The 72,089-nt window shown below is 38.8% G+C and overlaps 2 protein-coding genes across 4 annotated transcripts; both read right to left on the bottom strand.

Moving 5' to 3' along the window:
- Nucleotides 1-9,059: 9,059 nt before the first annotated feature.
- LOC107812624 (exocyst complex component SEC10b-like) lies at nucleotides 9,060-26,432 on the bottom strand. 3 transcript variants are annotated; one of them, XR_012708983.1, is made up of 26 exons: nucleotides 26,299-26,432; nucleotides 24,306-24,401; nucleotides 23,955-24,206; nucleotides 23,795-23,869; nucleotides 23,243-23,344; nucleotides 22,901-22,951; nucleotides 22,649-22,754; nucleotides 21,337-21,456; nucleotides 19,630-19,721; nucleotides 19,185-19,350; nucleotides 19,023-19,099; nucleotides 18,572-18,670; nucleotides 18,394-18,484; nucleotides 17,888-17,973; nucleotides 17,202-17,375; nucleotides 15,049-15,102; nucleotides 12,347-12,475; nucleotides 12,151-12,243; nucleotides 11,921-12,067; nucleotides 11,631-11,728; nucleotides 11,339-11,423; nucleotides 10,758-10,816; nucleotides 10,575-10,633; nucleotides 10,031-10,129; nucleotides 9,868-9,951; nucleotides 9,060-9,320 (listed from the first exon to the last, which is right to left on the bottom strand). XR_012708983.1 is itself a non-coding variant. In XM_075252554.1 (24 exons), the coding sequence occupies exons 1-24, from the start codon at nucleotides 24,399-24,401 to the stop codon at nucleotides 9,251-9,253; spliced, it is 2,505 nt and encodes an 834-aa protein (XP_075108655.1). In that variant the 5' UTR covers nucleotides 24,402-24,523; the 3' UTR covers nucleotides 9,060-9,250. The 3 variants fall into 3 exon arrangements, 1 of the variants encoding a protein (XP_075108655.1); XR_012708982.1 differs by having other exon boundaries at nucleotides 26,294-26,423; XM_075252554.1 differs by lacking the exons at nucleotides 10,575-10,633; nucleotides 26,299-26,432 and having other exon boundaries at nucleotides 24,306-24,523.
- Nucleotides 26,433-33,955: 7,523 nt separating this feature from the next.
- Nucleotides 33,956-35,045, bottom strand: LOC107784474 (NAC domain-containing protein 83-like). The gene has a single exon (XM_016605611.2). It carries the CDS (start codon nucleotides 34,946-34,948, stop codon nucleotides 34,136-34,138), a length of 813 nt encoding a protein of 270 aa, XP_016461097.2. The 5' UTR covers nucleotides 34,949-35,045; the 3' UTR covers nucleotides 33,956-34,135.
- Between the last annotated feature and the right edge of the window lie 37,044 nt (nucleotides 35,046-72,089).

A 72,089-nucleotide genomic window follows, 5' to 3' on the forward strand; every position in this document is an offset into this window, starting at 1 on the left:
TTCACATCCCAATCTTGTACACTTGTTTTTTGAAGGTTGACGTCGGTAGAGATTTGGTGAACAAATCAGTCATATTATCACTTGAACGGATCTGTTGCACATTGATATCACCATTCTTTTGAAGATCGTGTGTGAAAAATAACTTTGGTGAAATGTGCTTTGTCCTATCCCCTTTTATGAATCCTCCCTTTAATTGGGCTTTGCATGTTGCATTGCCTTCATACAAAATTGTGGGTAGTTTGTCACACTTCAAACCACATTTGTCTCGAATAAGGTGTATTATAGACCTCAACCATACACATTCTCTACTTGCTTCATGAATAGCAATTATCTCAGCATGATTAGATGAAGTAGCCATGATTGATTGTTTAGTCGATCGCCAAGATATGGCAGTGCCTCCATATATAAACACATAACCTGTTTGAGATTGAGCCTTGTGTGGGTCAGATAAATACCCAGCATCGGCATAACCAACAAGATCGGGACTGCAATCATTGCCATAAAATAATCCCATATCGGTAGTCCCTTTTAGATACCGCAATATTTGTTTGATTCCATTTCAATGTCTCCTTGTAGTAGTAGAGCTATATCTTGTTAAGACATTAACTGAAAAAGTTATGTCAGACATTGTAATGTTAGAAAGATACATTAGTGCACCAATTGCACTAAGATATGGTACTTTGGGACCAAGAAACTCTTCATTATTTTCATGAGGTCGAAATAGATCTTTATTTATATCGAGTGATCTCACAACCATCCGGGTACTCAATGGATGTGCTTTATCCATATAGAATCGCTTTAAAATCTTTTTAGTGTATGCTGATTGATGGACAAAAATTCCATTTTTCATATACTCAATTTGTAGACCAAGACAAAATTTTGTCTTTCCAAGATCTTTCATTTCAAATTCCTTATTTAAATAGTCTATTGCTTTAGGAAGCTCCCTAGGAGTTCCAATGTTATTTAAATCATCAACATACACGACGATTATAATAAATTTAGATCCGGATCTTTTTATAAAGACACAAGGACAAATTGAATCATTATTGTACCCTTCTTTTAACAAGTACTCACTCAGGCGATTATACCACATGCGCCCTGATTGTTTCAATCCGTATAAGGATTTTTGAAACTTTATTTAATAAATATTTTGGAAACCTTAATATGCTTCAGAACAATTTAAATCCTTCAATGATTTCCATTATACGCATATCACATTTTTCTTGTATTGCAGATTAAAACCTGAAATGGCGACATCCACCACAGGAGAACATGTCTCTATATAATCAATGCCAGGATATTTACAAATCTTCTTGTGACACAAGTCGTCTTTATGTCTATCGACTTGACTTTTTCTTTTCCGCACAAGAACACATTTATACTTTCACTGACTTTATACTTTCAGGTGTGGGGACTATCCGTCCAACTTTATATTTTTCAGGTGAAATCAATTTTCATTGCGTATTTTTCATTTGGCCAATCATTTATCTGTCCAAATTTTATGACAAATTTGAGATCAAGATCCTCGTCAATATTAATAATATTGAGCGCTACATTATATTAACAATATCGCCGACGATCATTTTATATCGGTTCTACTATTACCCAATAAAGACATAACTTATTGAGATCTCTGTATCTTATTATTTTCAGGTACCTGAGCCTCTCCCATGAGGTCTTATGAAGTATTATGTCGTGGTGCTCTTCTAAAGCACTTGCCTCCTTATTATGACCATCTTGAACATTTGCTCATCTCCTTCTTCAAGGAGTTTTATCTTTGGAACCGATTAGTCTATTATGCTTCATGCATGCCATGGACTCTATTCATTATGAACTTTATTTTATTTGGAGCATTAGCAGCTGAATATGACATTTAGCTTTGGGTCAGCAAATACGTCTGGCAATATTTTACAAATGAATTATCACTTGAACTTCAAGTTCACATTTTCTCGTACGAGAATATAGATGTACTCATAATAATTCATTACATGCATTACTTTTTCAGCTGCCTATTTTCTCCCCCTATTGTTGGGATCACCAACACATATCCCTAGCCTTATTTGGGGATCCATCTTTGTGCATTACGGTGGAACAATTAAATCATATAGCACATTCATATTTCTAGATGGAAATTATTTGGTTCCTGACCCTGAACCGATTGTGATAGGGAGAACTTATCATAACTTGGCTAGATGCGTACAAGTGCTGTTGTATATTACATAATACATCACATACCAAATTTTATTTTGGCAATTTTGTTCTCATAACCAATGGTTTAGATATAATTGGAGGCATACAATTTCTGTTAAACCAACTTAGATTTAAACTAGTATTATCAAGATAAATCATCATAATTTATATTCTGGAACCGTGATCTAATAATTTGAGCAATCAATCTTGCAAAAGCCAAACTGCAAGTTGATAACAAATGCACATGTGACCATAGAATATATGCATCTATTAAAATCTTGCAAAAGTAAACGGTCCACATGAAAGGTGACTGTGCCCATATATTTATCACCTTTATTCGTTCTATAAATCAAGGGATTCAATCCCAACCTTAACTGGTATATCATGAGAATAAGCAGCAGAAGAGAATTCTTGAAGAATCTTATATTTCTTCAATATATGCCAATATAATTCTCAATTAATTTTTCGCATCATAATTGAACCGAGATGGTCAACCGGTCATGCCAACTAATATTTATTTCAGTAAACCTCTAGTTTATTTGTGGCTTGTGATTGCATCATCATGCTTATACTTGTGTAGTACAAATAGAAGAAAAGTCAGGTAACCTTTCATATTTACCAGGTATGATTACAGTAATATAAAGATATTCAATCTTCTTTTCATTTATAGTCTCAATATGCCAACTACGTTGGCTAATATATTTGTAAATTAAAATATTTCTTTTGAGACTTACTACAATATTAATGTCATGAATAATTTTATTTATCCGGGTAGTAGCAAGTTAGTTCTTTCAGAGCTCTTAACTGCTTTTGTACTACAAGATCTTTTGTCACACCATCCATATAATGAATGTCTCCTTCACAAAGAGAATCATATCATAATAATTGTCATGTTCAAAATCATCATAAGTAAAATAATTTCTTGCTTTAATTTTGCTTTTAATAACTTTCATAAGGCTTGACAAAATATTTTGGCGTATCACATGTATGCGACCAATGATATATTCATATAACTACACAGTAATATTTATTATCTTTCTTTGTCTCAAACCTCCCTTAGTGGTGAGTTGTAGTATTTATCCAACTATGCACAAGTACATTATTAAGCATAATCTTTATCACATATATATTTTCACATTCACTTTCAGGAATGAGTACGCATTCTCAATGTTTATCACAAGTCACATTCTCTTCAAAGAATGGAGTATAATCATACAATGTGCTTTATTTTTTTATTTTTCTCATACCAATTTAATGGTAAACATTGTCTTGTTCTCCCTTTTATAATTACCATAGTGATAACTATTATTATTTTGGCCTTTCGCACGCCCACATTCATTGGTCAATCACTTGTCTTTATTTAGACTTATCATGCACTGCTATCACATTCACTTCAAGAATGGAGTAAATCAAATGAGACAAGCTTCATGCTTTTTCATGAAAAATACATTATTTTTCTTTAGTTATTATTATTATTATTATTATTATTATTATTATTATTATTATTATTATTATTATTATTATTATTATTATTATTATTATTATTATTATTATTATTATTATTATTATTATTATTATTATTATTATCAATATGGTGCATTAGGACTCAAACCCAACGTCTTACCCATATAAAGGCATGCTAGGCCATAATGCGTTGGAACTTGAATCCAACGTCTTTTCATCAACATAGTGCGTTGGGACTTGAACCCATCGTCTTACCCTCAATCTTTGGCATAATAGGCCAAAATTCACTAGGACTCGCACTCGAGCCTTTAAAATATTATTACTTCATAATTATAGGCATAAGTAAATTAACTTTCAAGAAGACATATATACCTATTTCAATCTTGAAACAGTTCCTTGCAACAAAAATGCTAGTTATGTTTTTTTAAATGATACAATCACTTTTATATTTTAATAAATTAATTAGGAGAAAGGTGCAGATAACCTATAACCACTTATATTTCAAAGACTATAAGAACTTCACCAAAAAAATCTAATACGGAGGAATGAGCCTTATGTTTCCAGCAAAAATATTTAAGGCTTAATGTATAACCGTGACTATTATAAATTATAACTATAATGAGTTTATATTGATTGTATATTTGAATGCCAAATTTGTAAGGTACTGTAAAATCGCCTACATATTTGATAATTTTGCTTTCAATGAAATACACCACGTGATGGTAAAAATATTATTACTAAATTACCTTAATAATTATCTATCATAGTATGTAAACGGTCAGAACATATATATACGTTGGAATATTATATAAATTATAACTATAATGAGTTTATATTGATTGTATATTTGAATGCCAAATTTGTAAGGTACTGTAAAATCGCCTACATATTTGATAATTTTGCTTTCAATGAAATACACCACGTGATGGTAAAAATATTATTACTAAATTACCTTAATAATTATCTATCATAGTATGTAAACGGTCAGAACATATATATACGTTGGAATATTATCTTTGTCCAAATAAAGACATACCTTTCTAGTTCTTTATATATTATCTTTGTCCTATAAGAGATGTAGTAAATAAAGAAATAACTTTTCAGTTCTTTATTTCACTGGATACAATTGAAAAAAATATTTTAACTAAACACTTCACATAAAGTTAATGCAAAGATATGAAAGTATGAATGAGTTTAGATGGATGTAAAATTTATCTTTGTATTATCATCCAAGACATTTTTCATTGTACTTGATCTCATTGTCTGCTTGTAATTTACACAGTCTTGACGTAGAAGATCATGAAATAAGCAATTCGTGCTGATAACGTGTTATAAAATAAAAGTAATTTAGTAAAATATGAACAAGACATGTTGTTATGAAATAAAAGCAATTTAGTAAAACATGAACAAGAAATAGAGATAGAGAGAATGAAGAGATTTTCTTCTTCAATTGTGTGTATTTTCGTATCTATTACAAGGCTTTTATATAGGCATGAAAAGTGAAGAAAAATATGTCATTGAATATGTCATTAAGCATAGAAATATGTCATTGAATATGTCATTAAGCATTTGAGAAGATCATGGAGGAAGAGTAGACATACACCATAATTTGATTTTTCTTATAACAAGCATTATAATTTATTAACAGACCTTGAAAAATCTTATCAGGGATATGAAAGATTGGAGAAGACTTTTAGACTTTTCACTATACATGATAGAAAAGGTTGGAGTAATAACAATTGAAACTTTTATATATCTTACAATAAGATAAATAGAAAAGTAGGGAAAGGGACAAAAAAGATTGAGGAAACTACGAAATTTTATCCATATGATCCTTAGCAACACTGGTACAAATGGGGAAGAAGGCTTAAAATTGTTTCCACTGATAGACCAAAATTGTTTACAAACAGCTGATGATATCTTCGGAATTGCATTCATCACTGCTCGAGGTACGTTGCTCTTGGCGAGTTTAAATAATTGAGAATTTTAAGCTTTTCAAATTGCTGAGCACAATGTGTTTTCAATCTGCAGGTTATCATTGGAATTTTAGCATTAGTTCTCTGGTCAATGAAAGAAGAGAATAAAGAAATCAAGGCATGCATATCATAAAGAAAAAGAAGATAAATAGATTGCATATATATAGTACTAAACAACTAAAATGTCTCAAAATCTCATCAACAGATTCAACAAAAAAAAACTACATGACTTGAACAGTCAAAATACTAAAAAAAAGTTAAATATAGAAGCAAACAAAACAAAAGAAAGGAAGATAAACTGATGGTGTAGTATACTAATCCCATCTCTATGTTGGCTTCTCTGGAATAGGAATTTCCTAGAACATATTTTTTTTTTTGTTTCTTCCTACTAAAATGTGAGGATCTTAAATCACAAAACACAATATCATATATAAAACAAAGCACTATCATTAATTTGAAAAGTGCAGCTAGCATTATCATTATACGCTAATAGGAAGCTCAAGCAAGAACTACTATTGTATGACTGAATCACATTAATTACTAAAGCTCACAGTCACTATGCTTCTAATGCAAAAACTTTCTGGAGACAAGGATGTAATTAACCAAAAGAACGTATTATTTTGAAACGTAAAACTTCCTAAAGCTTTTGAATATTGGAATAATGTCAGAGAATTAATAAGATGGAGGCCTCTGCTTAAATTTAGCTGTAACCTTTATCGGGACAGCCTTTTCCTACCAATTTTTCTGCCACCACAAGAACTCCTTAGCAATAAGATAAAGAAAAAAAGATTCCTACAGAATTCTTTCCTAATTTCGCAATCAAATTTGATAAATATAAATAACCACATTTGAAGTTTTTCATTGCATACCATGTGTACTATATAAGTCGACCGGAGAAGAATTTTTTTGGCTATATATATTATCAAAATTCACGGAAAAACTAGCTCAAGATAGTAGAAATAACTTTTGAGTTTCTTAATTGAGTCTTCAACATGACTCATGAAATCTAACATTGCCAATACAAAGCATAAAAATACTGATTCCAAATCACTAAGAAACTAAAAAATCATCTAGTTATATTCAAGTTTTTACCGCCAAAAGACATTGAATTTCCAAAAGAAGTTGCAAGTACTGATGCTGATGAGGTTGCTCCAAAATCCAAACGCTCCAGTTCCAAACAATTGTTCCACAGAAAGATCAATTCCAATTATTTTTTACTAAAACAAATAAACATTAAACCGATTCAAAAATACAATGTCTAATATCCGATATATTTTTGCAAATAAAGAAAGAAATTAAAATATGTGTTGAAAGAAGATGAATTCTTGGCCAAAGCAGTAAAATCAACGTAAGGATTCGTTGCACGGTCATCAGAAGACATAGAACTCGGCGTTTTAAATTGAACCAATTCAGATATTGATCTCTATATAATACTTATAGAGTAACGTATATTTATACGAATTTTGAAAGAAAAAAACTTTTCATATTGAAGGGAAACGAATTGTTAGCCAGAGCAGAGAATAACCGACATAAAAATTTGATTAAATTACCTATTTTTTGCTCTTACTCGCCAATTTCTTCGATTTATTCAAACCATTCGCCGAGAATGAAAAGTACGTAATATTTTATTTCATACTGATACTGATGTTGCGCAATCAATGGGATAGATTCCGATTGATGTGGAGAAGATAAATATAAGGCATGAAGATTTTGGGTTTGAAACGTTTGTAGTTTGTAAAGAATATTAAAAGACACGTCTTTTCTGATTCAGGTTGAGACATATTTTTTAAAAGTTTAATAATTGAGTTTAAATTCCTAGAGGTAATAAATAAATACAATCCCTCATCAATAAGAGATGCAACATTACTTTCTAGGTCCCTGCATAGATAGATGTTTCAATGAAGTATATCATTCTTGACACATTAGGCTCCAATTTAAAGCGGTTAGCAATAATGTTATATTGGCGACGGCAGAAGAGCAATGCAATTATTGATGTGTTAGAAAGGTAAGAGATTTAGTCTTTGGACTGGCATTGCTTGAATTGATGTGGTGAAGGTTACTAAGGTTATCAGAGGCGGATCCAAAATTTAATCTCAATGAGATCATCTTTTAAGATTTTAAATATTGAACTCATTATATTTTTAAAATTATGACTTCATATCTACTATTTGGGTCAAAAGTTATTGGTTCAATTCAACCTGTCAGCAATACACTTCATACGCCCCTGAAGGCAAATTTATTGACTACAAAATTCTCACTATCGATAAAGTTATTACCTGTAAGTATCTAATAGCATGTTTCACTAAGTTTCTCCTCAAGCCAAAAGTAATTTTTTTTTAATTTAAAAAAGTGCTTTTTTATCAATTTAAGGTGTTTGGCCAAGCTTTATTTGGGGGAGGGGAGTGTTTTTTGGCTAGAATCAGAAAAAAATAGTTTCTCTCTAGAAGCAAAAGCAGTTTTAACTTTTCTTTCTACCAAAAATACCCTTAGCAAAATACTATATATACCAAAATAACAAACTATTAAATAATATATAATGACTTTTGAGATGAACTTTCATATTTATTGAATGATTTTTTGATATATTGAAATTATCTTGAAAGGATAAAGTACTTTTCAATTTTATTTTTATACTTTACATAAACCAAATAAAAAACTAATTATTACCTTTAATAATAGATATTTGTGATTATTTATCTAATTATATAACATTAACTATTAAGCAAATCTCGTCATGTCTTTATTCGTAATTTCACACTTAAAAGACATTTTTTGAAAAGTTTGGCCAAACACAAATTATTTTTCAAAAGCGTTTTTCAAATTGTTTAGTCAAACACAAACTGTTTTTTTTCGAAAGTACGGTCAAGTTCCCTGCTACTTCCGTAAATACGCCTTGGATGAGTTTTTAAAATAATCACTTCCCAAAATAAGCTAGCATATCAGCAGCCGCATCATTTTACGAGATTTATTAGTTATATATCTGATGCCACTTTATTTTATGCGCTCTATGTTTGGTATACTCTGCATACATTAGTTTCTTCTTAACTCGATATCTTCTTAGAAAAATTAAAATCATTTAGTATTTGCAAGAAAATAGGCATTTCTCTATTTTGACTATTGTGGTTTAAGAAAACAAACAAAAAGATTGTACAATTTATCTTGTATATTAGAATCCAAAAAAATGAATATATGAAGGAATCAGATATGCAACGTTACCTCCTCAAATCTTACATGAGAGTTGGACATTTCCAACCCTTTACATCTTTGATATTTCCATAAAAAATATTTAAGTATGAATTCCTAATTTACAGTATTAAGTCTACCCGATATATCTTTCTCGTCAATTATTAACAGTATAGCACATCAGAAACTTTTGCAGGTTTCAAAAACTTAAACAACAAAAAGTAATCCAGGAAAGAGGTTCATATAACTTAGAACTAAGATGAACTACCTCTAAATTAGCAAAAGCTTCCCCAAATCTTCCAGCTCAGGAATAAAAAGTTCCAGTTTGAGATGGACGAGCCTTGCCATATAAACGTCAACTCTATCTATATTCTATGCTATCAGCAGTATATTATTTCTTAACTTCTTTCAGAGTGTAATTTCTGATCCAAACTAAGCTAATTCCACAAGGAGCTGAGCCTTGACGCAAGTTTTGCACTCTTGTAATCGTCGCGAAGTTGAATAAACCTGAGTTTGCAGACACAAGAAATGTTATCCTAGGTTGAAAAACAAAGTAAAAAAGAACTCAAAAAACTGTCCCTTCTCACAACCATATACGGAATACAAGTCATTCAACCTTTTTGGTGTCTACTAATCATAAAACAGATTTTTGGTTATTAAAAACTGTGGTGGACATTTCACTTAAACACATGCATAACATGACAAAGAACATAATTTTTTCCTTTTTTGGAAAACTCCACGGGGAAACCCGCAGCCACTATCTTTCGGGTGCGCACCGGGTAACATGCTCACTATGCAACAGCTCGCAAACCACACAGGAGATTTAAACCGCACTAGGCAAGCCCGGTGCGACGAGCTCTGACTGAGGAGGCTTCTGGTGAGGGGAATCGATTCCAGGTCTTCCATGTGGGAAACCACTCACACAACCCACTCAGCCACCCCTTGCGGGTGACAAAGAACATATGTCATAGAAGTAATCATGTGAGAGATCTGCAGGAAGCACAATGTAGATTTGTGCACACAGTGTACAAGAATATGTCAACATCTTAGTTACCTTTGAGCATCTTTCTTAATGCTTGGAGTTCCCTCAAACAGCGGGCCAAGACTTTCAGGAGCAACAATAAACACATTTGCGATGCTGAAGCAAAAGACAGGAATCATTAGGGGAGAATATATTTTGTATAAGGCCTACAATTTTCAGTACACTTGCAACTTACATTCCGAGCTGTTCAAATTTCTCATCAATCTGGGGGGCATTGAAACTACGAACAAACTCGCCATATTCTGTTATATCGCGCTTCAAACGCAACCCTCCACTGCACAAGTCAGAGAGAAATTATGTCAATTAACAGTAACATAATAAATAGATGAAGCAACTTTGAGCAAATGCAAATCATAATTTGATCTGTGCTATGAATTGGCACAAAAAGAACATCAACATCACCCTTCTCATTAGCTAAACTAGCATTTTAAAATTTTTTGATTTTTTGTTGGACTTCTTTTTTCTTTTTCTCTATTCTTCTACATTTTTATCACAATTTCTGGGGATCAGTCTTGAATCACCACAATTCCAACATATATTGTCTTTAGTGGGATCTTTCTCTTGCATAAAGATCTGTGCCTGATTACATTACATTGCCTAATTATATCATGGTTAACCTTTTATTTGGCTCCCAAAGAAGATTTAACTATGAAATATTTTCATAATAATAATAATAACAATAATAACTATGAAATATTTTCATAAGAGAAAGGAATTACCTAGGATTGAAAGTGAGCTTTTGCCAATGGTTAAGCAACGCTTTGTGCAAGCGATTCCCCTATAAAAGATTTTAAACATAGAAAAACGCAGTGTCAATACTAGATAATAACTATGAAATATTTTCATAATAATAATAATAACAATAATAACTATGAAATATTTTCATAAGAGAAAGGAATTACCTAGGATTGAAAGTGAGCTTTTGCCAATGGTTAAGCAACGCTTTGTGCAAGCGATTCCCCTATAAAAGATTTTAAACATAGAAAAACGCAGTGTCAATACTAGAAATTCTGATTCAAAGAATACTAAATACGGAATCAAAAAACAGTTGTAGATAATTCGAACATTGGTGAACTGTCAGATACAACAGAAAAGCATAGCACTAAATGGATGCGAGAGCCAAAATTTTAGTTTCATCCCAGCATTCATATAACAAATGTATGGAGGCACCCTTAGCAAGATCAATTCAAACAATTGGTGAGTCTGAGAGTTACAACTTACACGCTAGGGCATGTTTAATGTCATTAAAGTAGATTATGCCAATTCAAAAAAGCTACTGAACAATTTCCAAAAACAGAATTCCTTGAAACTACAAAAATAGCTGATTGGGGCAAGGATCAATTGTCATACGTCTAGAAACAACATTGGACCGGGCAATTTCAAGAAGAAAGTTAGACTTGACAGATAATTATGAGAATAGTTCCAACATCAAGGGGTTGGACTAAGAATAAGAGCATTAGCAGCAAGAAGAACATTAACATACCAATTCAGTCAGGAACGCTTGTTTGTTGAGCCCTTCCAATCCAGTGAATGCCGACTCAAGAACACGAGAAAGATATGCAACAACACTGGTCAATCGAGATATTATCAGCACAGGATAAATGAGGAAAGTAAATATAGATAGAAACGGACATCAATTTCAGAGATAAGGTCAACTGAAAGTTTGTATTTTTTGTGTCAAGAATATGATATTTTTCTGCTTCTGAATGGGAGCAATATAAAAGACCCCAGATTAACATATATGCATCTTGTAACTAATATATATAAAGATTCACCATGCACAAGCACTTGTTGGCCTATGGTCGGGGATAATGCCATCATCAGGTGATCGATAATCTGTTGCTTTTTGCTCGGTTGACAGTAGCCTTTCCACCTGATAACAGTCAAAGAAGGGGAAACACGGTGTCAAACAAAATGCTGGTTTGAGAGCACATACACAAGAACAGGAAAATTTAAAATAGTTGGTAAAAGTGATCAATAGGATGTTTTGCCTAGGGAGGATAAGGTGTCCACATATAGCACATATCAAGCCTATACACCAAAGCATATATTATGAAGCACAAACCTCAGCCATGACAGTTTCAATGCACTGTTGAAGCCCCTTACAGGCAACATTCTCTGCACGAGACATAGCTGTTGCCATTTCTTCACTGGAAGCAGCATGAGCACCATCCACAGGAAGCAAAAGCCGCGATAAGGAGTTCACAAAATACTGAAGAAAAGCAAGACTTTAGTTGCAATTGAGTGTTTCAAGAAGCATAAAAAATAATCTAATTACAGTTCAAACCAACCCACCTGCTGCAAAATAGCCACACTGCTTCCACAACGTTGCACAGAGAGCATGAAAGATCTGAAACTGCTTTCGCCAGCAGCAGCTGCATTTTCTGCCTACATACCACCAAACATATCATAAGCCAGCTGGTCATTCTCTACCATTTAGATGTTATACAAAGTACAAACTTTAGATCACAAAAAAAGACAGAATAATTACGGCAGAAGCAGCTGCTGCAGCAACTCTTCGGCTAACACTAGTTCCCAGCAAGTGCTTTTCCCTTAAGGCAGCAGCTACAGTAAGACCATCTCGGGCTCTTTCAAGACCTCCTGTTATGTACTGACTGACCTGCGAAAGGCTAGAGTAAGGAAAGCAATTGTACCACAACAACTACTAGTGCCTCAGTCCCAAACTAGTTGGGGTTAGTTTTATGAATCCTCAATAACCATTTCTATTTGGCTTGTTTCATTCTGTACTCAATAATTCGTCTTTTAGCACAAATTAGGCCTTATCCAACTAGTCATCGCTACATATAAACATAATATACATACCTGAACTGAAAAGACTCTTATCAAACACCAGATGTAATGCAAGTGTACCAAGGACGAGGACCTAATGTAAGTGTACATACCCAGGACGAAGACCTAATGTACAAATAACAAGGGTACTCAATATGTGGGCACGTTGTGACTTGGAGACCAAACATTCACTTCCATATAACACTGCAGGTCTTATGACGTTTTGTAGAACTTACCTTTTACTTTGGCAGGTAAACTCTTATCACATAACATTGTTGTAGCACTTCTCCATTCCAGTCATCCTTTTCTAATTGTCTTACAGCTTCATCTATTTGAATTGACTGCATTTAGGCAACACAATGCACCTTATTTCACCTTATATCATTCTTCTTATGCTGGCTAAATTTGTGGTGTATATTTATTTTTTTGTTACTTCTACTTATCCTAAATCCATTGCTCTCTAGAGTGCTTCTCCATAATCAAGATTTTGGTTGACTTCTTTGCTAATTTCGTCGATTAACACACTGTTTGCAATTAACATACGATGGAATCCTATCTTGTATACTATTGATTAGCTCATTAATAACTAGGGTAAACAAGTATGGTGCAACCCATAATTATGGGAAATTTCTTTGTATCTCCTCCCACTCTTTTAACACTTGTCAAAGCTCCTTTCAACCACAATAAAACAAAAAGATATTACAAAAATTGAATGGGACTCTTGCCTTCATCGTCAAATATGTTTCTATACAAATTCAAGATAATTTTCACAATAAATGACAAGTAAAGCGAACAAAATAACTCCTTAATCTTCACTAGAGGAATTGCTTACATGACTTCTCAATCTGAGAGAACTGCAGAAAAAATCAACTACAGAAATTTGGATCTATCATATACAACAAACAACAACAGCCGAGTGAAATCCCACAAGTGGGGTCTGGGGAGAGTAATGTGTACGCATACCTTACTCCTACTCCGGAGGAACGATAGACCCTCGGCACAATAAGATGAAACGAGACAGTGTAGCGGTAACAACAAAGGAGTCCAGAAAGATAACACCAGCAACGTAATAACCAGAAAATAGAGAGAAAAGTAATAACACTAAGCAGTAACAATGGCACAGTACTACAGAAGCGATGGAATAATATGGACACAACAAGAGCCACTAACATCCTAGACAAAACACTTCCAGACTAGCTTTCTACAACCTAACCTACAACCCTAATGAAATACAATCCTAGACAAAACACTTCCATTGCTCTCTAGAGTGCTTCTCCATAATCAAGATTTTGGTTGACTTCTTTGCTAATTTCGTCGATTAACACACTGTTTGCAATTAACATACGATGGAATCCTATCTTGTATACTATTGATTAGCTCATTAATAACTAGGGTAAACAAGTATGGTGCAACCCATAATTATGGGAAATTTCTTTGTATCTCCTCCCACTCTTTTAACACTTGTCAAAGCTCCTTTCAACCACAATAAAACAAAAAGATATTACAAAAATTGAATGGGACTCTTGCCTTCATCGTCAAATATGTTTTTATACAAATTCAAGATAATTTTCACAATAAATGACAAGTAAAGCGAACAAAATAACTCCTTAATCTTCACTAGAGGAATTGCTTACATGACTTCTCAATCTGAGAGAACTGCAGAAAAAATCAACTACAGAAATTTGGATCTATCATATACAACAAACAACAACAGCCGAGTGAAATCCCACAAGTGGGGTCTGGGGAGAGTAATGTGTACGCATACCTTACTCCTACTCCGGAGGAACGATAGACCCTCGGCACAATAAGATGAAACGAGACAGTGTAGCGGTAACAACAAAGGAGTCCAGAAAGATAACACCAGCAACGTAATAACCAGAAAATAGAGAGAAAAGTAATAACACTAAGCAGTAACAATGGCACAGTACTACAGAAGCGATGGAATAATATGGACACAACAAGAGCCACTAACATCCTAGACAAAACACTTCCAGACTAGCTTTCTACAACCTAACCTACAACCCTAATGAAATATTAAGGACACAACTGGAGCCACTAGCAGCCTAAAAAAAACACTATCAGATATATAATTTACTCTCTATGAAATTCTAAGGTCAACCCGGTGCACTAAGCTCCCGCTATGTGCCGGGTCCGGGGAAAGGCCGGACCACAAGGGTCTATTGTATACAGCCTTACACTGCATTTTTACAAGAGGCTGTTTCCACGGCTCGAACCCATGACCTCCTGGTCACATGGCAGCAACCTTACCAACTACGCCAAGGCTCCCCTTCACCTTCTATGAAATTCTAATTCAATTATTCAACTCTCCAATAACATGATGAAAGCTATAAGATGGCATCAACAGGAGCAAACTCTAAATGTAAACAAAGATGATGAACTTACCTGGTCCAAAAGGCATGTGAAAACAACTTTAACACTAGCAGCAAGTGTAGCAGGCTGTATACAAAACGTAATGATCATTAAGTTTCTTCCTGTAGGTTTCTAACTGAGAAGTAAATCAGTTGATAAATAGATCATGTCAAGAGAATGGGATTCTAAGTGTACCAGTGGAAGACATTAAAAAAGATAAGTAAATACGACATATTTGATTACTACAAGAATTAATGCTCTACAATTGTCTTTATATACATATTGCAAATTGAGGACATGACATCGTGAAGCTTAAATTGAAGCCATTGAAAAATTAGCACCAGCTCTCCTCAATTTTCCATGGATAACTAGCATATGCATCAATGAACTTATGAGGCTGGTCTGGGCATCAAAGGAGAAATGTGATAAAAGTGTGAGATAATAGTCCTTCAAGTACTTGTTTACTAATTAATTGAATTCGTTCTCCTCAAAAGATGAAGTAACATGCAAGTAGTAATTAGTAAAATTGACAAGACTACTGACCCAGGTGTTATTGTCACAAAAGATAACACTAGTAGAACGTTTGCATCCTGTTTGCATAATAATGTTTTAACAATATCACACTTTGCTGAAATAAATAACAAAACACAAAGTCTTCTACTAAATACAGTGGAAGCACAGAGGCGACGTACATATAGGAAACAACATCCGACACTTCTGTTTTTTGGTATCCAGTGTCCAGCTGAGATGCACATACTAGCACATGTGATACGATTATCCAAAGTGTATTTTGCTGTTACATTAATTATAAAAACCTTTAAATACGAGCATCCAGAAAATGGGTATGTAAGGGAAATTTTAAATACTCAAAAAGTAGAAGAGAAAAGAATACGACTCTAGGACTTGGGAGTTAAAGCAAATAGAAGGTCTAAAACTTTTACTGACAGAGGGATTCATACAAGCAACATTTGGCGACAAATTTCTAGGCTGTTGTTCAAAAACTCAAAAAGTAATTGATGGTTGGAAGATACAGTTGGGAGAAACTTTAATGGATGGGAGACTTATAGGGTCCATATGCTACTACAATTGATAGAAGCTGGCATTGGATGTAAGCGCAAAAGACTCCTTATGGTAACAAGCTAAATAGGATGGCAGATACTCACTTAAATCTTGTTATCAAGCTCCTTAGAAAAATTAAACCAGGGAACATGGTTAATTGGCCAGCGAGAATGCTTTGGAGAACTGGAGCCCCAATAAGTGTCTTGACTGGGATGTTTAACTCTACATGAGGCATATCAAGCTCAAAACAACTTGCACATAAGAGTATTTAACCTATATAGTGGCGATATTTTTATTGAGGATTTGGCTGAATCTGCAAAATGTACTGTCACACCGTAAATTTACTTGGCAATCTGGTATATTTTTTTGAACTTTAACTGAATCCAGTGCTGACGCTTTCAGTTGATAATCAGTTGGAAAGGAAAAAAGCTAAGGATCAGATGCAGGCATAGAGAAGAATTCCTTTATCTGTATTTTGGACAGTTAGGATAGAAAGAAACCATGTGTTTCGGGAGAAATCAGATAATTCTCTTGTAAAGTTTAGAATTTTTTTCAGAATTAATTAAGAATTTGGTGTAAGAGAATGGTTGCAGATGACATAGATAAAATGCTGGATTTTACAGATAGCCGACATACTTAAAGGGACAAATCCATCTATTTTGCATATAGCCAGTGCAATCTTTATGCTGAGGTCCTTTGAATAAAATGTATTTTTCTTACAAAAGAAAGCATGGAAGAGCCTGTCACTCCCTCTGTATGTATAAGCCAACTATTGGTTTTCACTATTCTACCGACCTTTCTATGAACTAAATAATTTGTTGATGTGATACGGGAATCTGCGTTTACAAGATGTCCAAAATAGAGAATCTTGCGCTTTCACTATCAGCAGTCAAACGGCCTAATTTTATAGCCAAATTCTAATCTGACTAGCCCGCGGCATCTTTTTTAAGAGAAGAGGTCAAAAACTCGATTAGATTGCAATGGATATGGTGTGAACGAAATCTACTCAGGCAATTCAACAAGCCTAATGCAATAAATAGTTCCCTTTAGTGTGCCAGGCAAAGGCAAAAGATTGAGAGATGATGAAGGTGCAGCTTCAGCAAGATCTTGAAACATGTAATATGTACCTGTAATGAAAACAAACTGCATCTGGATGTTGCTTCTTCGTTCCAGCGAACAAACTCTGTCACCACAGCTACAGAAATTTCCGGGTTAGAAAGTGCCATTGAAGCACCTTTTGAGCGTCCAATTGTCCCAGACGACTCTGAGGACAGCTGGCTTTCACTACGTAGTTCGTCCATCTGCAAATTAAAGCAAGAAGTCTGTTCAATATTGTTCAAGAGCAGGTTTCAGTAGAATGATATCCTACAGGTGGAGAACTTTCATAAACATCTAATAAGTTCAGAAGTGTCTATTATTACAATGACAATGTGGAGTTTCAAGATTGTTTAGTGCTCTCCAGAGACAGGTAGCCTTGTCAGCTACCGTGCAAAAATTCATGCAAACTAAATTTAAATTGGCGGAAGCCAATGTGGAGTAAATCTTTTGCAATTTATATGGCACCTACTTGGTGCTTTGGATCGGAAGTATCTCAAGGTTCCCAACAACCAGTTTATACCAGAATTTCGACAACCAATAAATTCTTTCCTTTATTTGTTATGATATATTTTACTTCAGGAGTTTTGATTATTTATATCATGAAAAATAACTTCTTTCAAAATTTTCTTCTTCTACTTGAGCAAAAGAGAGAAATGGATTCCTTAAACAAAAACTTGGAGTGACAGACTGTTCAAAGAGAGAAACTGCCACACACCTTAGCTTTGTAAAGTTGCTTAAGAGAGGCTTGCTCGCACTCCACGTATATGTCTTTGTGTGGTAGAAACAAAGACTCAGTCAAACCTGAACCAGAAGAAAAATGGAGATGACAAATATAATCAACATAAACAAAGTCGGTCAAAGAAATGAGAAAAGGAAATAGTTTGTGATCAGGACAATCTATATTGGCCTTGTGGTTAAAAAATACTGAGTTGCTTCAAAGAATTCAACCACAGCGGCAGGCCACAGTTGCTTCAGAACCTTTCACTAACTGTCCAAGTTGAGAGATTTTAGAATGAAGGCTTAAATCATCCATTTACAAGTGTCTTTGTAAGGTAAATCCTTAAAGTACCATTTTGAAGCAGCACATTCTCTAAATTAAAAGCAGCCAAATGCTGATTTTGGCACTCGGTACCTCTGTTAAAGGTTATAGCACATGTATTCAATTTCAACAGCTACATTCAAGTAATAACAAGATGGTAAATGGTTACTTTTTATTTGTACCTTCAACATCCAAGTCACCACATCCTACACTTCGTAAGTCCTTAGAAAACTCTTGTGTCTTCTCATATGCAACGGCCAGCAATCTGAGATACTTAACAAGGCAAGAAAAGAGTCAAAGCCCTTAGTTTCCCTTTTTGATAAGTACAAAGGAAAACACAATCTCCGTGACGTCACTTACTAATACAAGTCCACCTTCTTCCATGGAAGGTGGGTTAACAAGAGATGGTTTCTGTAAGAGCTTCTCTAGAAGTTTTGGAACACGATCCTCCAAGACACGCTGTTCATAATCTCAATCAATTAGTCACCAGTTCCACCATTTCACTTTCTTTTCTTTGCTATACTCATTCAGAAAGCACTTTGCTGGAACGGAAACAATCAGAATATATAAAGTACAGCAGACAAATTGGAGGAAGCTCAAGACATTCATCGATAGAAATTGTCTACTTCTAAAATAACCAATGCCATGTCAAAGCACGTATGTTAATTGTTAATCCTTCTACGCATATATTGCCAAAGCTATTTAACAACATAGCCTGAGCTAGCTTAATTTTTTCAGATACAGCACCATCATACAAAAAGAAGATAAAACTAGGACTTAAACTGCCTCAAAAAGTATTAATCAACCGTACCTGAACTAATATCGACATTACATCCTTAGGGGAAGGGAAAACTGCTGCTATGGTGGTTGCTTCTTTTCGCACCGTGTCTGGAAGAGAGCATAATGTGCTAAGATTTACAAGGAATATATTTACAAGAGAAACACCTTTTTTCTAAACTTCAATCAGATTAACCTGTAATCTCTTTAAACATTGAAGAAAGTCCCTTAGCAACATTGCTAGGGCTGGGTTGGGCACCCTCATCACCAAGAACCAATTTGGCATCCGCATTCATCACCTCAATATCAAACATTGGACGTAATCCTACGTAGTGTTGCATGGCACTGGTACCCCTGTTAAACTGTTTCGATGAACGAACATGTCAAAAAATGAAGAGTTCTTTTTGATATTTGGTACATAATTCAAAGAAAGAACGTTTCAGATGTTTCCAATGGAGCACAACCAAAACTTTAAGAGACTCTGACTTGTCCAGAATATGTGAGCAAAGAAAAAGTAATCCCCTTAAGTTATTCATACATTTTGATCAGCTGCACCTTATACCATTTTTCCAGTAAGTTTCATAAAGTAATAATCTGATGAAAGAACTTTTGACAGGTCTATTGAAACTGCTTGATTTTACCTGTGACAAAATTTTAGCATATTCACCCATCCTAGTCAAATCGCGCTTCTGTGTAGCCGCATCAAATCGAGCTAATAATCTGTTTTCCAACTCTACAGGTCACCAAATAAGAAGATGACTTAGAATGTCCTTCAAGATGAAAATGTGGATGCGACATCAGAGGAAACACACACAAAAGGAAAAAAAAAAGAAATAGACGCTTTAGCTACCAAAAACCATCACAAGTAGAAAGAAAAAAAACTAGACATTCATACCGCGAATGTAGAAATCTAGAACCCCACTAGTAACAATTTAGATCTTAAAATGCAGTACTGTCTGTCAATCTCATAAAATCCATTTGAAACTAAAGAGACAATACCCCAAGTAATGGTTGACAAAATTAATTTTTACAAGTTTAAGCAGATCCACAGATCTTCACAGATGTAGCTACTTCTCCCCATGAAACTTTTTGAAATAAACACCAGTAACCTGAGCATGAATAAAAGGCATTGGTAACTCAGATGCCCTTTAAATGTACACTACCCTGCTATGATATGTCAAATTTATGTTTATTGTAAAAAATATTCAGGACTGTCACAAGTTGAGCAAATTCAAGTTAATGGCTTATAACTCAGAGCTTCAAACTGAACCATCCACTACAAAGATCAGTACAACTTCAGATTCAGAGCAGTTTGATCTTTGAAAGAGCTGGAACATAATATTCTGGTATTCATTATTCCCTTACTTTAACAACAAATGTTTGATTGACCTCTTTCCATGTTCTTTTCTCCTCTTCTTAGAGATACAGATGCACTAAACAAAAGTCCCAACATCCTTAAATAAAACGACCTTACATCTTCCAAAAAGAAAAAAAGTCAAGAGACATGTGAAAAAGGGCAACACATCGATGATATGAGTTTCATAGGTATTGTGCATGTTCATTGTTCCCGAACATGCTTCGTGCTGGACCATCCAAAGTATAAGAACCTTCTGCCTTAGTTATAATTATAAAGTCCGTCACTTAAAAGTCTTAAGCACTTCCATTGGTGTCAAATGTTCCATGCCAGACAAGAAAATCATTGTGTCAAACAACAATGTTATAGTCTAAAATTTTGATAAAAATTATAATTAGGTGACATAGTTATTGTTTAGTGCTTCCATCATCAATATAGAACCCATTGCGTGATAAGACGCAGGTCTTATTGCCTTGGTGCCTGGACTGAAGCACTACCTAAGCGAGGTGAAGCACTTAACCTGTTCAGCACCTAGGTTTATGGCCTAAAAATGCCTTTTTGTGAGCCATTGATGACACTGCCACTTGCTTCCCGAAAAGAATAAGGTAACCATAGAAGCTTATCAACTGAGGAAGCACAGTGTGAGAATGCGCATATCCTAAGAAGTATCTTAAAAGGGTTCCTCTAAGAGTTGTCAAAAGGTATTTAAAACTCCATCTCGTGTTTCTACTGACGAATAACTACTTCTGCTCTACTTTTTTCATCAGCACAAGTTCAATCAAATATTCTTCTCCTTAAACATAAAAGTGAAGTTCCAGCAGTGGATTTAGGTTCTTCATTTCTCCTTGAGGTAGCTTGTGAATTACTAGCTTGTCAAGGAGAACAGCAGTTGCAAACTTAGCAGTATTTCAAAACTATTTTACAGCTCTTGAAAAAATTCATGAGGAGCACCGAACCACAAGTAGTCAAAGAAAAGAATTGTTCACTGTTGTACCATTGCAGTACTCTTGAAGGTTTGAGATAGCAACTTCCAATCCTTTACTTGAAGTTGCATTGCCAACAGCAGAGGAGACAGTTGTTTTTTGTCTTCCAACATCTTCATCAGCAAATGATCCTGAAAACAAATGAAATGTGATTATATCCAGGGGAAAAAATCTTAGTGTTACATATCAAAGATGAAAATCTTCAGACGAAGGATATATGATTAGTCACTCAAATCCTTCCTTTTAAATCAAAAAACAAGAGAAATGTAAATGGCTAAATGCAGCAAGAAAAATTCTCTGTTGTTACAATCCTCAATCCCAAGTATTGAATCAGGGATCAAGACATTGCTTTTAGTTGTACAAAAAGAAGAAGCTAAACAAGTGGACGGCAAAATCCTCTAATATCCTCACATATTAAGGACATGTTGCGAAGTAAATATATTAGTGTTTTTACTGATAATGAAAAACAAAACCTAAAGCAACATCACCAATGGGAGAACAGGCAATTATTGAGAGAATTAAGTCATTAACCTAAACCAAAGGGCTATCAAGTTTCTCCATCGCCACTCTGAAGTAAACTCTCAGGCAGTCCCACCACCTAACCCCAAAAGTAAAAGGACACAGAGCACCCAGCCATTTGTGTCAAGTATCTCAAATGTGATGGCTCTCCACAGAAAGAGGACTAGTGAACCATTACATAGTTATCACAAAACCAAAACCTGGTATTTGAGAGATATAAGTTGTCTGAGAGTCAGAAACACTGAGCTTTCTCTGGTAAAAGTAATTAAAGGAAGCAGAATATTGCTAATTGATTTCCAATGAAGGCATCTAAACAACAACAACAACAACATACCTAGTATAATTCCACAAGTGGGGTCTGGGGAGGTAGTATGTACGCAGGCCTTACCCCTACCTGGCGAGGTAGAGGCTGTTTCCGATAGACTCTCGGCTCAAGAAAAGGTGAAAAGAGAGAGAAAGGAAGAAGACGAAGAAGAAAGAAAGAATAGGGGGACAAAGGACGATAAATGAAGGCATCTAAAGTCACTTTTATTTTTTGTAGGCAAAGGAAAACCAGATGGAAATGCCCCATACAGCCAAGCACCTTAACTATCCAAAACAGGAAAGCTGAAGTAAAAGAAAAAAAAATGAAGAGGCATAAGCAGCCAAGCAGGGGCATTTCCTTAATAGTAGCTACTAGTTACAACCAGTTACCAAGTTTGTCCTTAAGAAGGTGAGCTCAACTGAAGATTGTAAAACAAATTTTGGTGAGGAAACTTCACATTTATAGCTTTGAGAATATCCAGAGAAGGGTAATAATATTACTTAATTTCTGTGCAATTGAAGCAGCTTCAGCAACGCGGTTATCATCAGTAAATAAAGGAGAAAGTGCTGTCAGGTCTCCTGGACTTCTATTGAACTCCATCAAGTACTGTTGAATGCAAGTCAATGTAATACCGTCAATTTTTTTTTGTATAAAAATAAACACAAAAAAGAGATTCTTAAGCAAAGGATGAGTTTATGCATTGTGCACCATGAATGAGATGACTTTCAGATGGTTATTCATCAAAATGTTACCTTTATGAGCTCTATCGTCTGACTGGCAGATTCTCTCTGCGTATCTGCACTCTGACCAGCAACAAAGGTTCATTAATACCAACTTAGTCTCAACTAACTCAGGAAACAAATTGATAAAGGGAAAATTAAAAAATTTAGAACAAATGTTTTTCTTTTTGTCCTCGTAAAAAGTGGCATTCTTTTAACGGAGGAAGAACACTTAAGTTTTTCTGGGAGTAATCAAATCTTACTTTCTTACTTATGTATCAGATAAAAATAACCCAAGTCATGCATTTAATCAATTTCTTGCAACACTAGCAAAGAACAAAATAGCGAAGCTAATTAAGCAAAGATAATATTTACCTGCAAGTGATCTCCTATTTTGGCTGCAGTATGACCCACACTGGATATACGTGAATCTAGACGTGCAAAGCTACCAAACAATCCATCTACACCTTTTTCCAGCTGCACATTTTAATACTAATCAAAGCTAAGCTCTCTAGGCTTTCGTTAGATCAATGTGTATAAAGAAGCTCCATGTACCACGAAAGATACTGAACATGATTAGAAGTTCAATTTGAATAAAAGATGATGTGAGAGGCAAATGAGGAAACAAATGGTTCAATCCTGCTTTCCAGAGAGAAATATAGTAAGCACATCAAGTACATTTTCACATCATAGAGTGTCATTGAACATGTTTACTAGGACACTACTTTGTTCTTTAATTAGTCAATTCTAGTTCCATGAATTCCCATGTTCTTCCTCTCAAAAAAAAAAAAAAAAAGAGAAGGATTCCATGACAGGTGAGCTAACGTTTCCAAGCAATAACCGAAAAGGTGTTCCATTAGCAAACTAATGATTTTATCTTGTGATGCCAGAACTAAACATAAGCGTGAATTTCCTGGTCTTACTGACCTCAGCAAGTGTCTTACGGTGCTTCAAGTCTTGGACAGCAACTTCTTTTTTGAGATTGTTTAGTTTACCATCAACCTTACACCAAAGACAAGGGCTTTAGATAAAAAGTATTCAGAAAGAATAAACCTCAGTGGATCAGCACAATGTCCTTTACATATACCTGCCTTTTGAGATCAACCAATTGGGTGCTTGAATTCTTAAATAAAGATAATAAAGCATCAACTTCAGGGAACAATGGGCTTGATAGTCCTTGAGCTGATTTTCCTGCATTTGACCGCAAATTCCCATTTGATAGTGCATCAATTCCAACGATGTTCCCGTGACTTTCTGATGAGTCTGCTTCTTTTTCCAGATAAGAAGGCAATAGCTCAGTCACCAAGTTACCAAACAAATCATCAAATGAAAAGTTTCCCTGCATAATCCAATATAGCACATTGCTAACAATTAACAATTGAATATTTTAAATTAAGTTTGGATTATTTTCCACTCTAAATGATGACTGAGACATCACCTTGAAATCATCTACATCAAGAACTAGTGGATTAGAGTCAGAAGATGCAGATTTTGACATACGATTAGCCTGCGATCCATCTCTAATCTCTTTCATCTAGTCCACATGAAACATGATCATTTGACAAACAGCAAAAGTGAGTAAAAATTAGTACAAATATGGTGCATCAGAGAGAAAGCATCATTATTCTCATTGGCACCAGAAAATTCATTACTAAGTGATATTAGTGCATGATTGACAGCCAGTAGAAACTTAACAATAAAGATAAGACAAATGCCACAAAAATTGAAGAAAATATTGAATCTGCCCAAATACTTCTATGTCGGGTAAAAGTTGATCGGATGATTGTGGATGTAGATCTATTTTATGTCAATTTCATCTCTTATTTCACATATTCTTTGGAATAATGCATTTTCATTTGAAATCTTCCCTTTTTTGCTTAACCTTATCATGCTTGTCCAAGTAGCTGGTATTACACAAAAGTTGAACATCATAAGGGCTTATAACAACATTGTTAAGAAAATGGATCCCGCACTTAACTCAACTCCAATAGCTAGCTTAAGTGGTGAGAGTTGTTCAAAAACCACATAAGAAGACACTTAACCAATGTAGAATTCTAACACCCCACATAGTCAAGACTGGACATGTGGACTATGTCCCGAAAACTAGCTCAAGTGGTGACAATTATACAAGAACATATAAGGATACTGCAACCCATACTCTTAACCGATGTGCAACTCTAACATACATGGATTGGAGGGTCCCACTGCTCTCATAGGCTTGAATAGGCTTTAATAGGATATACAACAACAACGACCCAGTAAAATTCCGCTAGTGGGGTCTGGGGAGGGTAGTGTGTACGCAGACCTTACCCCTACCCCGAGGAGTAGAGAGGTTGTTTCCGAAAGACCCTCGGCTCAAAAATATTGCAATTGCAAAAGCCAATTCTAAGAAGCAGCGACGAAAAGAGCATATAGTGTAGTTGAATAATGACTTGCATCTTTTTGCCCGGACTACTTTGGTTACCAACGGTTCAACTGAAGATTCTCCTACTCACTCTTCTTTGAGATAAAAGACCCTTTCGTTCATGTATTGCTTATAACCATGGTGAAGGGAAGCCTTAACGTAACTGGTAAAGTTGTTGCCATGTGACCAGGAGGTCACAGGTTCGAGCCGTGGAAACAGTCTCTTGCAAAAATGCAGGGTAAGACTACGTACAATAGACCCTTATGGTCTGTCCCATCCCCGGACTCCGCGAATAGCGGGAGCTTAGTGCACCGAGCTGCCCTTTTATTGCTTATAACCATGTCATAAACTGTGAGATACTGTTAAGAAAATAGACATTGTGTCTAACTCAATAGTAAAAGCTAACTCATGAAGTGAGAAATTTCCTAAAACTATATAAGGAGACAACGGTTATGGGGCATTTAACACCTTGCATACCCAGATTGGACATTTGAAGCATGGACAACAAAACATGAGACAACATAACATGAGGGTCCCACATTAAGTAAACCAAGAATAGAGTCGGGTCTAGCTCTGATATCATTTGAGAAATAGAACACAAGAGAAATAGTTTATGGGAATGCGTACGCACGGAATTTCAACCAAGAGCTGGTAAAGCATATTTCTCAACAACCATGAACTACATTGGATTGGGAGATGGATATAAAATCATTATAACCCGACTATCCCCGTATAACTAGCCTTATTTGGTACATAGAGTAAAGTCCTTATATGCATTGAATCATAGGTTTAGAAAAGTTGATGCTACAGAATAAGCATAGCCCATTAAAATTGTAAATTTGGAGATAGCAAAATCGCCCATCAAGAACTGCATTTTATATAGTAATTATCTGGAGAAATCATTTGTATTTTGATTTTTGAAATTTGAACAAACACAAAGCTTATTTAACTTACCCATCTAAAGTTTAAAAACATAAACAATAATGCATACGAACTTTTTAAACTTAATTTTGTATTCTCACCGTACGTTATGCAATTCTTGATTCTTCTTAAATTGCTGCAGTGTTAATGTCTACTTAGCATTGATGAAGAAAAAGGGACGATGAGAGGGAGCAAGATGATGACATATTGAATCTGCAAGTACGAAAGTTTCGCGGAATCGTAATACTACTTCAAACCCATTAAAAACGTTCCACGTGTTTATCTGTGAAGAAATTTTATTTTGTATTTTTCATAACAAACATAATTTATGCGAGGCATCTCATTATTTGACAAGTGAAGACATTTATTAATACATGAAAAAAAAAATCAATTAACAAAAACAAGGGTTGATGAGGTTCTTCTACCTTTAGCTTTTTAATTTTATCCAAAAACAAAATTTAGTTTCAACCTTGCTTTTATGGTAAACAATTTATTCACCCTTTATATATTGAAGCTCCTTTAATAAAAAAGGATTTAATTGGTTATGAATTTGAAAAAGGGTAAAAAGAAATGTCAAAATTAACAAAAGAAAAATGCTAATAATTATCCGACCCATTAAAACAAATAACGCATTGCCATTTTTCTTCTTTCTTTAATAAATTAAGTGTAAACCACAAGTCCACTTGTCCTACAATGAAAGTGTCTCACATAATTTAAGTTTTGCTGTGTGAGACACAAAATAAAAAAGTTTCCTGATCCTCAAGTTATACTACATCCATAACTCAAAGTTGCTTTTACACAACACTTGTTCTATAGTAGCTATAAGATATGGAGAAATACAAGTATACAGTAATGTCAATACACTAAATTCAGCAAAGAAGCCAATAAAAGCAATCAAGATGTGCACGATTTAGGTTGTTTTTTTGAGATGTTAACGTATTTGTATATTAATATATAGACTTCACTAAATTTATGAACTCACCCATAATTACAAAATGAGTGCCCAAAAAAAGAAATTAAAACACTTATAATCCTTGTTCTTCTCACAAGGAATCTAGCACATCAAAAATGGATTCATGATCCTCCAAAAACTTTTCTTTACACCAAAAATAGAAGAGAGCTAGACATTTCATCTTCGTCTTCTGGATGTTTCTGGATTTGTCTTCAAAACATCTCTGATTTCTCTCTTCCCAAATTGTCCACCATATGCACGCTGAGACAATTCTCCATCTCTCTTTATAACTAGAAAGGCAGCCCTCTTTATTCCAGCAAGCTAGAACATCAAGAATTCTTCCCGGCATTACCCATAAAATTCCCCTTAAACTGATAAAAATCTTCCATATTTGAACAGTGAATTTGCAATGCAAAAAGAGATGACTGATTGTCTCCGCCTCCTCTCCACATAAGTAACATCTAGAGCACAAGTGAAAACCTTTCTTAATTAGATTATCTTGTATTAGAACCGCTTCTTTTGCTAGTAACCATGTAAAGCAAGCAACCTTGTAAGGGATTTTTACTTTCCATATCATCTTCCATGGCCAACATCCAACCTGGTTATTAGACAGTTGAATTCCTTATAAGCAGATTTAGGTTGTTCGAAAAACCATTATTTGAACGAAGTGAAAAAAATGCGATCTTTGTTGTATAATAGAACAAACACTAATACCTTAATTGAATCGGTCAAGATCAAATCTGTTTATCAAAGTGCTTCTCCGATTGCTCAAGACATCTCTTTTCAACCGAGGAACAAAACAAGATCATTTCGTTCCATTTTTAGTAAAATAGTGAAGGATATTCCATTAGTAATGAAAAAAGGGGTGGAGGGGATCCGTATATGTTGTTTACCAACTGTCTTTTCTATCTTTACTAGTCACTTTGTCAATTACTGAAATGAGTAAACTTCTCAAGAAGCTCCCTATGCCAAATACGCAGGAGTAAAGAGAGACCTATGCTTTTCAGTTCTGTTGGCGCCTGATCATAGAAAAACTCCTGCAGACCGATCATGGTAAATGCCTGAGAGATGCCATACACTAGATACTGAGGTATTAACCACCAGATACTCACTGGAACAGTTGCCTTCGGATTGTTAAGACGCAGAACCAGAACAGTGTCATATTCAGGAAGAGCGACATTACAGATAAGGCAATGAAAGATTCTAAAGACGCAGCTGGTATTTGGAAGTTTGACACAATAGATCTGTCCATCATCATGCCTTGCTAGGTACAAAGTGGCTGACTGGAAAAAAACAATGGCAAATACCAAACACGTAGTCCATATTGGAGTCAACCTAAGAATTGCCTTAGCCTCTTCGACGTCAACGAAGCTGCAAACTTTTCCATCTTCCTCAGAACCATCAGGTGCAAGCAATGTTTTGTTAGGGAACCTGTGATGTACAAAAACTTGTGTCAATTGGATAGAAATGTCTGTAGATCAGAAAGGGCAAACAATGAAAATGCCATACACTGTTGCGTGGGCTTAATAAACAGCAAGCTTAATATATACATTTCTCTGGAAGTTTAACATATCTAACGACTAGAGGAATGTATAGTGCAATTTAATCCATCCGAGAAACACGTACTGTCACACTACAGATATAAACAAGTTTGCAAGTTAGGCCTTATCCTGTGCGATCTTTAATTCTAAGAAAGCCAATTCACACTAGTTCAGCCATTTCAGAAACATTACTACTATCCAAATCTATAGGACTAGAATGGGAGTTACTTTCTCCTCTAACTTTCAGCAGATGATTGCATGACCTGTAGATTAGTGCTTTTATTTGTCCAGACGTAATGTATACATAATAAAAAGGGAACATACTTGAAATCTTGAAAACCACCATGAGGTAGGATACCATGAGCTCCAGTTCCAAAGATATTGCTGATGCAGTTGTTTTTCGGTTCCTAGCTGCACTAATAAACACACGAGTAATTCTAACAACTGGATTCTTCTCATTACTTCTTTTTTGTATCCGGTAAGTGAAAGTTCCAAGTACTAATATAATGAGTGAAAGGCATAACAATACAAGGAACTCCAAACCAAGAGAAAATTTCAAACAGATAAAAGAAATATGACATCAACAAATGGGCAAAAGCAAAGTAGAGCATCTTTCATAACTGAACTTTTCATTATAAACAACAAGAATGAACTTAAAAAACATCATCTACATTGCACAAAATCAATTTTGTTGGTATTCCTTGACACCAACATAATCTAAACATCCTAGTTTATGTTGAGGTTTTATTTTTAAGATGTAATATTCTTAAAATGAGGGTGAATGGGAAATGGAGGGAAAATGAAATTTTGAGTAAAATTTTAAGTTTCCCCTCTTAACAATGAGACATTGTCCCATATTGGAAGTGGAAGACATTTTTGGTGGGTATATATATAATTGCTCTTCTTGTAGCTCTTAAAGAGTTAAGAAGAAAGCAAGCCTCGCGCCGTCGTCGTCGCTCGCTCGCTCGGCTCGGCTTCGGCTACGGCTTCGGCTTCGGCTTCGGCTTCGGCTTCGGCTTCGGATTTGTGGGAAAAGGTTACCTCACCGAGGGCCTTTTCAACCTAAATGTAATGGTTGTTGAAAATAATAATAATATTTCAGCTTCTTCTTACTTACTTGAGTCAAATGATTTATGGCATGTACGTTTGGGTCATGTCAATTATAAAACCTTGCGGAAAATGATTAACTTAGAAGTACTGCCCAAGTTTGAATGCGAAAAATCAAAATGTCAAACATGTGTGGAATCTAAGTATGTTAAACATCCTTATAAGTCAGTTGAAAGGAATTCAAATTCTTTAGACTTAATTCACACAGATATTTGTGACATGAAGTCAATACCATCTCGCGGTGGAAAGAAGTATTTCATAACTTTTATTGACGATGGTACTCGATATTGCTATGTTTACTTACTGAATAGTAAAGATGAAGCAATAGACGCATTCAGGCAATACAAAAATGAAGTTGAAACGCAACTTAACAAGAAAGTAAAAATGATAAGAAGTGATAGGGGTGGTGAATATGAATCTCCTTTTGAAGAAATATGTTTAGAATATGGAATTATTCATCAAACAACAGCCCCTTACACGCCCCAATCTAATGGGATTGCGGAAAGAAAGAATCGCACATTAAAGGAGATGATGAATGCGTTGTTGATAAGTTCTGGTTTGCCACAGAACTTGTGGGGGAAAGCCGTTCTTACGGCTAATCGAATATTAAATCGAGTGCCCCATAGCAAAACACAATCCATTCCTTATGAACAATGGAAAGGAAGGAAGCCCAACTTGAATTATTTTAAAGTGTGGGGGTGTTTGGCAAAAGTGCAAGTTCCTAAACCCAAAAGGGTAAAGATAGGACCGAAAACCGTTGATTGTGTTTTCATAGGATATGCGACAAATAGTAAAGCATATCGATTTCTGGTTCATAAATCAGAAAATCCCGACATTCATAATAATACAGTTATAGAATCAGATAATGCTGAGTTTTTTGAAAATATATATCCGTATAAAAAGGAATGTGAGTCGTTTGGTGAAGGATCTAAACGACCTCGGGAAGAAACAAAAGAAAGTACATGTAATCAGGAGAATCCAAGACGTAGTAAACGTCAAAGAACGTCTACTTCATTTGGACCAGATTTTGTGACTTTCTTATTGGAGAATGAGCCTCAAACATTTAAAGAAGCTATGACTTCTTCGGAATCATTGTTTTGGAAAGAGGCAGTCAATAGTGAAATAGAATCCATATTGAACAACCATACATGGGAATTGGTTGATCTTCCTCCTGGAAATAAACCTTTGGGTTCTAAATGGATTTTTAAGAGAAAAATCAAAGATGATGGCACTATTGATAAATTCAAGGCAAGGCTCGTAGTTAAAGGGTATAGACAACGAGAAGGTCTAGACTACTTTGATACATACTCTCCAGTTACAAGAATTACGTCCATACGGATGTTAGTAGCATTAGCTGCAGTGTATGGTCTTGAAATTCATCAAATGGATGTTAAGACGGCCTTCTTAAATGGAGAGTTGGAGGAAGAAATTTACATGGAACAACCTGAAGGGTTTGTGGTTCCAGGTAAAGAAAAGAAGGTATGTAGACTTGTTAAGTCTCTTTACGGACTAAAACAAGCACCCAAACAATGGCATGCGAAATTTGACCAAACAATGTTGTCAAATGGTTTTAAGATAAATGAATGTGATAAATGCGTGTACATTAAAAATGTTCCAAATCACATAGTCATTGTTTGCCTATATGTGGATGATATGTTGATAATGAGTAATGACATTGCCAACATAAATGCTACTAAGCGTATGCTCAATAGCAAGTTTGATATGAAAGACTTGGGAGTTGCTGATTTAATTCTGGGAATTAAGATCAATAAGACTCCTCAAGGTCTGGCATTGTCACAATCTCATTATATTAAGACAGTACTTGAAAAATTCAAGCACTTGGGCTTTAAAGTTGCAAAGACTCCAATTGACGTGAATCTTGCATTAGCAAAGAACAAAGGCCAAAGCATATCACAATTGAATTATGCTCGTGTATTGGGATGCTTAATGTATATCATGAATTGTACACGACCAGACATAGCTTGTGCTATAAGTAAACTGAGTCGATATACGAGCAATCCAGGCCAATCTCATTGGATGGCAATGAAACGAGTTTTGGGATATTTAGAACATACCCAGAACTTTGAATTGCACTACAGTAATTTCCCTGCGGTGATTGAGGGATACTGTGATGCAAATTGGATCACCGGTTCAACTGATTCTAAGTCCACGAGTGGATATGTATTCACTATTGGTGGAGGAGCGGTATCTTGGAAGTCGTCCAAACAAACATGTATTGCCCGCTCTACAATGGAGGCTGAATTCATAGCCTTAGATAAAGCCGGTGAAGAAGCTGAATGGCTCCGGAATTTCTTGGAAGACATTCCATTTTGGCCCAAACCGTTGGCACCAATATGCATACATTGTGATAGTCAAGCTGCAATTGGAAGGGCTGGGAGCGTCATGTATAACGGTAAATCTCGTCATATACGACGAAGACATAAAACCGTTAGGCAATTACTCTCTAGAGGAATTATCACAATTGACTATGTAAAGTCAAGTGATAATGTGTCGGATCCACTTACAAAAGGCCTAACTAGAGAGGTAGTTGAGAAATCATCAAGGGGAATGGGGCTATGGCCGAGAACAAGTCATTGTGGCGGTAACTCTACCTAGAAGACTGGAGATCCCAAGATCTAGGTTCAAAGAGATCAAACAAAGTCATTAATGACAGTTCAACATTGTCAAATAAAATTTTAGTCCATTCTCGTGATGAGACAATGTTCAGTACCAAGGATAAAGCATTAAGGCTTTTTAATGATTTCTAAATTTGATACGGGGTATATCAAATAGTGTATCTACAGGATGACACGTTTAGGAATCACCTATTTAAGTGTGAAGTGTGAGCCGCTTCAAGGAGAACTTTGTAAGGCCAGTTCTCTACGCACTTATGAAACCAGGCGGTGTTCATGGCTGAAACGAACACAACAATGAGAACCAAAGACGGTTAAGGGTTGATTGTGTGACTTATGATTGTCTAGGTATACACCAAAGATCGACGGTTCAAAGATATCAAATCTACTGATTGACCGAGTATATCCGACATAAGTTTACTACGGAAAGTTCAAAGGGAAACCTACTTATCCAGATGCAATTAATCCTTGCTTGTAAATCACACAGTTTTTCATGCATACTTCCGTGATATAGCCATTCCCCATTCATGTGGGGGATTGTTGAGGTTTTATTTTTAAGATGTAATATTCTTAAAATGAGGGTGAATGGGAAATGGAGGAAAAATGAAATTTTGAGTAAAATTTTAAGTTTCCCCCTCTTAACAATGAGACATTGTCCCATATTGGAAGTGGAAGACATTTTTGGTGGGTATATATATAATTGCTCTTCTTGTAGCTCTTAAAGAGTTAAGAAGAAAGCAAGCCTCGCGCCGTCGTCGTCGCTCGCTCGCTCGGCTCGGCTTCGGCTTCGGCTTCGGCTTCGGCTTCGGATTCGGATTCGGATTCGGATTCGGATTCGGATTTGGATTTGGATTTGGATTTGGATTTGGTCAAATGATCGATTGATTGATTAATTTTTTGGACCAAATTTATTTGTTAATAGTAAATATTAACGTAAGATTATCTGTATTTGTAAACGGATATTTTTCAATCCGTGTATTGATAATTTGGCAGCCGGATAATGGTCTTCCCACCATGAAGTGCTTGCTCCACAAACATGAAGTGCTTGCTCCACAAACATGTAATGCTTGCTCCACCATGAAGGGTGGACGTTTGGTCTTGCACTCCTTCTTGGCTGCTATATATATGAGCAGCAAATGTTGAAGAAAGATACTCAACTCAACATACAATTCGCTCAACAAATTGGCTATACATTGCATTCCTTCCTCTCAGAACTTCCATACGTTTTTCTGAGTATATACTCCTTCGTTCTGCATTGTTTTTTAACTTCAAACAAAGCAACTGTAAGTGTGATTTGCTACCGAACTTTGTGTTCGCCGAAACACTGGGGTTTGAAGTACCGCTACACCAGTGTGTTATTCGTTCTATCCTGGGAGGAAATAATCCATTACCTTGGGTACTAAGAGGGGATTAAATTCCTTAAGGAAACACTGTGAATTCAGTGGGCTCGAATTTATTATTATTGTTTCACTACTTTAACTTATATTTTGCAGAATTAATATTTACAAATACAGGAATATTGACCGGGAATAACAGTTTATACTCCTAACATAAGTCAATGTCAGAATCATGCTCCTAAATCCCTAAGATCTCACAGATATACCCATTAAAAGTACCCTAATTTAATTTTAAAAAAATCTTGGATGCAAAGAAACTCCAAAATCAAAAATTCCCTTTTCAAAAACATCATTAAGGTTCAACTTTCCAGAATTAGTAAACCAAGTCATTCTGCACAAAACCATGATCATCAAAATCCAAAAAAGAATCCCAATCAAATTCCTCCTCATCACCTTCCTGATAATAGCATTCTTGATTTTGAACGTTCAGTATTCCAAAGAATTCATCAGAATCAGTCTGAACCAGCATTCCATTATTTTGTTCTAATTGTCCCATAGATAAAACATCAGAGGAAGTGCTCTCCGACATCATAGGACTGTTCTTAGACAAAATCATAATACTCTGTTGTGAGGGTTCTGAGGTTTGGAGATGAACCCCTTCTTGCAAGACACGATCAATGAACCTCTTATACTCTACAATAGTAGCATCAGTGTTTCCTCTGATTTCCGATCTGGGGTTCTTCATAATCGCACATATTACAAACTCTTTTGCTTCGTTAGATTTCAACTCCTGAAGAAGAGAGTCAGCCAAGAAATACTCCATCATCAACCAGCGGCCATTCAAAGAGGAGTCTTTCTTGTGCTTGTAACTCAAGCTTCTTTTATACCCAATAATCAGACTTCCATCTTCATCAAGAATTTTCTTGCCTTTATTCTGCTGTGTCCAACTCCCATTACCAGTAGTTCTTTTGAATCGAGCATCAGTGGGTTTCTTCTTCTTCAATTGGGAGAGGAAGTAATGGGTTTTCTTGGAACTAATGTCTCCAATTAACTGCCATGGCTCTTTGCTGTAAATATCTACAAAGCCAATCAATCCTTCAGTTGGTAAGCATTTTCCAGCCAAAAATTTCAACAATTGCATTATCAGATTAGTGTCAGAGAGACGAAATTGAACATTCTTCTCCATGGGTTCCCTTCTTTCTTGAAGACTTTGAAGAAAAATGGCACAAAACACTTTGTCAGAATGTGAATAAGAAAGAGCGTATCGCAGGTTTAGGAGTCCAAGGTGGGTTTAGGAATATATATATATATATAGACAGATTCTTTCAATTTTGGAAACTAAAATTAGGACACCGGAAAAACACAGCTGTAACTCCGATCCGTTTAAGAAACTAAAAATCCTATAAACATTAGTAGTCTGTTAGTTTCATTCCTTTTAATGACCAAAGCAACTTTTTATAATTTGGAAATTTTGAACTATTCTTTTTTCAAATCGCTAGAATTTCCATATTTTTATTTCATTGAAGAACTTAATTGATTTGATTAAAGAAATTATTATTATTAGGCCAATTCTAAATCATCTTAATATTTTTTGATTAATGAAAATTAAATCATCTTACCGTTTACAAAAGCAAACAATTTACACTTGGTACATGCAAAAAAGTCATGCTAACTTACCATAGTTTAGTGATGGATTGTGATAAGAATATATATCAATTAACCATGTAAAAGTAATAAAACTTATGTAAAAATATATATGGCATACACTTATTGATTTAATAAATGCAACAATGCGAGTAATTTGCATTATCATGATCTCATCAACATTACTTTGGTCAAATATGTGGTAAAGTGTAGATTTAATAGTAGGGCTTGTTTAAAGTAGAAATGCCTAAAGTTAAAAATTAAATTACCCACTTACCCTTTTAAAAACTTAATTACCCTAACTTTAAAAAAAACTGACGCCTAACATCTAAAGTAGCGCTTCAAACCATCATGAAACACTAGAAGGAAAAAAAAAGAAAAAAGGCAGCGCTTCATTAATGTACTCAACAATTACCTTCTATCTTAATATATGTATCATGAAGCAATATGATGCTCTTGGATTTCTTCCAAATTCTCACGACGAGAAAGAAGCACAAAAAGAGAAGAGAGAGACAACACAAGAGCAAGAACCTGAATCTAAAGGCCTACAAACATTCTTCACGTTGCTCTCTGCATAAGACTATAGGTGTATAAAAAAATAATAGCAGTACTATCAATAGAGTTTCATGAATTCTTGCAAGGTGTCCATTCTAATTCTGTTAACTGACCATTTCTACTTTTACTGCAAGTCAATCTCCTCGCTCAGTTTCTCTCATCTCTAATGTGGTTATTTGAAATATTAATTCACAAAATTACATGCATTCAACTAGCACTACTAAAAAACAGTGTAATTCCGTCTGCTATTTCCGACCGAAACTGGTCAGAAATTGATAATTTCCGACCTAATTCCGACCGATTTTAATTGGTCGGGAAAACGATGGTCGCAAACGTGTACCGACCGAAATCGGTCGGAAACATCAAAGCGTTGACTGACTGTCAAACTTTAATTTCCGACCGAAATCGGTCGGAAACAATTAAATATTTTTTTTTTTAATTTTCAAATAATTTTTTAATTTTTTAATTTTTTAATTTTTATTTTCCGACCATATTCGGTTGGAAATTTTAAAAAAAAAATATTTAATTAAATAATTAATTGTAAATTGTAATAAATTATTGATTTATTTAAAAAATAAATATAAATTCATAATTTCCGACCGAATTCGATCGGAAATCTGGGTAAAAACTGGGCAGAAAATGCCTATTTTTGAGCTACACCACCTGCCAATTACAACCAATATTCATCCTATAATGGCAGCATTACATTGCTGTCATTTAACTATAATTAATCAATAACAATGAATATACTAACAACAACAACAACAACAACAATTAACTAATAAAAACTATTAACTAACACTAACAACCATTATCTAACAACAACAACAACAACTAATAACAACCACAACAACTAATAACAACCACAACAATAACTACTAAAATATTCAACAACAAAATAACAATATAATCATCATTCAAAACTAGTCTCAACTAAATATTGACAAGTTCAATACTTTGTTTAGCAATACACTGTTGTCATCTTTGCGATCTTCTGTTCCATAGACGATATAGTCGACCTATCAATCGCTTCGCCTTGGACGGAAGTCCCTATACTTTGCAATTCAGCCCTATAGCGCCGAAATAATTTATCTGGAAGGCCGTATGCTATCCCCTTTTTAGGACCATCGACAACATCCAACCATATCCTCTGCGCTTCTTCATCTGAAATGGGCGATCGCTCGCCTTGCTCATTCGGTGGCAAGCTCTAAGTGTACTCCTCCACATTAATCTTGTAGAACCCTTTATTTAGAAGATAGAAAATTACTAACTATATAATATTATAAACATTTATAGTAGTTATGAAACTTACATGTGCAATCTCCGCCCGGTCCTCAACCCATCTAGTTGGATCTGTCGGTGCCTTCTTCTTCCGGATGTGAGTCTCCATGAAGAACTCATCATGACTCATCTTCATCCCATATTTTTTTCCTACAAATATAATAAAATGTGTTAACAAAATTAACATATATAAATATAGTTCGATAAAAATATACCGAAATATTTTAAGGAATTACCAGTTGTCTCCTTGTATCCCCCATGCTCCTTGAAACCAGCCAGTGCAAGGAGCCACCTTCTTAGATGCTCGGGCCTTCTTTCCCAGTTCACTCTGCTTCTCGAATTTCTCGGTGGCCCAATACCTCTGCAGATCCTCCCATAAATCCGGTAGAACCCATGAAGGCTTCTTGTTAACCTTTCGAGCGGAGCAGAAAGATTAGAGAGTCTCTTACGATATTTGTACTCCCAATTTGCACAAATTTCACGATTATACCGGTCCTCCCAGGCACACTTAGTCTGTAAATAAAGTATGTAATGTTTGATGAAAATATTCTTAATATAATGCTTAAATAGATAAGAATTGTATTAAAACCTTAAATTGGTTGAACATTTGTTGCACAAGATCCTCTGGAAAGTCACTCCAAGTCGGATAGGGTGCATTATACAATCCGCCAAGAATATCAGTGATTATCTTTGTAACTTGATGATTAGGAATGAACATGCAACATAGCAATTACATTAAATAAACAAGAGCAGCTATTCCCTTCCCTTAGTGGACGACTAACGGCCTCTAACTGTTCATAAAAATATTTTGCCTCTTCGTTAGGAGGTTGTTCAATACTTTCATGGGTTTCAAAATCGAAGTGCATCCCAAAAGCATCCGCAACCATTTTATGGTATCTAGGATGTTGAACGTTATTCCCCACCGACCTACTACTTTCACCAACAACTACGTTATGAAATACACCATCACTACCATCAATCTCTCCATGATTAGTCCACACAAAATAATTATCCATAAACCTTTTTTTCTAAAGATGAGCCTTAACATCCTCCGATCCAAAAAAATACAAACACTTGCACTTCACACAAGAACACCTAATCAACCCTCCAATCCGAGACGGTTCAAGTGGCGTTGGATGCGTAATAAATTTCTTAACCCCTTCTATAAATTCCTCCCTCAAAAAATGACGATTAGGATAATTCCTATTATACATCCAACTACGATATTCCATCTACATAAAGAACGAATAAATTATATTAATCATAGTTCAAATTAATTTATAGAATTAAGTTACATAATAAACTTTAGTTATAATATAATTAATTTAAATAATTTGAGTGCTTATTAATTTAAAAGTTCATATATATCCCTAAAATATTATTAATTTGAAAGTTCATATATATCCCTAAATAAGTTTTTTTTTTAAAATTCAATTAGACCATTAAAGCGAAATATAATTAAATGAAATAAAATTAGCTAACCCTAACATTAATCATAATTAAAATTAGTTAAATTAAAAGAATTAAACGCTAGCATTAATCATAAATTATAATTAAACTAATAGAATAAATAATTAAAAGAATTAAACCCTAGCATAATCATAATCAATATAATTGAAAGCTATAAAATTATCTAACCCTAGCATGATAATAATTTTCTGTGATGACCCAAAATGTCATCTTTAAATTTAATAAGTAATTCTGTGTTCTAAGACCTTGAAAAGCACCATTTATCATTCATCGACTTGCGTGCACAGTCCGTACAATTTTCTGAAAAGTTTTTATGTGAAACATGGATTAAAATATAAAATAGAGCTTTAAAACTCAACTAAGTTGACTTTAATCAATATTTTGAGCAAACGGACCTGGATTAATGTTTTGATAATTCCAGTAGGTCCGTATCTTGATTTGGGACTTGGGCGTATGCCCGGAATCGAATTTCGAGGTCCCTAGCTCGAGATATGGAATTTTGATGAAAACATTAAAAGCTTGAAAGCTTAATGAGTTTTAAGAAATTACTGATGTTGGATTTATTGACCTCGGGCCTGTATTTTGGTTTTGAAGCCCGGTATAGGTCCACTATAATATTTATGACTAGTATGCCGAATTTGGTGAGAATCAGAGTTGATTTGACGTGATTCGGACGTTCGGTTGTAAAAATATGAGTTTTAAAGTTTTATTGAAAACTTCCTTTGATTTGGTATCCAATTCGTAGTTCTAGGTGTTATTTTGCGATTTGATCGTGCGAGCAAGTTCGTATGATGTTTTAGGACTTGGGTGCATGTTTGGTTTGGAGCCCCGAGGGCTCAGGTTGATTTCGGGTGGTTAACGGACCATTTTTCGACTTGGGAAAAACTGCAGAAATTTGCTTCTGGTATTCTTCTTCGCGTTCGCGAGAGGTGGCTCGCGTTCGCGAAGAAGAAATTGGAGGCAGGTGAAATTTACTCTTCACGTTCGCGAAGAGTGGGACGCGTTCGCGAAGGGAAGAGGGCAGTGTTCTTCGCGAACGCGTGGAAGCGTTCGCGTAGAAGGCGAGGCCTGGCCGGGCACCAAGCGTTAAAGCTTCGCGTTCGCGTAGGGTGTATCACGTTCGCGAAGGCCAAATTTGGCAAGACTTCGCGTTCGCGACATTGCCTTTGCGTTCGCGAAGAGCAAGTTTTGGCAGCACAAAAATGCGCTTCGCGAACGCGAGGCACTGACCGCGTTCGCGAAGGGTAAAAATCCCAGAAACAGAACTTAAGTTGTGGAAATGGGGTTTCGACCCATTTTCAATTCTTTCCCATTTTTGAGCTCGGGTAAGGCGATTTTCACGAAAAAATATTGGGGTAAGTGTTCCTTATCCTATATTGATTATATTTCATGATTTCATACTCATTTATATCATGAATCCGTGCATTTATGGAAGAAAAATCAGATTTTTTATAAAATCTTCCAAAAATAAAAATTTAAGATTTGAAGGTCCATTTGATATCAGAATTGGACAAATTTGGTATGGTTGAACTCGTATCGGAATTGTTGTTCGGATTTCGTGAGTTTTTTCGGGATTTGAGACGTGGGTCCAACTGCCGAATATTTTAATGAATTTCGGATTTTATCCCGAAAATTTATAAATTCATATGGAATTAATTCCTATGATTCGTATTGAGTATATCGAATTGTTTGTGAATAGATTTGAAGCTTTCGGAGGTAAATTTAAAAGGAAAAGTTGTGGTTGAATAATTGATTGGAATTTGTAAAGCGAAGTAAGTGTCGTGGTTAACCTTGACTTGAGGGAATAGAACACTTAAATTATTTATTATGTGAAATGCATGTGAACGACGTATAGGCGAGGTGACGAGTGTCTATACGTCGTCAAATTAATTGTTTGTATAATTACTTGAAAAATCATAATTGTTTTAAATCATGAATTTATTATTATAACAATTGTTTCTCTCCAATTCTTTGCCAAATATTAATTCTTGAATTCCTGCATTAATTATTACATGCTACTTGAATTATGTGTCTTAATTGTTATTTGACATTTAGCATATTAAATATTAATCTGCCTATTTTCTCCCTGATTTCTATAATAATTTGCTATTTGACATTGTCTGTTTCATGAATAAATCATAATTATTGTATGCTTGTTGTCTTATAATTTCATATTAATTATTGCATTTATTAGGGAAATTCCTTCTATAAGAATTGGTGAATGTGAATATACTGGAAGAGCGGGTTGCACGCCGCGACATAATTGATTATAATAAATATATTGGAGGATCGGGTTGCACGCCACAATAGACTTATTAAATGTCTATATTGGAGGATTGGGTTGCACACCGCAACAGACTTATTAAAAGTCCATATTGGAGGATCGGGTTCCACGTCGCAACAGACTTATTAAAAGTCTATATTGGAGGATCGGGTTGCACGCCGCAACAGACTTATTAAAAGTCTATATTGGAGAATCGGGTTGCACGCTGCAAACAGACTTATTAAAAGTCTATATTGGAGGATCGGGTTGCACGCCGCAACAGACTTATTAAGAGTCCATATTGGAGGATCGGTTTGCACGCCGCAACATGCTTTATTAAAAATATATATATTGTGAGAGCGGGTTGCACGCTGTAACTGAATTAATGGAAATGATAATTGGTTATGACTGCTGAGTTGGCTTCAATTATTATAAATGAGTTACCTGATTTATTTCTATTACTGTTGATGTTACTAATATTGCGTACAGGTAATGTAAGTGACCCGCCTTAGCCTCGTCACTACTTCGTCGAGATTAGGCTCAGCATTTACCAGTACATGGGGTCGGTTGTACTGATACTACACTCTGCACTTTTTGTGCAGATTTTAGAGTTGTTCCCAGCGACGTAGACTTGCTCGGATTTTATCTACCAGAGGAGACTTGAGGTATAACTGCATGGTGTCCGCAGTTTTGGAGTCCCCGTCTATTTTACTTTAGCTAGAATCTCGTGCACTTGTGACACCAAATTCTGGGATGGTATTTAGACACCGTTATTTTTATGGATTATTCACTATATTTCAAACTTGCTTCCGCATTTGTTCTTGGATTATTAATAATTTAAAAATTGTTTAAAAATTGGTTAATATTATTCTAACGTTGGCTTGCCTAGCAAGTGAAATGTTAGGCGCCATCACGGTCCGAAGGTGGGAATTTCGGGTCGTGACAGTTGGTATCAGAGCACTAGGTTACAAAAGTCTCACGAGTCACGAGCAAGCTTAGTAGAGTCTGAAGGATCAGTACAGAGACGTCTGTACTTATCTCTCAGAGGCTATGAAGTTTAGGGACAATATCACTTCTTTCTTATTCTGTCGTGCGATTTTATTCTATTCCAGTGGCAGTTACCTATTCTTCAGAGAGGTTAGCTGAAATTTACATTCGTGAGATTGTCCGCCTTCACGGTGTGCCCGTGTCTATTATTTCAGATCGAGGTATGCAGTTTACCTCACATTTCTGGAGGGCTGTACAGCGTGAGTTAGGCACGCGGGTGGAGTTGAGTACAACATTTCATCCACAGACAAACTGACAGTCATAGCGCACTATTCAGATATTGGAAGATATGCTCCGCGCTTGTGTTATAGACTTTGGAGATTCTTGGGATCATTTTTTTCCACTTGCGGAGTTTGCTTATAATAATAGCTACCATTCGAGCATTCAGATGGATCCATATAAGGCATTATATGGAAGGCGATGCCGATCACCAGTTGGTTGGTTTGAACCGGGAGAGGCTCGGCTGTTGGGTACCGATTTGGTATAGGATGCCTTGGATAAGGTCCAGATTATTCAGGATCGACTTCACACAGCTCAGTCTAGGAAAAAGAGTTATGTCGACCGTAAAGTTCGTGATATTGCATTCATGGTTGGAGAAAGAATATTGCTCCGGGTTTCACCTATGAAAGGTATAATGAGGTTTGGAAAGAAGGGCAAGTTGAGCCCTAGATATATCGGGCCCTTTGAAATTCTTGAAAGGGTGGGTGAAGTAGCCTACATGCTTGCATTACCACCTAGTTTATCAGCGGTTCATCCAGTGTTCCATGTGTCTATGCTCCGAAAATATCATGGTGATCCGTCACATGTGTTAGATTTCAGCTCAGTCCAATTGGACAAAGATTTGACTTACGAGTAAGAGCCGGTGGCTATTCTAGCCCGGCAGGTCCGACAGTTGAGGTCTAAGAGTTATCCTTCAGTTCGGGTGCAATGGAGAGGTCAGCCGGTAGAGACATCTACCTGGGAGACCGAGTCGGACATGCGGAGTAAATATCCACACCTTTTCTCCAGTTCAGGTACTTTTTCTAACTCCGTTCTAGGACGAACGCTTGTTTTAGAAGTGGAGAATGTGATGACCCAAAATGTTATCTTTACATTTAATAAGTAATTCTCTATTCTAAGACCTCAAAAAGCACCGTTTATCATTCCTCGATTTGCGTGCGCAGTCCGTATAATTTTTCGGAATGTTTTTATGTGAAAAATGGATTAAAATGTGAAATAGAGCTTTAAAACTCAACTAAGTTGACTTTAGTCAACATTTTGAGCAAACAGACCTGGATTAGTATTTTGACAATTTCGATAGGTCCGTATCGTGATTTGGGAATTGGGCGTATGCCCAAAATCGAATTCTGAGGTCCCTAGCTCGAGATATGAAATTTTGATGAAAACATTAAAAGCATGAAAGCTTAATAAGTTTTAAGAAATTACTGATGTTGGATTTATTGACCTCGGGTTCGTATTTTAGTTCCGGAGCCTGGTATAAGTCCACTATAATATTTATGACTTGTCTGCCAAATTTGGTGAGAATCGGAGTTGATTTGACATGATCGGACGTCCAGTTGTAAAAATATAAGTTTTAAAGTTTTCTTGAAAACTTCCTTTGATTTGTTGTCCGATTCGTAGTTCTCGGTGTTATTTTTGTGATTTGATCGCGCAATCAAGTTCGTATGATATTTTAGGACTTGGGTGCATATTTGGTTTGGAGCCCCGAGGGCTCGGGTTGATTTCGGGTAGTTAACAGACCATTTTTGGACTTGGGAAAAACTGCAGAAATCTGCTTCTGGTATCCTTCTTCGCGTTCGCGAGAGGTGGCTCGCGTTCACGACGAAGAAACTGGAGGCAGGTAAAATTTACTCTTCGCGTTCGCGAAGGGAAGAGGGCAGTGTTCTTCGCGAACGCGTGGAAGCGTTCGCGTTCGCGTAGAAGGTGAGGCCTGGCCGGGCACCAAGCGTTAAAGCTTCGTGTTCGCGTAGGGTGTATCGCGTTCACGAAGGCCAAATTTGGCAAGGCTTCGCATTCGCGACATTGCCTTCGCGTTCGCGAAGAGCAACTTTTGGCAGCACAAAAATGTGCTTTGCGAACGCGAGGCACTGACCGCGTTCGCGAAGGGTAAAAATCCCAGAAACAGAACTTAATTTCTGGAAATGGGGTTTCGACCCATTTTCAATTATTTCCCATTTTTGAGCTCGGGTAAGGCGATTTTTGGGCGATTTTCACGGAAAAAAATTGGGGTAAGTGTTCCTTATCCTATATTGATTATATTTCATGATTTCATAATCATTTATATCATGAATCCGTGAATTTATGGAAGAAAAATTAGATTTTTATAAAATCTTCCAAAATCGAAAGTTTAAGATTTGAAGGTACATTTGATATCGGAATTGGACAAATTTGGTATGGTTGAACTCATATCGGAACGGGTGTTCAGATTTCATGAGTTTTTCCGCAATTTGAGAGGTGGGTCCCACTGCCGAATATTTTAATGAATTTCGAATTTTATCCCGAAAATTTATAAATTCATATGGAATTAATTCCTATGATTCGTATTGAGTATATTGAATTGTTTGTGAATATATTTGAAGATTTCGGAGGCAAATTTAAAAGGAAAATCTGTGATTGAATAGTTGATTGGAATTTGTAAAGCGAGGTAAGTGTCGTGGTTAACCTTGACTTGAGGGAATAGAACACTTAAATTATTTGTTATGTGAAATGCATGTGAACGACGTATAGGCGAGGTGACGAGTGTCTATACGTCGTCAAATTAATTGTTTGTATAATTACTTGAAAAATCATAATTGTTTTAAATCATGAATTTATTATTATAACAATTGTTTCTCTCCTATTCTTTGCCAAATATTAATTCTTGAATTTCTGCATTAATTGTTACATGCTACTTGTATTATTTGTCTTAATTGTTATTAGACATTTAGCATATTAAGTATTAAACTGCCTATTTTCTCCCTGATTTCTATAATAATTTTCTATTTGACATTGTCTGTTTCATGAATAAATCATAATTATTGTATGTTTGTTGTCTTATAATTTCATATTAATTGTTGCATTTATTGGGGAAATTCCTTCTATAAGAATTGGTGAATGTGAATATACTGGAGGAGCGGGTTGCACACCGCGACATAATTGATTATAATGAATATATTAGAGGATCGGGTTGCACGCCGCAACAGACTTATTAAAAATCTATATTGGAGGATCGGGTTGCACACCGCAACAGACTTATTAAAAGTCTATATTAGAGGATCGGGTTTGCACGCTGCAACAGACTTATTAAAAGTCTATATTAGAGGATCGGGTTGTACGCCGCAACAGACTTATTAAAAGTCTATATTGGAGGATCGGGTTGCACACCGCAACAAACTTATTAAAAGTCTATATTGGAGGATCGGGTTGCACGCCGCAACAGACTTATTAAGAGTCCATATTGAAGGATCGGGTTGCACGCTGCAACAGACTTGATTAAAAATGTATATATTGGGGGATCGGATTGCACGCCATAACAGACTTATTTAAAAGTCTATATATATATACTTGATTGAAATAAATACATGACAGACTTGATTAAAAGGAATATATTGTGAGAGCGGATTGCACGCTGCAACAGAATTGGCTGAAATAATAATGGATTATGACTCTTGAGTTGGCTTCAATTATTATAAATGAGTTACTTAATTTATTTGTATTATTGTTTTTGTTTCTAATATTGCGTACAGGTAATGTAAGTGACCCGCCTTAGCCTCGTCACTACTTCGTCGAGGTTAGGCTCAGCACTTACCAGTTCATGGGGTCGGTTGTACTGATACTACACTCTGCACTTCTTGTGCATATTTTGGGGTTGGTCCCAGCGGCGTATCGTAGACTTGCTCGGATTTCAGCTATTCAGAGGAGACTTGAGGTATAACTGCACGGCGTTCGCAGTTCTGAAGTCCTCGTCTACTTTACTTTAGCTGTGTGTTTGTTTCCAGATAGCTTTATTTTATTCAGACCTTTATTTGTATTTATTCTAGAAGCTCTTGTACGTGTGACACCAATTCTGGGATGGTATTTAGACACTGTTGTTTTGATGGATTATTTTACTATATTTCCAACTTTGCTTCCGCATTGTTTCCTTGTTATTAATAAATTTAAAATTGTTTTTAAAAATGGTTAATATTATTCTAACGTTGGCTTGCCTAGCAAGTGAAATGTTAGGCGCCATCACGGTCCGAAGGTGGGTATTTCGATTTGTGACAGTTGGTATCAGAGCACTAGTTTACATAGGTCTCACGAGTCGTGAGCAAGCTTAATAGAGTCTGAAGGATCGGTACAGAGACGTCTGTACTTACCTCTCAGAGGCTATGGAGTTTAGGAACAATTTCACTTCTATTCTACTTTGTCGTGCGATTTTATTCTATCATTGACGATTGAACTCTTCTATTCTTGTCCTTTCACAAATGGCGAGAACACGCACTGTGTCTACAACCGGATAGAAGCCAGAGCCCCAAGGACAGCTACGACTAGGGGCAAGGGCCGAGGCCGAAGTCGCGCCAGAGGCCGAGGTAGAAGCAGAGGTAGAGCTCAGTCCAGAGCTCGAGTAGCCGCACCTGTTGTAGAACCTTAGGTGGATCTTCAAGAGGAGGTTCCAGTTGAGAATGTACCAATTGGACCAGCTCAGGTCCCAGAAGGTTCATAGCTACTCCAGTACTTTAGGACGCTCTAGTCTGTTTGTTGAGTCTTATGGAAGGCATGGCCCAGAATGGTACATTTCCAGTGGCGCCAGCCGTCTCACAGGCTGGGGGAGGAGCACAAACTCCCACTACTCCCGCTGCGGAGCAGATAGCTCTCCAGCAACCCTGCCAGTTGGGGTAGTTCAGCCAGTTGTTGCGGCACAGGTCGGTGATAGGCCCGCCATGTCTTTTGAGACCTTACTGAGACTAGATAAGTTTATCAAGCTCTTTCCAGTTCACTTCAGTGGTACACCTTCTGAGGACCCACATGATTATCTTGAACGCTGCCATGAGGTGCTACGGAACATGGGTATAGTTGAGACCAATGGAGTTGATTTTGCTGCATTTCAGATGACGAATTCTGCCAAGAGGTGGTGGAGAGATTATACATTGACCCGACCAGTCGGATCGCCTGCACTTACATGGGAGCAGTTCTCTCAGCTATTTCTGGAAAAGTTCCTCCCTATCACACTGAGAGAGGAATTCTGTAAGCAATTTGAGCGTCTACAGCATGACAGTATGACTGTTACTCAGTATGCGTCCCATTTTGTGGCCCTGAGGTGGTCGGCGTGATCCTCTCGACTTTGTGAATATACAAGGATGTCGTCAATAAATACTATCAAAAAAGAGTCAAGAAACAGCCTGAAGACTCGATTCATAAGATCCGTGAAAGCTGCCGGGGCATTTGTTAGCCCGAAATACATTACCAAAAATTCAAAGTGACCATACCGGGTTCTGAAAGCTGTTTTCGGAATATCCTGTTCCCTTACCTTCAATTGATGGTACCCAGACCGCAAATCAATTTTGGAGAAGAACTTAGCACCTTGTAATTGGTCAAACAAATAGGTATTTGTTTTTGGTTGTAACTTTATTGAGTTGCCGGTTATCAATACACATCTGCAATGATCCATCTTTCTTCCTGACAAAGAGAACCGGTGTGCCCCAAGGCGACATACTCGGTCGGATGAAACTTTTCTCTAGCAAATCCCTTAGTTTTTCCTTTAGCTTTTTTAATTCTGCCGGTGCCATTCTATATGGTGGAATGGATATAGGATGCGTGCCCAGCATCAGATCAATTCCAAAATCAATCTCCCTGTCTGGAGGAATTCCAGGGAGCTCATCCGAAAATACATCGGGGAATTCATTTACAATTGGTACAGATTCAAGGGTAGGCACCTCAGTAGTGGTGTCCGTAACCTGGACTAAATGGTAAATATACCCTTTCCTGATTATCTTTGTGGCCTTAAGGTAAGAAATAAATCTACCTTTTGATATAATATTATTCCCCTCCCACTCAACAGTTGGCTCGTTAGGAAACTCAAGCCTCATGATTCTGGCTCGGCAATCGAGTTTGGCAAAACATGAATAAAGTCAATCCATTCCCAACATCAAAATCAATCATTCCTAGTTCAATAAGATCGGCCATGGTATCCCGACCACGCACCGTGACAACACAATCCCTATAAACTCGTGCAGCCATAATAGACTCGCCAACCGGAGTAGATACAAAGAACGACTCATGAAGCTGTTCCGGTTCTATCCCGAAGCTCGTAGCAACATAAGGAGTAACATAGGACAAAGAAGATCCAGGATCAATAAGGGCATACACATCATGAGATTGAACAGTCAATATACCTGTGACGACATCTGGGGAAGCCTCTACACTCTGTCGACTACTCATAGCATATAATCGGCTGGGTCCTCCCAAACTCTTTGCACCACCCCTAGTTGTACCACGCCCTGCGGGTGCTAAAGAGCCTCGAGCTGGAGGGTGTGCTGAAGATGTGGCAGCTGTAGGACTGGATGACTGAGTTGTGCCCCTGCTCGCACCCTGACGGGATGCACGACACTCCCTCTGAATATGGCCTCTCATTCTACATCTGTAACATACTGGCATGTCCAATTAGTAGACTCTCGAATGTATCCTCCCACACTTAGGGCATGTGGCCCTATGATGCTGCTGGAATCTCCCTCCTGATCGGCCCTGATGGTGGGACCCCCTGCTGCCCTGACCGGCCTAAAAAGACTCCCATGCTGCTGACCGTGCCCTAATGGCGGGGCACTAGCTGAAGACTGAGCATAAGACTGGGATGGCCCTGATGATCCTCCCCGAAAAGCTGACCTCCCCCCTCAAAATGAATCCCTAAGGTTGCCCGCTGATCGGGCCCTACTACTACTTTCCCGTTCCATCCTGAGCTTTAAATTTTGAGCCTCCATAGCTTGGGCAAATGCCACCATCCTTTCATAGTTCATGTCAGAATTTAGAGCAGCTGTGGCAGCCTCATTAATAACCAAAGGGCTAAGGCCCTGCACAAATCGATACACTCTTGCCTCTATAGTCGGCATCATATGAACAACATACTTCGACAGGCGCGCGAACTCCATGTGATACTCCCACACATTCCTACTACCCTATTTAAGGGTCTCAAACTCCACAGCACGGTCTGCCTTAGTCTCGGCAAGCAAGAAATGGTCTATGAAGGCATCCGCAAACTCATTCCATCTCGCCGGAGGGCTCCCCCCCTCACGGGAATCTTCCCACATCTCAAACCAGGAATATGCCACCCCTTTCAGATGATAAGAGGCCAACTCTACTCCCTCTACTTCAGTAGCACGCATAACTCGGAGAGTCTTATGCATCTCATCAATGAAATCCTGAGGGTCTGCCCCGAGATCAGTACCTGTGAACACTGGAGGGTCTAACTGAAGGAACCTGTTTACCCTGGAACTAGAAGAATCCTCTTGCGAGCTAAATAAGTTGGGTGCAACATTTGACCTCTAGGCCTGAGAAGGTACTAACTGAGTCAGCATCTGAATATCTCCCCTAAGATCCCCATCAGAAATACCGGGACTTGGAGCTGGGGCTGGAGGTGGAACATGAATATCGGCGGGAGAAATTGTGGCACCCTCCACGGGTGTAGGAACTGGGGTAGTCTATTCTGGAGTAGGCGAATCAGGCAGTGTGATAGTAGGGGGATTATCCTCACCCGCATTATCAAGTAAGGGATCAACAACCACTCTTGGTGTGGCATTGGCTTCTTGGCCAATTCTCTCTCTCTTTTTAGGTGCCATTTACTGAAAGTTAGAACAATGCACGAGTTAGGGGAAAACAACCTCACGTTCCGCTCAATCGCACGATATAGAACAACAATGAATGGTATCATTCTTAAATGTCCAAGTAGCCCCCTAATTATAGATGTGGTCGACAACACACCGATAAGAAGGGCTATACTAGACACGGCTCTGAGACATCCTAGGACACTTTAAAACCTTAGGCTTTGATACCAAGTTTGTCATACCCCAAACTCAGAGAGCGCGAAAGGCGCTCAACCGAGTGGACCCGTGCATATATTTAAAAGTCTAAATATATATACTTGATTGAAATAAATATATACTTATTTAAAAGTCTATATATATACTTGATTGAAATAAATACATGACAGACTTGATTAAAAGGAATATATTGTGAGAGCGGGTTGCACGCTGCAACAGAATTGGCTGAAATAATAATGGATTATGACTGCTGAGTTGGCTTCAATTATTATAAATGAGTTACTTGATTTATTTCTATTATTGTTGTTGTTTCTAATATTGCGTACAGGTAATGTAAGTGACCCGCCTTAGCCTCGTCACTACTTCGTCGAGGTTAGGCTCAACACTTACCAGTACATGGGGTCGGTTGTACTGATACTATACTCAGCACTTCTTGTGCAGATGTTGGAGTTGGTCCCAGCAGCGTACCGTAGACTTGCTCGGATTTCAGCTATTCAGAGGAAACTTGAGGTATAACTACACGACGTTCGCAGTTTTGAAGTCCCCGTCTACTTTACTTTAGCTGTGTGTTTGTTTCCAGACAGCTTTATTTTATTCAGACCTTTATTTGTATTTATTCTAGAAGCTCATGCACTTGTGATACTAATTCTGGGATGGTATTTAGACACCGTTGTTTTGATGGATTATTTCACTATATTTCCAACTTTGCTTCCGCATTTGTTTTCTTGTTATTAATAAATTTAAAATTATTTTAAAAATGGTTAATATTATTCTAACGTTGGCTTGCCTAGCAAGTGAAATGTTAGGCGCCATCACGGTCCGAAGGCGAGAATTTCAGGTGGTGACAATTAGTGGAATATTAATGATTTTAATATTATTAATTAAAATATTATTAATAGGAAGATGTGGAGGTCTAGTATTAGGGTTGTAGGTTAGGAGGTAGTTGAGTCTTGTCTTATTTCGTACCGTTGTGAGACTAGTCTGGTAGGGTTTTTGTCTAAGCTAGCTAGAGGCAATGTCGTGTCTTACTATTTTGCGTTTCAGTGTCAGACCTATTTACTAGCTATCATTTTTGATTTTGCTTTTTTTCATTTTTGCTTTGCATCTTTCTTCTGGATTTCATGTTGTTCTTATTTTTCCTATGATTTCTGTGGTGATACTGATATTGTCTTATTTTGTCTTTTTGTCCTTTTGAGCCGAGGGTCTTTCGGAAATAGTCTCTCTACCTCTTCGGGGTAGGGGAAAGGTCTGCGTACACACTTGTGATGACCCAAGGTCATCTTATGTTTTAGAACTTGAATTTGCGCTCTTAAGCCTTAAAAATTTTATTTTTACCCTCCCCGATTTGCGTACACAGTCCGGGCAGGTTTCCGGAAAGATTTTATGTTGAAAACTAATGAAAATAATAATTTTTACTTTTAAAGTTGATTTTAGTTGACTTCGATCAATATTTTTAGTAAACGGGCCCGAATCCGTACTTTGACAGTCCCGGTAGGTCCGTATCTAATTATGGGACCTGGTCGTATGCCCGGAATCGAATTTGGAGGTCCCTTGCTTGAGTTAAGAATTTTTGATGAAAATTAAATGTTTGGAATTTATTTGTTTTTAAGAATTGATTGATATTTGGCATTGTTAGTATCGGGTCCGTATTTTTGTTCCGGAGCCCCGTCCAGGTTTATTATGATATTTAAGACATGTCTGTAAAATTTGGTGAGAAATGGAGTTGATATGACGTGATTTGGACGTCCAGTTGAGAAATTAGAAGTTTTAAAGTGTTCTTGAGAATTTCATTTGATTTGGTGCTAAAGTTAGAGTTCTAGGTGTTATTTTGGTGATTTGATCGTGCGAGCAAGTTCGTATGATATTTTTGGACTTGTGTGCATGTAACGACCCGGCCGGTCGTTTCGAGAGTTTTAGCCCCGTTTTCCACATTTCTACTTCTTTTTGTGTTATTCAGCAATATTATGTTATATCAGGTTAGTTGGTTCAGATCCGGAAGGAACTCGGAGTGAATTGAGACACTTAGTCTCTTAAGTAGAAACTTAAATTGAAAAAGTCAACCGGATGTTGACCTATGTGTAAACGATCTCGGATTTGAATTCTGATGGTTCCGTTAGTTTCGTTGTGTGATTTTGGACTTAGGAGTGCGTCTGACATGTGATTTGGAGGTCCGTGGTAGAATTAGGCTTGAATTGGCGAAATTAGAAATTTGACGATTTCAGTCGGCAGTGGAAAATTTGATATCGAGGTCAAAATAGAATTCTGGAAGTTGGAGTAGGTTCGTAGTGTCATTTGTGATGTGTGTGCAAAATTTGAGGTCATTCGGACGAGGATTGGTTGGTTTTGGCATCGGTTGTTGAATTTGGAAATTTAGAAGTTCTTAGGCTTGAATCCGACGGTAATTTGATGATTTGATGTTGTTTTGAGTAATTTGAAGGTTCGACTAAGTTGGTATGTTGATATATGACTTGTTGATATTTTTGGTTGAGGTCCCGAGGGCCTCGGGGTGATTCCGGGTGGTTAACGGATTTGTTGAAGTTGGAAATTGCAGCTGGAGCTGCTGCTTCTGCTATTTCCGCACCTACGGAAGAAAGTGTCACAGGTGCGAGGCCGCTGGTGTGCGTGGGGAGTGCGCAGGTATGGGAGGCACTGGGCCAAGGGTGGGAACACAGGTGCAAAGAATTGGCCGCATCTGCGAGCCCGCAGGTGCGAGGCCTGGTGCGCAGATGCGGAGATGAGAAGTTTGGACTGGTTTCGCAGATGCGCACCTGGGACCGCAGATGCGAGTCCGCAGGTGTGAGGAAGGGGTCCGCATGTGCGGAATCCTGGTGATTAAGTGAGTTGCGTAGGTGAGGCTTCTTGGACCGCAGGTGTGGTCGCGCGGGTGAGAGAAAATGGCCGCAGGTGCGAAAAACCTGGGCAGAAACCATAAATAGAACCCTTCGCGAATTTTGGTCATTCTTCACAATTTCAACTCGGTTTTTAGAGCTTTTGGGAGAGGTTTGAAGAGGGAATCAAGGGGATTTCGTTGAGGTAAGTCACTTGAGCCATAATACGGGTATATATGGTGATTTCCCGTTGTTTTAATCATGGTAATTTGTGAAAATGAGGGGTTAGGGATTGGAATTTTTGGAGAGTAGTTTAAGGATTTGAAGGACCAAACGATGTCGGATTTTGATGAATTTGGTATGGTTAGACTCGTGAGTGAATGAGCTTTTTAGTTTTATAAATTTTATCGAATTTCGAGACGTGGGGCCGGGGGCCGGGTTTGAGCCAATTTCAGGTTTTGGTCTAATTTTGTTGTTATTCTTATGGAATTCATTCCATTAGCGCGTATTGATGGTATTGTACTGATTGTGAATAGATTCAGAGCATTTGGAGGCCGAGTCCAGAGGCAAGATCATTGCGGGTTAGAGATATAACCGGTTTGAGGTAAGTAACGATTGTAAATCTAGTCCTGAGGGTATGAAACCCCGGATTTTTGTATCATTCTACTATATTTAGTGACGCACATGCTAGGTGACGGGTGTGTGGGCGTGCACTGTTGGGGATTGGTGACTTGGTCCGTCTCGTAGCAACTGTAAAGTTGCATACTTTGTTGAAACCATATGATACTTATATGTTTTAGAAAGAATTTCTGTAAATTGGGCCGAATGCCATATTTGGGCCTTGCGCCAATGCTGTTTGGACCCTTAGGGGATATTTCTTACCATCCTCTCATTGATTTCGATTGAAAATCTATACTCAATCATGTTTAAACTTTTTTACCGCATAACTCATTTTTATGACTCTATTTTGATGCATATAAATATTTTGGGCCGAATGCCCTGTTTTACTGAAATGCCCGAGTGGCTTGAGAGGTTTATGACTGAGTGAGGCCGAGGGCCTGATTTGTGAGGATGAGTGTGGATCGGGGCTGCCCGCCTGCAGCATATTTATGACTGAGTGAGGCCGAGGGCTTATAGCGCTTGGGCTGAAGGAGCCCCTCTGGAGTCTGTACACACCCCCAGTGAGCACATGTACCTACAAAGTGCGAGTGCCGAGTGCTGAGTGACTCAGAGGCATGAGTGATTGTGAGGTATACCCGAGTGGCAAGAGTGATTGTGAGGTATGCCCGAGTGGCACGAGTGACTGTGAGGTTTGCCCGAGGGGCTGTTTATGAGTGATATTTTGCCCGAGGGGCTGTTTATGATTTCATCATTTTTGCTCACCTTTGCATTGAGCCTTTGTTTGAAAAACTGTTGGAAAAATATCTTTAAATGATTTTTACTAGAACTGGGTTTAAACGAGATGTTTGATTCAAATCCTGATTTTTAAAGCCTGTGGTATTTTACTGAGATTTCCTGATATGAACGTTATATGCTTTATTGCTCGTCACTACTGCTCAGTCTTTATTTATTGTTGTTACTTACTGAGTTGGTGTACTCACGTTACTCCCTGCACCTTGTGTGCAGATTCAGGTGTAGCTGGACACGGTAGCAGTTATTGAGTGTTCTGGTTGCAGATTTTTCTTGGAGATAGCAAGGTAGCTGTTTGGCGATCATAGCCCCTGCTCTTATCCCTCTTATCTTCCTCTAGTTGTATTTAGCTAATTTCCAGGCTGAGTTAGCCTTGATATTGTTAGACAGATTGTAGTAGATGCTCATGACTAGTGACACCCCGATGTCAGGCTTTTCTTTTCCGCACTTCTATTTTTTTCTTTGATTTGAACATGGAGGTTTTATGTTAAATAACCTTGGGATTATCTTCAAAAATGAAAATATCGGTTTGTTTTGGAAATGAGTCGGCTTGCCTAGTTCCACGATAGGTGCCATCACGACATGGGTTAGTTTTGGGTCGTGACAGATTGGTATCAGAGCCTAGGTTACATAGGTCTCACGAGTCATGAGCGGGTTTAGTAGAGTCTTGCGGATCGGTACGGAGACGTCTGTACTTATCTTCGAGAGGCTGCAGAACCTTTAGGAAACTCCACATTCTTGAATTCTTGTCGTGGGAATCTATTGATTCTAGTAACTAAACATCTGTTGTTTCATTCTCTCACAGATAGTGAGGACTCATACTTCCGGTCAGGAGGGCCAGCCACCAGTACCACCAGCCAGGGCCGCAAGAGGCCGAGGCCGTGGTAGAGGCCGTGGTAGGGGCAAAGGTGCAGCCCGTACAACAGTTGGGGCAGTACCTACAGATCCACCGGTTGTCCTAGATCAGGACCAAGTTCCAGTTGTTGATGCACCAGCTCAGGCACCACCTGTGCCTATTGTGATTCCAGGCCTTCAGGAGGCCCTAGCTCAGATTCTGACAGCGTGTACTGGCCTTGCTCAGGCGGTCTCTATTTCGGCGGCCGCAACCACTTCTCAGGTCAGGGGAGGCACTTAGACTCCCGTCGCTCGCACACCCGCGCAAGTTATTCAGGGACTTCAGACACCAGAGACACCACCAGCCCATCCGGTTACTGTTGCTCAGGATTAATTGGTTCCTGCTATGCCTGAGGATGATCAGCGTAGGTTGGAGAGGTTTGGGAGACTTCATCCACCACCTTTCAGTGGCATAGAGAGAGAGGATGCTCATGACTTTTTGGACAGGTATCAGAGGATACTCCGTACTGCTGGTATTTTGGAGACTTGTAGGGTCTCATTCACTACCTTTCAGTTTTTTAGGGTTGCATTCAGATGATGGGAGACTTACGAGAGGCGCAGGCCTGTTGGCGCAGCACCCCTTACTTGGCAGCAGTTCTCCGTGGTCTTTTTGGAGAAGTTCGTGCCTCGATCCCACAGAGAGGAGCTGCATAGACAGTTTGAGCGGCTCCGCCAGGGTGATATGTCTGTGATGCAGTATGAGATGCGGTTCTCCGAGTTGGCCTATCATACTATCTACTTGGTTCCCACGTACAGAGAGAGGATCATGAGGTTTATTGATGGCCTCACTTATCAGCTACAATTGCTCATGACCAGGGAGCGGGTTTCAAGTGCTACCTTTGATGAGGTTGTCGACATTGCTCGGTAGATTGAGATGGTTCGCGGTTAGGAGAGGGTTGAGAGGGAGGCCAAGAGGCCTCGTGGTCAGGGTGGATTCAGCGGTGCTCCTTTTGGGGGTCAGTTCCAGCACGGTAGAGGTCGTCATTTCAGACAGGCTCAGTCAGCTCGGTCATTTCATCGGGGTGCATCATCTGGCCATGGTTCTCACAGTTCTCATCAGGGCCACTCATCACTTAGTACCCTTCCAATTCAGATTTTGTCCCGTGCTCCACATATTCAGGGCTCTTCCATGCCAGGTTCTTCTACCAGTCATCCCGGTGCTAGGGGTTCCATTCAGTTTCCGCCGCCAGCACCAGGAAGTTGTTTTGAGTGTGGGGAGCTTGGGCATATGTGGAGGCAGTGTCCTCGTCGTCATGGAGGTCTATCTCAGTAGAGGAGTCAGCCTCCGACTACAGCACTAGCTACCTCACCACCCGCCCAGTCAGCTTGGGGTGGAGGTCAGTCAGCTAGGGGTCACCCTAGAGGGGGAGGCAGATCAAGGGGTGGTCAGGACCGTTTCTATGCTCTCGCTGCCAGACCAGATGCTATTGCTTCAGATGCTGTGATTACAGGTATTGTCTCAGTTTGCCACAGAGATGCCTCAGTATTATTTGACCCTGGTTCCACGTATTCATATATTTCCTCATATTTCGCCCATTTTCTGGATATGCCCCATGAGTCCTTAGTTTCATCTGTACATGTATCTACTCATGTGGGCGATACTATTATTGTGGACCGCGTATATCAGTCATGTGGGGTGACTATTGGGGGTCTGGAGACCCGAGTGGATCTATTGTTGCTCAGTATGGTTGACTTTGATGTGATATTGGGTATGGATTGGTTATCTCCATGTCATGCTGTTCTAGATTGTCACGCTAAGATGGTGACGTTGGCTATGCTGGGGATTCCGAGGGTTGAGTGGAGTGGTTCTGTAGATTATGTACCAAGTAGGGTGATTTCTTATTTGAAGGCTCATCGCATGGTTGAGAAAGGTTCCCTATCTTATTTGGCTTTTATGAGGGATGTTAGTGCATATACTCCTGTCATTGATTCTATTCCGGTGGTACGTGATTTTCCGAATATATTTCCTGCAGACCTACCGGGCATGCCGCCTGACAGGGATATTGACTTTGGTATTGATTTGGTGTCGGGCACTCAACCCATTTCTATTCCACCGTATCGTATGGCACCGGCGGAGTTGAAGGAATTGAAAGAACAGCTTCAGGAACTCCTCGATAAGGGGTTTATTAGGCCTAGTATGTCTCCTTGGGCTACACCGGTTCTATTTTTGAAGAAGAAGGATGGTTCCATGAGAATGTGTATTGATTACCGGCAGTTGAACAAGGTCACAATCAAGAACAAGTATCCTTTGCCTCATATTGATGATTTATTCTACTAGTTTCAGGGAGCGAGGGTGTTCTCCAAGATTGATTTGAGGTCCGGTTATCACCAGCTGAAGATTCGGGATTCAGATATTCTTAAGACAGCTTTCAGGACCCGATATGGCCATTATGAGTTCTTGGTGATGTCTTTTGGGCTGACCAATGCCCCAGCAGCGTTCATGCATTTGATGAACACTGTATTCCAGCCCTATTTGGACTCATTCTGTAACGACCCGGGCGGTTATTTTGAGTATTACAACGAGCACGCTCAGCATTTGAAGATTGCATTACAGAGATTGAGGGAGGAGAAGCTTTATGCAAAGTTCTCCAAATGTGCGTTTTGGCTCAGTTTAGTAGCATTCTTGGGGCACGTGGTGTCCAGCGAGGGTATTCAGGTGGATCCGAAGAAGATAGAGGCGGTGCAGAGTTGGCCTAGATCGTCCTCAGCCATGGAGATTAGGAGCTTTCTTGGTTTGGCGGTTTACTACCGTCGCTTTGTGGAGAGATTTTCATCTATTGCCTCGCCCTTGACCAAATTGACCCAAAAGGGTGCTCTATTCAGGTGGTCGGATGAATGTGACGAGAGTTTCAGAAGCTCAAGACTGCTTTGACCACAACTCCAGTGTTAGTTCTGCCATCAGCTTCAGGTTCTTACAACGTGTATTGTGCTGCCTCGAGGATAGACATTGGTTGTGTTTTGATGTAGGAGGGTAGGGTGATTTCCTACGCCTCACGCCAATTGAAGACCTATGAGAATAACTATCCTGTCCATGATCTTGAGTTAGCAACCATTGTTCACGCCTTAAAGATTTGGCATCATTATTTGTATGGGGTTCATTGTGAGATCTATACTGATCACCGGAGTCTGCAGTATCTGTTAAAGCAGAAGGATCTTAATTGGCATCATCGGAGATGGTTGGAGCTTCTTAAGGACTATGATATCACTATTTTGTACCATCCAGGGAAGGCCAATGTGGTGGCCGATGCTTTAAGTCACCGGGCAGAGAGTTTGGGGAGTTTAGCATATCTTCCAGCAGTAGAGAGACCTTTGGCATTAGATGTTCAGACCTTAGCAGGCCAGCTTGTCAGATTGGATATTTCGAAGCCTAGTCGGGTATTGGCTTGTGTGGTCTCCAGGTCTTCTCTTTATGGCCGTATCAGGGAGCATCAGTATGATGACCCACACTTGCTCGTTCTTCAGGACAGGGTTCGGAGAGGTGATGCTAGGGATGTGACTATTGGTGATGACGATGTGCTGAGAATGCAGGGTCGGATATGTATGCCTAATGTAGATAGGCTTCGAGAGTTGATTCTTGAGGAGGCCCACAACTCGCGGTATTCCATCTATCCGGGTGCCGCGAAGATGTACCAGGATTTGAGGCAGCACTATTGGTGGAGGTGGATGAAGAAGGATATAGTTGGGTTTGTGGCTCGGTGTCTCAACTGTCAGCAGGTTAAGTATGAGCACCAGAGATCGGGTGGCTTGCTTCTGAGATTAGAGATCCCAGAGTGGAAGTGGGAGCGAATCACTATGGACTTTGTAGTTGGGCTTCCACGGACTTCGAGGAAGTTCGACGCTATTTGGGTTATTATGGATCGGCTGACCAAGTCCGTGCACTTCATTCCAGTTGGTACTACTTACTCTTCAGAGCAGTTGGCTAAAATTTACATTCGAGAGATCGTTCACCTGCATGGTGTCCCAGTTTCCATCATTTTAGATAGGGGTACTCAGTTCACATCGCAGTTTTGGAGGGCCGTGCAGCAAGAGTTGGGCACTAAGGTTGAGTTAAGCATAACTTTTCACCCTCTGATAGACGGGCAGTCCGAGCGCACTATTCAGATATTGGAGGACATGTTGCGTGCTTGTGTCATTGACTTTGGGGGTTCATGGGACCGGTTTCTACCACTCGCAGAGTTTGCATATAACAACAGTTATCAGTCGAGTATTCAGATGGCTCCGTACGAGGCTTTGTATGGGAGGAGGTGTAGATCTCCGGTTGGATGGTTTGAGCTGGGTGAGGCTAGGCTCTTAGGTACAGACTTGGTCCATGACGCATTAGATAAGGTGAAATTGATTCAGGAGCGGCTTCGCACGATGCAGTCTAGGTAGAAGAGCTACGCGGATAGGAAGGTACGTGATGTGTCTTTTATGGTTGGGGAGAAGGTTTTGCTGAAGGTATCACCCGTGAAGGGTGTTATGAGGTTTGGGAAGAGGGGCAAGTCGAGCCCCCGGTATATTGGGCCTTTTGAGGTGCTTCAGAGGATAGAAGAGATGGCTTATAAGCTTGCCTTGCCACCCAGCTTGTCGAGTGTACATCCAGTGTTTCATGTTTCTATGCTCCGGAAGTATATTGGAGATCCGTCCCATGTTTTGGATTTCATCACGGTTCAGTTAGAGGGTAATATGACTTATAATGTGGAACCGGTGGCTATTTTGGATTGGCAGGTTCGAAGGTTGAGGTCAAAGGATATAGCTGTAGTGAAGGTGCAATGGAGAGATCAGCCTGTGGAGGAGGCCATCTGGGAGACCGAGTGGGAGATGCGGAGCAGATATCCACGCCTATTCGAGACTCCAGGTATGTTTCTAGACCCGTTCGAGGACGAACGAATATTTAAGAGGGGGAGGATGTAATGACCCGGCCCGTCGTTTCGAGAGTTATAGTCCCGTTTCCCCCATTTCTACTTCTTTTTGTGTTATTCAGCTATATTATGTTATATCAGGTTAGTTGGTTCGGGTCCGGAAGGAACTCAGAGTGAATTGAGACACTTAGTCTCTTAAGTAGAAACTTAAGTTGGAAAAGTCAACCGAATGTTGACCTATGTGTAAACGATCTCGTATTTGAATTCTGATGGTTCCGTTAGCTTCGTTAGGTTATTTTGGACTTAAGAGTTCGTCCGTAATGTGATTTGGAGGTCCGTGGTAGAATTAGGCTTGAATTGGCGAAATTGGAAATTTGACGATTTCAGTCGGCAGTGGAAAATTTGATATCTGGGTCGAAATGGAATTCCGAAATTTGGAGTAGGTTCATAGTGTCATTTGTGACGTGTGTGCAAAGTTTGAGGTCATTCGGACGTGGATTGGTTGGTTTTGGCATCGGTTGCCGAATTTGAAAATTTAGAAGTTCTTAGGCTTGAATCCGACGGTAATTTGATGATTTGATGTTGTTTTGAGTAATTCGAAGGTTCGACTAAGTTGGTATGTTGATATATGACTTATTGGTATTTTTGGTTGAGGTCCCGAGGGCCTCGGGGTAATTCCGGGTGGTTAACGAATTTGTTGAAAAGGGAATCAAGGGGATTTCGTTGAGGTAAGTCACTTGAGCCCTAATACTTGTATATATGGTGATTTCCCGTTGTTTCAATCATGGTAATTTGTGAAAATGAGGGGTTAGGGCTTGGAATTTTTGGAGAGTAATTTAAGGATTTGAAGGACCAAACGATATCGGATTTTGATGAATTTGGTATGGTTAGACTCGTGAGTGAATGAGATTTCTAGTTTTGTAAATTTTGTTGGATTTCGAGATGTGGGCCCCGGGGCCGGGTTTGAGCCAATTTCGGGTTTTGGTCTAGTTTTGTAGTTATTCTTGTGGAATTCATTCCATTAGCGCATATTGATGGTATTGTAGTGATTGTGAATAGATTCGAAGAATTTGGAGGCCGAGTCCAGAGGCAATATCATTGCAGGTTAGAGATATGACCGGTTTGAGGTAAGTAACGATTGTAAATCTAGTCCTGAGGGTATGAAACCCCAGATTTTTGTATCATTATACTATTTTTAGTGACGCACATGTTAGGAGACAGGCGTGTGGGCGTGCACTGTTGGGGATTGGTGACTTGGTCCGCCCCGTAGCAACTGTAAAGTTGCATACTTTGTTGAAACCATATGATACTTATATGTTTTAGAAAGAATTTCTGTAAATTGGGCTGAATGCTATGTTTGGGCCTTGCGCCAATGCTGTTTGGACCCTTAGGGGTTGTTTCTTACCATCCTCTCATTGATTTCGATTGAAAATCTATACTCAGTCATGTTTATACTTGTTTACCGCATAACTCCTTTTTATGACTCTATTTTGATGCATATAAATGTTTTGGGACGAATGCCCTGTTTTACTGAAATGCCCGAGTGGGTTGAGAGGTTTATGACTGAGTGAGGCCGAGGGCCTGATTACTGAGGATGAGTGTGGATCGGGGCTGCCCGCCTGCAGCATATTTATGATTGAGTGAGGCCGAGGGCCCGATTTGTGAGGATGAGTGTGGATCGGGGCTGCCCGCCTGCTGCATACTTTATTATTATCGCATGTGAGTTGTCCGTGCAGATTATAGCGCTTGGGCTGAAGGAGCCCCTCCGAAGTCTGTACACACCCCCAGTGAGCGCAAGTACCTACTGAGTGCGAGTGCCGAGTGCCGAGTGCTGAGTGACTGGGAGGCATGAGTGATTGTGAGGTATGTCCGAGTGGCAAGAGTGATTGTGAGGTATGCTCGAGTGGCACGAGTGACTGTGAGGTTTGCCCGAGGGGCTGTTTATGAGTGATATTTTGCCCGAGGGGCTGTTTATGATTTCATCATTTTTGCTCGCCTTTGCATTGAGCCTTTGTTTGAAAAACTGTTGGAAAAATATCTTTAAATGATTTTTACTGGAACCAAGTTTAAACGAGATGATTCGATTCAAACACTGATTTTTAAAGCATGTTGTACTTTACTGAGATTTCATGATATGAACGTTATATGCTTTATTGCTCGTCACTACTGCTCAGTCTTTATTTATTGTTGTTACTTACTGAGTTAGCGTACTCATGTTACTCCCTGCACCTTGTGTGCAGATTCAGGTATAGCTGGACACGGTAGCAGTTATTGAGTGTTCTGGTTGCAGATTTTTCTTGGAGATAGCAAGGTAGCTGTTTGGAGATCACAGCCCCTACTCTTCTCCCTCTTATCTTCCTCTAGTTGTATTTAGCTAATTTCCAGGCTGAGTTAGCCTTGATATTTTTAGACAGATTGTATTATATGCTCATGACTAGTGACACCCCGATGTCAGGCTTTTCTTTTCCGCACTTCTATTTTTTTTCTTTGATTTGAACTCTTTAAATGGAGGTTTTATGTTAAATAACCTTGGGATTATCTTCAAAAATGAAAATATCAGTTTATTTTGGAAATGAGTCGGCTTGCCTAGTTCCACGATAGGCGTCATCATGACAGGGATTAATTTTGGGTCGTGACAGTGCATGTTTGGTTTGGAGCCCCGAGGGCTCGGGTGAGTTTCGGATAGGCCACGAGATATTTTGGACTTGGGAAAAATCTAGTTTGTGCAGATTCTGGTGTCTTTCATATCCTTCTTCGCGTTCGCGAAGGTCCTCTCGCAAACGCGAAGAGTAATCTGATGAGGCTAAGACTTCTTCTTCGCGAACACGAAGGCCTGGTCGTGAACGCGGAGTGATGGGGGATTTACCCTTCACGGACACGACCGGCTCAACGCGAATGCAAAGCATGTGGGGACCTAGGGGGTGGTCGTTCCTTCAGCGCGAACACGAGCCATTCCTCACGAATGCGAAGGCCAGAGGGGAGTGATCATCATGAACGCGAAGGCTTGGCAGCCAGTACCCTTCACGAATGCGACAGTGCTCTCGCGAACGCGATGAACATTGTCGCCCAGCACTTAACAGAACCCAAAACGGGATTTTTGCCAAAAAGAAAACTCATTTTTCTCAAAAACCAAACGGTGAGGGGCGATTTTTCAAGAGTCATTCCTTCCCCAAATTGTTGGTAAGTGATTCTAAACCATCTTCTTTCAATTACCCATTACATTTCTTGAATTTTTAACCTAAAATCTAGAGTTTTCATGGTAGAAATAGGGGTTAGGGTAGAAAATAGGGATTTCAGGAATTTGGGGATTTAGACCTCAATTTGAGGTCGGATTCCAAAACTAATTACATATTCGGGCTCATGGGTGAATGAGTAAAAGAATTTTGGTCCGAACCTCGGATTTTGACCAAGCGGGCCCGGGGTCGATTTTTTGACTTTTTGGAGAAAACTTTGGAAAATTTAATTTATGCAATATAATTGATTCCTTTAGCAATTTTTGATATTATTGAGTCATTTTTGAATAGATACGAGTGGTTTGGAGGTGAATTCCAAAGGAAAAGCTGTGATTGAGAATTAAGTGACATTTAGAGCGAGGTAAGTGTTGTGTCTAACCCTGACTTGAGGGAATTAGGAACCTTAGATTATTTGCTAAGTGAAATTCATGTTAGCAGCGTATATGTGAGATGACGAGTACCTATGCGCTGCCAATTTACCTGTTTTTTTTTCTTCATGTTTCTCTGTTTTTCTGATATTGTCTCATTCCTATGCCAAATTGCTACGTGTTATACTAGTGTTGTTCAAATTATCGTTCTTATCATATTTACAGAATTTTCTGGTGATAATTGAGTTTTTATTTCAAGTTGAGATTGATATTATGGAACCAAATGTTGAAGTAAGGTTTGTACTTGTTATTCTATCTCCCTGTAGTTATTTATGCATTGCATTATAGTAAGGGAGAGTGTTAATGCACGAAGGGTGATGCCATGCCATATTGTGAGTGTTAATGCACGAAGGGTGATGCCGTGCTATATTGTGAGTGTTAATGCATGAAGGGTGATGCCGTGCCATATTGTGATGACCTAAAATGTCATCTTTAAATTTAATAAGTAATTCTGTGTTCAGAGATCTTGAAAAGCACCACTTATCATTTCTCGACTTGCGTGCGCAGTCCGTACAATTTTTTGAAAAGTTTTTATGTGAAAAATAGATTAAAATGGGAAATAGAGCTTTAAAACTCAACTAAGTTGACTTTGGTCAACATTTTGAGCAAACGGATCCGGATCAGTATTTTGAAAATTCCAGTAGGTCCGTATCGTGATTTGGAACTTGGGCGTATTCCCGGAATCGAATTCCGAGGTCCCTAACTCGAGATATGGAATTTTGATGAAAAATTAAAAATAGAAGCTATTATACTTGCTTCCACATATGATTAATTTTCAACACTTAGACGTACTTACTGTGTAATATAAAGAGACAATGTCAAATCATTACGCTATAATTAGATTAATTTTTTGAATGTTGAGAATTTAAAACTTTAAGAATAAGGAAATAATAATAAAGAAAATTCCACTTAGTTCCAACTCTATCTTTCTTTATACTATATATCTCAAAACTCTTTGTATAATTAAGTGAATGTAAAAATTTAAAGTTTGCGAATGCCCAAAATAAAATTGTAAATAGAATTGCGTTAGTGTTTTGAAGGAATCTCAAAACTGAAAACGTGTTACTATATTAATTGGAACAGAGAGAGCAGTGTTTTGCTCATAAAATTGTGCAGGAGTTTTGGTGTTGTATTCCGTGTTTCGATAGTTCGAGCAGGTCCGTTTTATGATTTAAAGCTTGTTGGTATGTTTGGACGAGGCCTCGGGGGCCTCGGATGCCTTTCGAATGATGCGCAGAACTCATTTGGACTTGGAAGAAGTTACTGAAGCAGCAGGGCTTCTGGTGTGTTTGCACCTGCGAAGGATTTGCCGCAGGTGCGGCACCGTAGAAGTGGCTCGTTGGCCACAGGTGGGCCTTTGGACTGCGTGGGTTGAGTCTGCAGGTGTGGACATGGGGGCACAGATGCGTGACCGCAGAAGCGGTCAGTGGTCCGCAGAAGCGTGCAAAGTCGCAGGTGCGGCGCGTACGCCGCAGGCGCGGGCTCGCAGAAGGGAGCCACTTTCCGCAGATGCAGAAGCAGGCCAGCTGAAGGAGAGCCATATCTGCGATGCATTTTCTGCAGATGCGGAGCCGCAGAAGCGGCCAATTCTCCGCAGAAGCGGAAATCGCTAGGCAGTGAGGTTCATTTAAGACGGGACTTAGACCATTTTGGTTCATTTATTTCACTTCTTGGGTGATTTTGGAGCTTCTTAGAGAGTGGTTTTCACCTAACTATTGAAGGTAAGTAATTCCTACCCAATGCAAGTTTAATACATAGATTATGGGTAGATTTTAACATGTAAAATTATGGGTTTAGTTGAAAAACCTAGGTTTTGATAAAAATGGGATTTAACCACGAAAATGATTATGAAATTGGGTGAAAATGATATATTTGAGTTTGTGAGGTTATGAGTAACAATTATCTTCAAATATTTCTGAAATCTGGGTACGTGGACCCGAGGGTGAATTTTAGGAATCTTTCAATTTGGGTTGGGTAATTACTCTAATAGTTAAATTATGAACTTTTGAACATGTATTGATTAATTTATATAACATTTGACTAATTTCGTATTGTTCGGCGCCGAGTTGAGGCTTCAGAACGAATTGTGGGCCGAAAAGTGAGCTTTGAGACGAGGTAAGTCTCTTGCCTAACCTTGTAAAAGGGAACTCATCCCCTTAGGTGTATTTTGTTGTGAATTATTTGTGTGGGGAGCTACGTACGCACTAGGTGATGAGAGTTCATGTGTAGCTATATTCCATGAGATGTCTGAGTAGTCTTAGATTTACATCATGCTTTGATTGTACTGTTATGTTGATTGTGCATATTAATTGTCTTAAATATAGCTGAGATAAAGGATTGTAAGGTTGAAATTTTCCAATTTAGATTTCTTATTATAACTCTGAGAAATCCATGTCCACTCGCATCGCAAGTACTTCCGCGAGCGAGGTGAACTTCTCTACTCTCATGGGAGCGGTCCATTTGCCTCGGCAGGTTAATAGATGCATCTATGGGTCATGCCGTTCGACCCTCGGCAGTGCACATAATATATTTTTTGATCGGGTCATACGACCTCGGCATAAATCATGCGTGATAATACTCGGAGCGTGATTACACTTATTATTATTTCATGGCTTGAGAGGTTATAATTTATTTAATGACATAAATTGAATTGGAATTAGTAGGTGTTGGCTAGAGAATTCTTGGAATTTATTATTATTTAAGGAACCATTTATTCACTGCTTGTTATTATGTTATTATTATTATTTCCATGTTCCACACCCGTTTATAATTTCTGCATTTTATTGTTGGCCTATAGTAAGTGTCGATGTCGACCCCTAGTCATTACTTCTTCGAGTTTAGACTGGATACTTACTGGGTACATGTTGTTTATGTACTTACACAACACTTCTGCACTAACCGTGCAGGATCTGAGACAGGTGCATCTGGTAGTCATCCCGGCGCGCACCCCTGATACTCTAAGACTTAGTGGTGAGCTGCTTTCCGAGTCCGTTCTGTAGCACTCGAAGTCTCTCTTTTGTATTTACTTTCTGTCTACTCTATTTCAGACAATAGTTTAGTGTTTTGTATATGCTACTAGTAGCTCATACACTTGTGACACCAGGTCTTGGAATTTTGCTAGTAGATATTTGATGATTTTTGAGTATTTATTTCACCACACTTGTCTTATAATTGGTTACACTTTATTTTATTAAATTTATCACCTCTTAGTTATTTAATAAATAACAATCAACTATTTCTAAAATGTTAACAAGAGTAATACATGGTTAGTTCACCGTTGGCTTGCCTAGCGGCGACGTTGGGTGCCATCATGACCAATAAGGGAAATTGAGTCGTGACAACATGGTATCAAAGCACTAGGTTGACGTAGGTCTCACATATTATGAGCATGCCTAATAGAGTCTTGTGGATTAGTGCGGAGACGTCTGTACTTATCTTCAAAAGGTTATAGAGTGTTAGGAAACTACTCTTTCTTCATCTCCTATCGTGTAGTTGATTTTATGCTAGGTATCTTTCTCTTATTCTCTAATAGATGGTGAGAACGCGCGCGATGGATGTGCCCGACCATGGAAGAGCTGCTCCTCCTGTTGTAGAAGCTGAGGGAGAGCTTTAGCTTGTGGTAGAGGACGAGGACATCCTAGAGTTGCTCCAATTATACCACCAGTGGATCCGGTAGAGGATCCTATTATTGAGAAGCATGGCGAGGTGCCTGCAGCAGAGCCAGCCCCGGTGGATTTCATGTACGCACTGGGATTCCAAGAGGTCATGGGCTGTATGATGCGGTTCATGGATTCTATGACTTAGGATGGTTTATTTCCAGCAGACCTAGCTTCATCTCAAGCGCGAGGGGGAGCACAAACCCCCACCGCTCAGTCTCCTAGGTATGCAGTTGCCGTATATCATACCCTGGGTGCACTACCCGTGGGAGGAGCCCAACCAGTTGTAGCAGCTATACCTGAGCCTAGACAAGCTGCGGCCAGCGAGCCGCAGAATCTATTGGACAAATGGACCAGGCTATACCTTTCTGTCTTTGGAGGTGAGCGACATGAGGATCCCTAGGACTTTATTGATCGGTGCAGGGATAGACTGCACAACATGAGGATATTGGAGTCCCACGGGGTGGTCTTTACCATATTCCAGCTGGAGGGCAAGGCCCGTAGGTGGTGGCAGTCATATCTTCTTGGCAGACCAGCAGGGTTCTCCTCCCTTGACCTGAGACTAATTCACACATTTTTTTCTGGATAGGTATATTCCACCCTCTCAGAGGGAAACGTTGCGGTTTCAGTTCGAGCAGCTCATGCAGGGTTAGGTGTCAGTGACCGACTATGAGGCAAGATTTTCTGAGTTGTCTCGCCACGCACTTATGATAGTCCCCACTGATGCAGAGAGAGTGCGAAGGTTTATTATAGGTTTGCACTCTAGTATCCAGGACACTATGGCCCGAGAGGTCGAGATGGGGACTTCTTACGAGCTAGTCGTGGAGATAGCTCGGAGGATCGAGGGTGTTCGTCAGCGGAGCCGAGAGCAGGTTTTGCGTGACAAGTGGTTTCGTTATTCTGGAGGGTTTTATGGTTCTCCGTCTGGGGGCAGAGGTCAGTTTGGGAGAGGTCAGCCTAGCAGGCCCACATATCCTGCACCGCCGTCTTCTCGGGGTGCCCAGTGCAGCCCTATTTCAGTGCCATGCCAGAGAGTTCCTACCGCCTACCAGCTATTCAAGGTTTCTCCAGTGGGTATTCAGGATATCAGGGTCAGACTTCAGGTTAGCAGTCCTCCGTTCCGAGGGGTTTTTAGGAATGCGGGGATCCTGGCCACATGAAGAGGTTTTGTCCCAGACTTCAGGGCAAGGCAGTACAGTAGGGTCATGAGCCTATGATTACAGCACCAGCTGTCGCAACAGCCATGCTGCCACCTGGAGGCGGAGGGCAGGTGGGTTGGGACCGTCCTAGAGGCGAAGGCCAGACAGGGGGAGGCCGGTCAGGTGGTGCTCCAACTAGATTTTATGCTTTTCCGGCCAAACCAGATGAAGTGGCCTCAGATGTCGTGATCACATGTATTATCTCTATCTGCGGTAGGGATTATTCGGTACTTTTTGATCCAGGGTCTACATTTTCATATGTTTCATCGTTGTTTGCTCATTTCTTGGGTGTTCCTCATGAGTACTTGGGTACACATGTTTATGTGTCCACACCGTGGGCGATTCTGTTGTTGTGGATCGGATCTATCAGACCTACATTGTTACTTTCTGTGGTTATGAGACTAGAGCGGATCTTCTGTTGCTCGATATGACCGACTTTGAGATCATCCTGGGCATGGACTGGTTATCTCCATATCAAGCCATCTTTGATTTCCATGCCAAGACTGTTACCTTGGCGATGCCAGAGTTGCCTTGATTGGAGTGGAAGGGTTCGTCTATCAGTGCATCTAGTCGGGTTATCTCTTTTCAGAAGGATCGACACATCGTCGAGAAGGGTTGTTTGGCTTATCTAGCCTTTGTCCGAGATACTACTACAGAGACTCCGATGATTGATTCAATGCCCGTGGTCCGGGAGTTCTCCGATGTGTTTCCTTTTGATCGTCCAGGCATGCCACCAGATCATGATATCGATTTATGTATTGATTTCGTTCCAGGTACCCAGCCTATATATATTCCACCGTACCGCATGGCTCCGAAAGAGTTAAAGGAGCTGAAGGAATAGCTTGAGGAGTTGCTAGCAAAGGGGTTCGTCAGGCCGAGTGTGTTGCCTTGGGGCACACCAGTGTTATTCATGAAGAAAAAAGATGGGGCTATGCGGAAGTGCATTGATTATCGCAAGTTGAACAAGGTTACCATTAAGAACAAGTACCCGTTGCCGCGTATTGATGATTTGTTTGACTAGTTGTGGGGTGCCAGGGTGTTCTCTAAGATTGACTTGAGATCGGGGTACCATCAGTTGAAAATTCATGGTTCAGATGTTCCGAAGGCGGCTTTCCGGACTAGATATGGCCACTATGAGTTTCTAGTGATGTCCTTCAGTTTGACTAACACCCCGACGGTGTTTATAGATTTGATGAACCGGGTGTTCAGGCCATGTATTGACTCGTTTGTCATCGTTTTCATTGATGACATTTTGATCTACTCGCGTAGAATGGAGGACCACGAGCAGCATTTCAGAGTGATGCTTCAGATCTTGCGGGAATAGAAGCTATATGCTAAGTTCTCCAAGTGTGAGTTTTTATTAGATTCTATAGCATTATTCGGGCATGTTGTATCGGGTGAGGATATTAAGGTAGATCCCAAGACGATTAAGGAAGTCTAGAGTTGGCCTCGTCCTACCACAACGACCGAGATCAGGAGCTTCTTGGGGTTAGCAGGTTATTATCACCGGTTCGTGGAGGGCTTCTCATCTATTGCAGCACCTTTGGCTAGATTGACCCAGAAGGGTGCTCCGTTTTGATGATCCGATGATTGAAAGGTGAGCTTTTAGAAGCTCAAGACTGCCTTGACTTCAGCATCAGTGTTAGTGTTGCCTTCCAGTTCAGGGGTGTATACTGTGCATTGTGACGCTTCACGCGTTGGCCTAGGTTGTGTATTAATGCAGGAGGGGCGAGGTATTGCATATGCTTCATGTCAGCTGAAGCCCCACGAGAAGAATTACCCTGTGCACGATTTGGAGTTGGCCGCGATAGTTCATGCTCTTAAGATATGGAGGCATTATCTGTATGGGGTGTCCTGTGAGGTTTACACCGATCATTGTAGCTTTCAACATTTAATCAAGCAGAGGAATATCAATTTGAGGCAGCGCAGGTGGCTTGAGTTACTAAAAGATTATGATATTACCATCCTTTATCATCTGGGCAAGGCGAATGTGATTGCGGATGCCTTGAGTAGAAAGGCAGAGAGTATGGGTAGTTTGGCATTCATTTCAGCAGAGGAGATGCCATTAGCTTTGGACATTCAGTCCTTGGCTAACAGACTTGTGAAGTTGGATATTTCAGATCCCAGTCGAGTCCTTGCATGTGTCGTCGCCCGGTTTTCACTATTCGAGCAGATCAAGGCTCGCCAGTACGACGACCCGCACTTATTGGTTCTCAGAGAGACGGTACTATATGGTGGTGCCAAGGAGGTTACTATCGGTAAGGATGGTGTTCTGCGACTCCAGGGTCGTCTATGTGTCCCTAATGTTGATGGATTGAGGGAAAAGATTCTAGAAGAGGCACACAGTTCTCGGTATTCTATCCATCCAAGTGCTACAAAGATATATCGCGACCTGAGGCAACATTATTGGTGGCGGTGGATGAAGAAAGACATAGTTGAGTATGTAGCGAGGTGCCTTAATTGCCAGCAGATTAAGTACGAGCATCAGAGGCCAGGTGGCCTACTTCAGCAGATGGTTATAACTGAGTGGAAATGGGAGAGCATTACTATGGATTTCGTAGTTGGGTTGCCGCGGACCTTGCAGAAGTTGGATGCAGTATGGATCATTATTGACATGTTGACCAAGTCAGCACAATTCATTCCGGTTGTGACCACGTATTCTTCAAAGAGATTGGCCCAGATTTACATTTAGGAGATTGTTTGGTTGCTTGGTGTGCCTGTTTCCATTATATCAGATAGAGGACCTCAGTTTACTTTGCATTTCTGGAGGTCAGTACAGAGTGAGTTGGGGACCCGGGTAGAGCTCAACACAACCTTTCATCAGCAGACTGTCGGGCAATCAGAGTGAATGATTTAAATCTTGGAGGATATGCTCAGATCATGTGTGATTGACTTCAGAGGGCAGTGGGATCGATTCTTGCCTTTGGCCGAGTTTTCTTACAACAACAATTACCAGTCCAACATCAAGATGGCTCCATTTGAGGCTTTATATGGTTGGCGATGTCGTTCGCCCATCGGATGGTTTGAGCCCGATGAGGCTAAGTTATATGGTACTGATTTTGTGAAGGATGCCTTCGAAAAGGTAAAGTTGATTCAGGAGCGACTTCGCACAGCATAGTCCAGCCAGAAGAGCTACGCGGATCAGAAGGCGCGTGATTTATCATTTATGGTGGGCGAGAAGGTTCTCTTGAAAGTCTCGTTGATGAAGGGGATTATGAGATTTGGAAAGAAGGGCAAGTGGATCCCAAGGTTTATAGGCCCATCTGAGGTGCTGAGGCGAGTTGGGGAGGTTCCTTATTAGCTTGCTTTACCTCCCAGCCTATCAGGAGTTCATCCGCTTTTTCACGTATCTGGCTCCGGAGGTATCACGCCGACCTGTCACGTGTGTTAGACTTCAGCACTATCCAGTTAGATGAGAGCTTGGGATTGTTTTTAAACAGGATCGCCATTTGAGATCTAAGAGGATTTCCACTGTAAAGGTTCAGTGTAGGGTCCAACCAGTCGAGGAGGCGACCTGAGAGTTCGAGGAGGACATGTGGAGCAGATATCCACACTTATTCAACACTCCAGGTATGATTCTAGACTCG

This window comes from Nicotiana tabacum, chromosome 4 (genome assembly GCF_000715075.1).
Source record: "Nicotiana tabacum cultivar K326 chromosome 4, ASM71507v2, whole genome shotgun sequence".
Taxonomy (NCBI): domain Eukaryota; kingdom Viridiplantae; phylum Streptophyta; class Magnoliopsida; order Solanales; family Solanaceae; genus Nicotiana; species Nicotiana tabacum.

Excerpts from the sequence above, each read along its gene's own strand:
- LOC107784474 (XM_016605611.2), bottom strand. The coding sequence starts at position 34,948 with ATGGAGAAGAATGTTCAATTTCGTCTCTCTGACACTAATCTGATAATG.
- LOC107812624 (XM_075252554.1), bottom strand. The coding sequence starts at position 24,401 with ATGAAAGAGATTAGAGATGGATCGCAGGCTAATCGTATGTCAAAATCT. Across the intron at positions 18,485-18,571 it reads AAGAAGGTGGACTTGTATTA|TATCTCAGATTGCTGGCCGT; the intron begins GTAAGTGACGTC and ends TGCCTTGTTAAG. Across the intron at positions 10,130-10,757 it reads AAGCTCACTTTCAATCCTAG|TGGAGGGTTGCGTTTGAAGC; the intron begins GTAATTCCTTTC and ends TGACTTGTGCAG.